The 72,089-nt window shown below is 45.3% G+C and overlaps 2 protein-coding genes across 2 annotated transcripts; one reads left to right on the forward strand and one right to left on the reverse strand.

The window, feature by feature from the left end:
• Positions 1 to 2,220: 2,220 nt before the first annotated feature.
• On the forward strand, positions 2,221 to 48,432 carry dzip1l (DAZ interacting zinc finger protein 1-like). Its single transcript, XM_065009333.1, has 17 exons — positions 2,221 to 3,118; positions 6,620 to 6,903; positions 7,130 to 7,422; positions 16,016 to 16,100; positions 16,751 to 16,875; positions 29,101 to 29,262; positions 29,909 to 30,043; positions 30,215 to 30,277; positions 30,357 to 30,497; positions 30,618 to 30,648; positions 30,874 to 30,948; positions 31,026 to 31,159; positions 34,914 to 35,136; positions 35,336 to 35,465; positions 45,665 to 45,963; positions 46,188 to 46,330; positions 46,646 to 48,432. Exons 2-17 carry the CDS (start codon positions 6,678 to 6,680, stop codon positions 46,817 to 46,819), a joined length of 2,439 nt encoding a protein of 812 aa, XP_064865405.1. The 5' UTR covers positions 2,221 to 3,118; positions 6,620 to 6,677; the 3' UTR covers positions 46,820 to 48,432.
• Positions 48,433 to 48,860: 428 nt separating this feature from the next.
• On the reverse strand, positions 48,861 to 55,904 carry LOC115108700 (claudin-18). The gene is made up of 5 exons (XM_029633315.2): positions 55,349 to 55,904; positions 50,770 to 50,934; positions 50,463 to 50,607; positions 49,598 to 49,717; positions 48,861 to 49,350 (listed from the first exon to the last, which is right to left on the reverse strand). Exons 1-5 carry the CDS (start codon positions 55,566 to 55,568, stop codon positions 49,215 to 49,217), a joined length of 786 nt encoding a protein of 261 aa, XP_029489175.1. The 5' UTR covers positions 55,569 to 55,904; the 3' UTR covers positions 48,861 to 49,214.
• Positions 55,905 to 72,089: the final 16,185 nt, after the last annotated feature.

A 72,089-nucleotide genomic window follows, 5' to 3' on the forward strand; every position in this document is an offset into this window, starting at 1 on the left:
AAGCATACAGCGGGCTATAGACCTATTTCAATAATATTGAAATACATTTCATGGTCAATCAATTCAGTTCTATTTTGCTACTTGTATGCTACTGTCTGTAATTTGTCTCAATATATTTCATGTAGTAGCCTAATGTGATCTGTGAGGTGCTAAATATGTGAGTTAGTGCATTGCTTTACAGTAGGCATTATAATAAACTGACTCAATATTTTCAGCCATATGTGATAATATCTTTCTGGGAGGTGATCCGTTGCCTGTATTGTGGAATAATTAACATTTTAAGTTAAGATTTGAATGGAGCTGCGATGCCTTTCTTTTGACCCTACTCTATGAAGTGGACTCCCAAGTGGCACAGCATCTCAGTGCTAGACGCGTCACTACAGTACCTGGTTTGAATCCAGGCTGTATCACATCCGGCCGTGATTGGGAGTCCCATATGGCGACGCACAATTGGCCCAGCGTTGGCCGCGGTAGGCCGTCATTGTAAATAAGAATTTGTTCTTAACTGACTTGCCTAATTAAATAAAGGTCAATAAAATAAGGTTCAGGGCAGGGTACTGGGCAGAGGCCTGGCTAGTGGTGACAGTCTGATGGCCTGGAGATAGATGTCTCTTGATCCTGGATTTGATGCACCTGTACTGTCTCTGCCTTCTAGATGGTAGCGGGGTGAACAGGACTGTGGCTCGGGTGGCTGAGGTCCTTGAAGATCTTCTAGATGGTAGCGGGGTGAACAGGCCGTGGCTCGGGTGGCTGAGGTCCTTGAAGATCTTCTAGATGGTAGCGGGGTGAACAGGACTGTGGCTCGGGTGGCTGAGATCCTTGAAGATCTTCTTGGCCTTCCTACGACACGGGCTGCTTTAGATGTCCTAGAGAGGGCATTGTGCCCCCGATGATGAGTCTGGATGAACCACACCACCCGGTTTCAGGCGGTGCAATTGCCTTACCATGCGGTAATACAGGATTCTCATAATAGTGCATCTGTGTAAGTTTGTGAGTGAGGGTATTGTGGGGCCAAGACTAATTTCTTCAACAAGGCTCTGTTGAGCATTCCTCACCATGCTGTCGGTGTGAAGGGGACCGTTACCTCTGTGATGTCCAACCTTTTGACCCTCTCCACAGCGGCCCTGTCCATGTGGATAGGGGCGTGTTCTCTCTGCTGTCTGGCTGCAGCAGTATCATACCCAGGTGAAACGATAACGTGATATTCTATTTGTTGGAGAGGGAAACCTTTTAGATCAAATTAAATAAAAATCAGTATTATCAGTATAATCAGTATAATCAGTATAATCAGTATTATCAGTATAATCAGTATAATCAGTATAATCAGTATTATCAGTATAATCAGTATTATCAGTATAATCAGTATAATCAGTATAATCAGTATTATCAGTATAATCAGTATATCAGTATAATCAGTATAATCAGTATAATCAGTATTATCAGTATAATCAGTATTATCAGTATTATCAGTATAATCAGTATAATCAGTATTATCAGTATAATCAGTATAATCAGTATTATCAGTATTGACACGTGTTCTCTCTGCATGTTGTTTTTGGAAACGTATACTATATATTACAAAAGTATGTGGACACCCCTTCAAATTAGTGGATTCGGGCTACTTCAGCCCACACCCGTTGCTGACAGATGTATAAAATCGAGCACATGCAATCTCCAATCTCTGCTGTTATTGTAAAGAGGAAACATCTCGGAGCCGAGTGCTGAAGCGCACAGCGCGTAAAAAATGGGCTGGGGCTGTTTTCATGGTTTGGGCTAGGCCCCAAGAGTTCCAGTGAAGGGAAATCTTAATGTGACAGCATATAATGACATCCTAGACGATTCTGTGCTTCCAACATTGTGGCAACTGTTCAGTGAAGGCCCTTTCCTGTTTCAGCATGACCATGCTCCCGTGCACAAAGCGAGGTCCATACAGAAATGGTTTGTCGGGATCGGTGTGGAAGAACTTGACTGGCCTGCACAGAGCCCTGACCTCAACCCCATCGCACACCTTTGGGATGAATTGGAACGCCGACTGCGAGCCAAACCTAATCGCCCAACATCAGTGCCCTATCTCACTAATGCTCTTGTGGCTGAATGGAAGCAAGTCCCCGCAGCAATGATCCAACATCTATTTATTTTTTATTTATTTTTACCTCTATTTAACTAGGCAAGTCAGTTAAAGAACAAATTCTTATTTACAATGACGGCCTACCAAAAGGCAAAAGGCCTCCTGCGAGGTTGGGGGCTGGGATTAAAAATAAAATAATATAAATATAAATATAGGAAAAAACACACATCATGACAAGTGGTGGGAAGCCTTCCCAGTAGAGTGGAGGCTGTTATAGCAGCAAAGGGACCAACTCCATATTAATGCCCATGATTTTGGAGTGAGATGTTTTGACGTTCAGGTATCCACATACTTTTGGTCATGTAGTGTGTATATTACATCTTCGGCCGTTGTCAGGAAGAAGCCTAATGCCACATTTATATGCTATTCGGGAACTAGCAAACTCGGAAATGTCAGATTTGCTAACAGGTTGTAGTTATACACGTGCAGCGTTCAATCAGTTAGCAAGTCAAACATTTCTGAGTTTCCTAGTTCCGACTAGTACTTGAACGCGGCATAATGGTACTTGAAATTCGAAAAGTTCAAAAATGCCGAGCTCTAGAAAGACGCGTGAGTTCCCGAGTTGGAATTTCGAGCTGGATGACTGTTCTAAATATTTTTTCTCCCAGTTGTAGCTCGTTAAATCCCTAGTTCCTAGTTGTCTTGAACGCGCTGAAATCAGGCCCATAATCCCAAATCGTTCGAGGGACGAGAGTCACGTAGGAGTGACGCCATGTGACGCAAGACAATGACCCAAAGGGCGTTTCGTTTCCTAGGTAACAGCCGGAGCGTGCCTTGTTGCTGCACCTTCCCCTGTAGAAGGCAGCAGGGGGGCAGCCCTCCACCCATCACACCGTTTTTTGGTGCAAACTAGCGAACACCACATGCATTATTCGTGCAAATGACATTTTTGCAAAGTTATACCACTAGAAACCCTTTGCTGAAATATTGCATGTAAGTTTACTTCGCAGGAGCAAGCAAGATACCAAAACAGTGCTACGCCAAGGACAGGTAAGCAAGCTAGCTAACTTTGAAACTTTCAATATGCTATGATGCATTTTCTGGTAACTCTTTGCTGTCAGATCTAGATAGCTAGTTACGTCTCGTGCCATTTAGTCCGGTGAGTTTAGCTAACCACAATCCTAGTTGTGTGTATGTGATCCATGCGGGTAATTGAACTCACGCCCCTAATCTAATCTTGATTATTGTCCAGTCGTGTGGTCCAGTGCTGCAAGGACAGACCTATTGAAGCTGCAGCTGGCCCAGAACAGAGCGGGACGTTTTGCTCTTAATTGTAATCAGAGGGCTAATATAAATAATATGCATGCCAGTCTCTCTTGGCTAAGAGTCGATGAGAGACTGACTGCATCAATTCTTTATGTTTTCATAAGAAACATTAATGTGTTGAAAATCCCGAATTGTTTGCATGGTGAATTTAGACATAGCTCTGACACACATACTTATCCCACCAGACATGCCACCAGGGCACTTTTCACAGTCCCCAAATCCAGAACAAATTCAAGAAAACATACAGTATTATATAGAGCCCTTATTGCTTGGAACTTCCATCTCATCTTGCTAAAATAAACAGTAAACCTGTTTTCAAAAAATAGATAAAGCAACACCTCATGCCTCTCCCCTATTTGACCCAGATAGTTTGTGTGTATGCATGCATTGATATGTAGGCTGTGTGCCTTTAAAAAAAATGTATGTAATTCCTTCCTTGAGCTGTTCTTGTCTATTGATGTTCTGTATTATGTTTCATGTTTTGGAAGAGTAGCTGCTGCTTTTGCAACAGCTAATGGAGATCCTAATAAAATACACCCCCCCCCCAAAAAAATACCCTTGGCGTTGCTAGCTAGCGCCTCCCTCATATCAACTGCCACACACGACCAGTGAAATCCCTCTTGAAAGGAAGGCGTGTTGTTCTCTCACCTGTTGAAAGGATAGCAACAAGGATGCAGCAACGATCCTGTGTTTGTTTTTGTTTTGTAAGGCCAGGCTACATTGGAACAATTGGATTCTTATGAGCTGATCTGTTTACATCATTAACTCCAAGGAGACAAGTCTATGAAGCTGCACTTAACACCAGTGCTGTGCAGTGTGCAGTCATTCTGCAGTCAGATTACTGCACCTGTATACATACCCCATCTATAATTTAGCCCAAACAACTACCCCTTCCCCTACTGTATTTATTTATTTATTTTGCTCCTTTGCATCCCATTATTCCTATCTCTACTTTGCACATTCTTCCACAGCAAATATACCATTCCAGTGTTCTACTTGCTATATTGTATTTACTTTGCCACCATGGCCTTTTTTTTGCCTTTACCTCCCTTATCTCACCTCATTTGCTCACATTGTATATAGACTTATTTTTCAACTGTATTATTGACTGTATGTTTGTTTTACTACATGTGTAACTCTGTGTTGTTGTATGTGTCGAACTGCTTTGCTTTATCTTGGCCAGGTCAAAAAATCTGGTTAAATAAAGGTGAAATAAATTAATACAAAATTCTTCTCCAGGTGTTTACTGCTTTGCTTTATCTTGGCCAGGTCAAAAATCTGGTTAAATAAAGGTGAAATAAATTAATACAAAATTCTTCTCCAGGTGTTTATTGATACAAGATGAGTTATTACCCCAGGTTAATGTTGAGTCCAAGGTGAAGAAACCTCTATCCAGAGCATCCCAAACATGCTCAATGGGTGACATGTCTGGTGAATATGCAGGCCATGGAAGAACTGGGACATTTTCAGCTTCCAGGAATTGTGTACAGATCCTTGCGACTTGCATTATCATTCTGAAACATGAGGTGATGGCGGAGGATGATTGGCATGACAATGGGCCTCAGGATCTCATCACGGTATCTGTGCATTCAAATTGACATTGATAAAATGTACATTCAGGCCTCCCGGGTGGTGCAGTGGTTAAGGGCGCTGTACTGCAGCGCCAGCTGTGCCATCAGAGTCCCTGGGTTCGCGCCCAGGCTCTGTCGTAACCGGCCGCGACCGTGAGGTCCGTGGGGCGACGCACAATTGGCCTAGCGTCGCCCGGATTAGGGAGGGCTTGGTCGGTAGGGGTGTCCTTGTCTCATCGCGCACCAGCGACTCCTGTGGCGGGCTGGGCGCAGTGTGCACTAGCCAAGGTGGCCAGGTGCACAGTGTTTCCTCCGGCGCATTGGTGCGGCTGGCTTCCGGGTTGGATGCGCACTGTGTTAAGAAGCAGTGCGGCTTGGTTGGGTTGTGTATCGGAGGACGCATGACTTTCAACCTTCGTCTCTCCCGAGCCCGTACGGGAGTTGTAGTGATGAGACAAGATAGTAGCTACTACAACAATTGGATACCACGAAAAAGGGGTAAAAATTCAAATAATAATAATGTACATTTTAGTTGTCCTTAGCTTGTTCCTGCCCATACCATAACCCCACCGGCCACCATGTTGCACTCTGTTCACAACGTTGACATCAGCGAAACGTTCGCCCACACTACGCCAACAAACTATAGTTTTGGCAAGTCGGTTAGGACATCTACTTTGTCCATGACATAAGTCATTTTTTCCAACAATTGTTTACAGACAGATTATTTCACTTATAATTCACTGTGTCACAATTCCAGTGGGTCAGAAGGTTACATACACTAAGTTGACTGTGCCTTTAAACAGCTTGGAAAATTCCAGAAAATTATGTCATGGCTTTAGAAGCTTCTGATAGGCTGATTGCCATCTGCCCAGGACAGTTGAAATCGGGATTCATCCATGGAGAGCACACTTCTCCAACGTGCCAGTGGCCATCGAAGGTGAGCATTTGCCCACTGAAGTCACCGAACTGCAGTCCGGTCAAGACCTTGGTGAGGACAACGGGTATATGAGCTTCCCAGAGATTGTTTCTGACAGTTAGTGCAGATATTCTTCGGTTGTGAAAACCCACTGTTTCATCAGCTGTCCAGGTGGCTGTTCTTAGACGATCCCGCAGATGAATAAGCCGGATGTGGAGGTCCTGGACTGGTGTGGTTACAAGGGGTCTGCGGTTGTGAGGCCGGGCTGGACGTACTGCCAAATTTTTGAAAATGACCTTTGAGGTCGGCTTATGGTAGACAAATGAACATTAAATTATCTGGCAACAGCTCCGGTGGACATTCCTGCAGTCAGCATTCCAATTGCACGCTCCCTCAACTTGAGACATCTGTGGTATTGTGTTGTGTGACAAAACGGCGCATTTTAGAGAGACTATTATTGTCCCCAGCACAAGGTGCACCTGTGTAATGATCATGCTGTTTAATCAACTTGATATGTAACACATGTCAGATGGATGGAGTATCTTGGCAAAGGAGAAATTCTCACTAACAGGGGATGTAAACAAATTTGTGCACAAAATTGGAGAAATCCACTTTTTATGCTTATGGAAAATTTCTGGGATATTTTTATTTCAACTCGTGAAACATTGGACCAACACTTTACATGTTGCATTTTATTTTTGTTCAGTGTTAATAGGGTTCTCTTTCTTTCTTTCACAGCAGCATCTCCTCCAAGTGCCACTAACCCACCTCATTCCCTGCCAGAGCCTACACCACCATGCCTGGCCAGTTCAGAACCCCCAGTGACCCTCCTGTGTCCGGCCTCCTCTCTTTCCCCTCCTCCTGGAGCTCTGGCCCCCTGCAGCCCCTACGTTTCCGAGCCCGAACTCAATCCATGGACTGGCGGCGCCTCTCTGCCCTGGATGTGGATCACGTGGCCAGGGAGATGGACGTGGTCGTACTGCAGGAGTACATATCTGCTGTCACCTTCTGTGATGTCACAGGTAACAGAGCAGGGTTGGTCCTGGGGTCAAATTCCATTTCACTTCAGTCAATTGAAAAGCAATGACTTCAATTGGAACTGTCCTGACTTTTGTCCATTTTTGTGTGTGAACCTCCAATTTAATTAATTATTATTATTATATTTTTTTTACTTCATTGCTTATTGGTTTAATGCACCAAACAAGGACTGTTTACATTTAAAATTGACCCCCAACTCCATCCCTGAAGGTGAGAGGTGTCCCTACTGCCGTAGCCCTGCTGACCCGGCCCTTGTCAACCTACTACGTATGTCCCAGCTCAGCACAGAGTACCTGCTGCACTGTCAGGACTACCTGAGCTCCCAGGTGTCTGGGCTAGAGGAACGTCTACAAGGGGTCCTCTCTAAGGCAGACCGAGAGGGAGAGGAGAGGGCCAGGCTGGACTCTGAGCTACAGGCCACTAAACAGGAGAGCAAACTCAGGAAGAAGATGCTAGCCACACAGCAGCTTCTACTACAGGCTAGCTTCAACAACTACCACAAGGTAAACGTTATCTTTGGACCACACCCTTTTTACATCCGGATGAACCATCAAATGATATTATTTTATTTCTACCCATCAACTCACTTCTGCGCTTTAATGCTGTCTTGAATGTATTCTTTCCAATTGGCTTGTGATACTTGGGTTTAGTATCAAGTGAGCATATTTGTAAATGTCAGTTTGATGAGCTCACAATGTCGTTAAACCCGTTTCTCCTCATGACCAATAATTTAATTGCTATTAACAGTTGAAGTCGGAAGTTTACATACACTTAGGTTGGAGTCAAATATAACTCATTTTTCAAACACTCCCCAAATTTCCTGTGAACAAACTATAGTTTTGGCAAGTCGGTTAGGACATCTACTTTGTCCATGACATAAGTCATTTTTTCCAACAATTGTTTACAGACAGATTATTTCACTTATAATTCACTGTGTCACAATTCCAGTGGGTCAGATGTTTACATTCACTAAGTTGACTGTGCCTTTAAACAGCTTGGAAAATTCCAGAAAATTATGTCATGGCTTTAGAAGCTTCAGATAGGCTAATTGACATAATTTGAGTCAATTGGAGGTCTACCTGTGGATGTATTTCAAGGCCTACCTTCAAACTCATTGCCTCTTTACTTGACATCATGGGAAAATCAAAAGAAATCAGCCAAGACCTCAGAAAAAAATTTGTAGACCTCCATAAGTCTGGTTCATCCTTGGGAGCAATTTCCCAGGTACCACGTTCATCTGTACAAACAATAGTACGCAAGTATAAACACCATGCGACCACGCAGCCGTCATACTGCTCAGGAAGGAGACGCGTTCTGTCTCCTAGAGATGAACGTACTTTGGTGCGAAAAGTGCAAATCAATCCCAGAACAACAGCAAAGGACCTGGTGAAGATGTTGGAGGAAACAGGTACAAAAGTACCTATATCCACAGTAAAACGAGTCCTATATCGACATAACCTGAAAGGCCGCTCAGCAAGGAATAAGCCACTGCTCCAAAACAGCCATAAAAAAGCCAGACTACGGTTTGCAACTGCACATGGGGACAAAGATTGTGCTTTTTGGAGAAATGTCCTCTTGTCTGATGAAACAAAAATAGTACTGTTTGGCCATAATGGCCATCATTATGTTGGAGGAAAAAGGGGGAGGCTTGCAAGCCGAAGTACACCATCCTAACCGTGAAGCACGGGGGTGGCAGCATCATGTTGTGGGGGTGCTTTGCTCCAGGAGGGACTGGTGTACTTTACAAAATAGATGGCATCACGAGGAAAGTAAAATGATGTGGATATATTGAAGCAACATCTCAAGACATCAGTCGGGAAGTTAAAGCTTGGTCGCAAATGGGTCTTCCAAATGGACAATGACCCAGTGCATACATCCAAAGTTGTGGCAAAATGGCTTAAAGACAAAAAAGTCAAGGTATTGGAGTGGCCATCACAAAGCCCTGACCTCAATTCTATAGAAAATGTGTGGGCAGAACTGAAAAAGCGTGTGAGAGCAAGGAGGCCTACAAACCTGACTCAGTTACACTCAGTTTCACCCAACATATTGTGGGAAGCTTGTGGAAGGCTACCCGAAACATTTGACCCAAGTTAAACAATTTAAAGGCAATGCTACCAAATACGAATTGAGTGTATGTAAACTTCTGACCCACTGGAAATGTGATGAAAGACATGAAAGCTGAAATAAATGATTCTCTCTACTATTATTCTGACATTTCACATTCTTAAAATAAAGTGCTGATCCTAACTGACCGAAGACAGGCAATTTCTACTAGGATTAAATGTCAGGAATGTATTTGGCTAAGGTGTATGTAAACTTCTGACTTCAACTGTCATTGTCATAGTTTCGTTTAAGTAAATGCCCGATGAAATGTTTAAACTCTGCAGTCTGTAAGAATGACAGAAAACACTAAGCCAATATGAAGGCCTGTTCTTCTGACAGCTGACCATCTCTGTACCCTCCACCCTGACCATCTCTATACCCTCCACCCTGACCATCTCTGTACCCTCCACCCTGACCATCTCTGTACCCTCCACCCTGACCATCTCTATACCCTCCACCCTGACCATCCTGACCATCTCCCTGACCACTCTACCCTCCACCCTGACCATCTCTGTACCCTCCACCCTGACCATCTCTATACTGTACCCTCCACCCTGACCATCTCTGTTCCCTCCACCCTGACCATCTCTGTACCCTCCACCCTGACCATCTCTGTACCCTCCACCCTGACCATCTCTATACTGTACCCTCCACCCTGACCATCTCTGTACTCTACCCTCCACCCTGACCATCTCTATACTGTACCCTCCACCCTGACCATCTCTGTACCCTCCACCCTGACCATCTCTGTACCCTCCACCCTGACCATCTCTATACTGTACCCTCCACCCTGACCATCTCTGTACCCTCCACCCTGACCATCTCTGTACCCTCCACCCTGACCATCTCTATACCCTCCACCCTGACCATCTCTATACCCTCCACCCTGACCATCTCTATACCCTCCACCCTGACCATCTCTGTACCCTCCACCCTGACCATCTCTGTACCCTCCACCCTGACCATCTCTGTACCCTCCACCCTGACCATCTCTATACTGTACCCTCCACCCTGACCATCTCTATACTGTACCCTCCACCCTGACCATCTCTATACTGTACCCTCCACCCTGACCATCTCTATACTGTACCCTCCACCCTGACCATCTCTATACTGTACCCTCCACCCTGACCATCTCTATACTGTCCACCCTGACCATCTCTGACCATCTCTGACCATCTCTGTACCCTCCACCCTGACCATCTCTATACTGTACCCTCCACCCTGACCATCTCTGTACCCTCCACCCTGACCATCTCTGTACTGTACCCTCCACCCTGACCATCTCTGTACCCTCCACCCTGACCATCTCTATACTGTACCCTCCACCCTGACCATCTCTATACTGTACCCTCCACCCTGACCATCTCTGTACTGTACCCTCCACCCTGACCATCTCTGTACCCTCCACCCTGACCATCTCTGTACTGTACCCTCCACCCTGACCATCTCTATACTGTACCCTCCACCCTGACCATCTCTGACTGTACCCTCCACCCTGACCATCTCTGTACCCTCCACCCTGACCATCTCTGTACCCTCCACCCTGACCATCTCTATACTGTACCCTCCACCCTGACCATCTCTATACTGTACCCTCCACCCTGACCATCTCTATACTGTACCCTCCACCCTGACCATCTCTGTACCCTCCACCCTGACCATCTCTATACTGTACCCTCCACCCTGACCATCTCTGTACCCTCCACCTGACCATCTCTATACTGTACCCTCCACCCTGACCATCTCTATCCACTGACCATCTCTACCCTCCACCCTGACCATCTCTATACTGTACCCTCCACCCTGACCATCTCTATACTGTACCCTCCACCCTGACCATCTCTATACTACCCTCCACCCTGACCATCTCTATACCCTCCACCCTGACCATCTCTGTACCCTCCCTCCACCTGACCATCTCTGTACCCTCCACCCTGACCATCTCTGTACCCTCCACCCTGACCATCTCTATACTGTACCCTCCACCCTGACCATCTCTATACCCTCCACCCTGACCATCTCTGTACCCTCCACCCTGACCATCTCTATACTGTACCCTCCACCCTGACCATCTCTATACTGTACCCTCCACCCTGACCATCTCTGTACCCTCCACCCTGACCATCTCTATACTGTACCCTCCACCCTGACCATCTCTGTACCCTCCACCCTGACCATCTCTGTACCCTCCACCCTGACCATCTCTGTACCCTCCACCCTGACCATCTCTATACTGTACCCTCCACCCTGACCATCTCTGTACCCTCCACCCTGACCATCTCTGTACCCTCCACCCTGACCATCTCTGTACCCTCCACCCTGACCATCTCTGTACCCTCCACCCTGACCATCTCTGTACCCTCCACCCTGACCATCTCTGTACCCTCCACCCTGACCATCTCTATACTGTACCCTCCACCCTGACCATCTCTGTACCCTCCACCCTGACCATCTCTATACTGTACCCTCCACCCTGACCATCTCTGTACCCTCCACCCTGACCATCTCTATACCCTCCACCCTGACCATCTCTGTACCCTCCACCCTGACCATCTCTGTACCCTCCACCCTGACCATCTCTGTACCCTCCACCCTGACCATCTCTGTACCCTCCACCCTGACCATCTCTATACCCCCTCCACCCTGACCATCTCTATACTGTACCCTCCACCCTGACCATCTCTGTTCCCTCCACCCTGACCATCTCTATACCCTCCACCCTGACCATCTCTGTACTGTACCCTCCACCCTGACCATCTCTGTACCCTCCACCCTGACCATCTCTATACTGTACCCTCCACCCTGACCATCTCTATACCCTCCACCCTGACCATCTCTATACTGTACCCTCCACCCTGACCATCTCTATACCCTCCACCCTGACCATCTCCCTCCACCCTACCATCTCTGTACCCTCCACCCTGACCATCTCTGTACTCTCCACCCTGACCATCTCTGTACCCTCCACCCTGACCATCTCTGTACCCTCCACCCTGACCATCTCTATACCCTCCACCCTGACCATCTCTATACTGTACCCTCCACCCTGACCATCTCTATACTGTACCCTCCACCCTGACCATCTCTATACTGTACCCTCCACCCTGACCATCTCTATACTGTACCCTCCACCCTGACCATCTCTGTACCCTCCACCCTGACCATCTCTATACTGTACCCTCCACCCTGACCATCTCTATACTGTACCCTCCACCCTGACCATCTCTGTACCCTCCACCCTGACCATCTCTATACTGTACCCTCCACCCTGACCATCTCTATACTGTACCCTCCACCCTGACCATCTCTATACTACCCTCCACCCTGACCATCTCTGTACCCTCCACCCTGACCATCTCTATACTGTACCCTCCACCCTGACCATCTCTGTACCCTCCACCCTGACCATCTCTATACTGTACCCTCCACCCTGACCATCTCTATACTGTACCCTCCACCCTGACCATCTCTATACTGTACCCTCCACCCTGACCATCTCTATACCCTCCACCCTGACCATCTCTGTACCCTCCACCCTGACCATCTCTATACTGTACCCTCCACCCTGACCATCTCTATACTGTCTCCACCCTGACCATCTCTATACTGTACCCTCCACCCTGACCATCTGTTACCCTGAATCCTTTCCCCGACCATCTCTATGGTAATGTACCCTCCACCCTGACCACTCATGCAAATTATTATTGTGACAATCTAAAAGTGTGACCCTAACCACCCTGAAATCTCTAAACTCCAGGTTTATTTATAAACACACGGTACTGGGTGGAGCCATCTGAGCTGGACCCAAGGAAAGAAACAATAAGTATTCAAAAACACCCTAAGCTACTAGCCTACTTTAACAACAGCTAACTAACTAACCAAAAATACAGTGGGTGGTCCCTGACCATCTAACTGTGTATTTAACAAAGTTCACCTACGGGTCTGTATGCCCATCGACTTGTCTTGGTTTCCCCTTTTCCCCCCCAAACAAACAAACACCATAACCAAAAACAATACTCACAGGTGATGACAAAGTGCTATGGAGGTGCTTAAACAAAAGAGAGGTTAAGACACAAAGCGAGAGTGAAACACAGAGACCTACAGACATGGCATTTACAGAGAGATTGAGCTCTCTGTTGCTCCAGAGCAAACAAATGATGGGGTTTTTTAAACCATGGGGAAGGAACTGTGATAGGGTAGGAAATAGGAGGAGGTGTGTCTTCTGATTGATGATTGATTGTTGACTGATTGGGGAGTGATGGTTTCACCTGTGAGGAGAACCCTGACCATCTCTGTACTGTACACACCAGGATACACACACACACACACACAGGATAACTGTATCCGTAACACCATCTCTATACTGTACCCTCCACCCTGACCATCTCTGTACCCTCCACCCTGACCATCTCTATACTCCCCTCCACCCTGACCATCTCTGTACTGTACCCTCCACCCTGACCATCTCTATACTGTACCCTCCACCCTGACCATCCCTGTACCCTCCACCCTGACCATCTCTGTACTGTACCCTCCACCCTGACCATCTCTATACTGTACCCTCCACCCTGACCATCCCTGTACCCTCCACCCTGACCATCTCTATACTGTACCCTCCACCCTGACCATCCCTGTACCCTCCACCCTGACCATCTCTGTACTGACCATCTCTACCCTCCACCCTGACCATCCCTGTACCCTCCACCCTGACCATCTCTATACTGTACCCTCCACCCTGACCATCTCTGTACCCTCTGTACCCTCCACCCTGACCATCTCTATACTGTACCCTCCACCCTGACCATCTCTATACTGTACCCTCCACCCTGACCATCTCTATACCCTCCACCCTGACCATCTCTATACTGTACCCTCCACCCTGACCATCTCTGTACCCTCCACCCTGACCATCTCTATACTGTACCCTCCACCCTGACCATCTCTATACTGTACCCTCCACCCTGACCATCTCTCTACCCTCCACCCTGACCATCTCTGTACCCTCCACCCTGACCATCTCTATACTGTACCTTCCACCCTGACCATCTCTGTACCCTCCACCCTGACCATCTCTGTACCCTCCACCCTGACCATCTCTATACTGTACCCTCCACCCTGACCATCTCTATACTCTACCCTCCACCCTGACCATCTCTATACTGTACCCTCCACCCTGACCATCTGTTACGAATCCCTTTTGGCCCGACAGTCTAGGGGGGGATGGTAATGAGACCCGTAACATAACTCATGCAAATTATTATTGTGACAAAGTAAAAGTGTGAACGAAATAACCACGACAACAGAAATCTACCGTCAAACTCCAGGTTTATTTATAAACACACGGTACTGGGTGGACCAGGAAAAGTCTGAGCTGGACCCAAGGAAAGAAACAATAAGATTCAAAAACACCCCTAAGCTACCCTAGCCTACTTTAACAACAGCTAACTAACTAACCAAAATACAGTGGGTGGTCCTGACCATTCTAACTAGTGTATTTAACAAAGTTCACCTGACCATCTCCATGGGCGACTGTCTTGGTTTCCCTTTTCCCACCAGCAAACAAACAAACACCATAACCAAAAACAATACTCACAGGTGATGACAAAGTGCTATGGAGGTGCTTAAACAAAAGAGAGGTTAAGACACAAAGCGAGAGTGAAACACAGAGACCTACCATGGCATTTACAGAGAGATTGAGCTAGAGATTGCTCCAGAGCAAACAAATGATGGGGTTTTTAAACCATGGGGAAGGAACTCTGATAGGGTAGGAAATAGGAGGAGGTGTGTCTTCTGATTGATGATTGATTGTTGACTGATTGGGGAGTGATGGTTTTCACCTCCACACACAGGATACACACACACACACACACAGGATAACTGTATCCGTAACACCATCTCTATACTGTACCCTCCACCCTGACCATCTCTGTACCCTCCACCCTGACCATCTCTATACTGTACCCTCCACCCTGACCATCTCTGTACTGTACCCTCCACCCTGACCATCTCTATACTGTACCCTCCACCCTGACCATCCCTGTACCCTCCACCCTGACCATCTCTGTACTGTACCCTCCACCCTGACCATCTCTATACTGTACCCTCCACCCTGACCATCCCTGTACCCTCCACCCTGACCATCTCTATACTGTACCCTCCACCCTGACCATCCCTGTACCCTCCACCCTGACCATCTCTGTACTGTACCCTCCACCCTGACCATCCCTGTACCCTCCACCCTGACCATCTCTGTACTGTACCCTCCACCCTGACCATCTCTATACTGTACCCTCCACCCTGACCATCTCTGTACTGTACCCTCCACCCTGACCATCTCTATACTGTACCCTCCACCCTGACCATCTCTGTACTGTACCCTCCACCCTGACCATCTCTATACTGTACCCTCCACCCTGACCATCTCTGTACTGTACCCTCCACCCTGACCATCTCTATACTGTACCCTCCACCCTGACCATCCCTGTACCCTCCACCCTGACCATCTCTGTACTGTACCCTCCACCCTGACCATCTCTATACTGTACCCTCCACCCTGACCATCCCTGTACCCTCCACCCTGACCATCTCTATACTGTACCCTCCACCCTGACCATCCCTGTACCCTCCACCCTGACCATCTCTGTACTGTACCCTCCACCCTGACCATCCCTGTACCCTCCACCCTGACCATCTCTGTACTGTACCCTCCACCCTGACCATCTCTCCACCCTGATACTGTACCCTCCACCCTGACCATCTCTGTACTGTACCCTCCACCCTGACCATCTCTATACCCTCCACCCTGACCATCTCTGTACTGTACCCTCCACCCTGACCATCTCTATACTGTACCCTCCACCCTGACCATCCCTGTACCCTCCACCCTGACCATCTCTGTACTGTACCTCCACCCTGACCATCTCTATACTGTACCCTCCACCCTGACCATCCCTGTACCCTCCACCCTGACCAAACTATGATATTTTTCAGTGCCAATGCTGTGAGAAGTCCTTCACCAACTATTCCTACTTACAAGCCCACCTACAGCGCAGGCATCCGGAGCTGACAGACGCAGGTCGGTGTCATATCTACACTCCTCAGACTTTTTTTTTCCTTCTACCCGATTTAACTCTTTATTAGTAAGTAGTCATTCAACACACAACACATTATAAGACACGTTTATGTGGTTAGGAGGTTTGAACAGTACTGTGTTATGTGATGTAGAGTACATTTTTCAATCATGATATGTCCATTTAGTAGCCACTTAATCTCTTTTATATCCAGAGTGACTTACAGAACTGTGACCATTGAAAGTGGCGCATATTTCCCATGCAGGAATTTAACCTTCGACCTCATGTTGCCTACCTACATCGTGCTCTAATAGTCACTGAGTGGTTGCGTTCCCTACTGTCTGTTGTCCTCTCCTCAGAGAGGCAGATAACTACTGTCTGTTGTCCTCTCCTCAGAGAGGCAGATAACTACTGTCTGTTGTCCTCTCCTCAGAGAGGCAGATCCCTACTGTCTGTTGTCCTCTCCTCAGAGAGGCAGATAACTACTGTCTGTTGTCCTCTCCTCAGAGAGGCAGATCCCTACTGTCTGTTGTCCTCTCCTCAGAGAGGCAGATAACTACTGTCTGTTGTCCTCTCCTCAGAGAGGCAGATAACTACTGTCTGTTGTCCTCTCCTCAGAGAGGCAGATAACTACTGTCTGTTGTCCTCTCCTCAGAGCGGCAGAAGAAGAGGCAGGTGGAACAGATGGAGGATGGGATAGAGGAGCTGAGAGAGAGGCTGAAACTGTCCCAGACTAGACTGGACGTAGAGAGGGAAGCAGAGGCCCTCAGGAAACAGCAGGTAACACCATACACAAGCGTATTGCCTGCCTTGTGAGTGGGAGGCGAAAGAAAATGAATGGAAGGGAGACTTCAGGAGGTTGAAGCCACTCAGTACGGTGAGCCATTGTCAGAAAATGGGTGAGGAGATGGACAGGTGGGTGAGGAGATGGACAGGTGGGTGAGGAGATGGACAGGTGAGAGAGGAGATGGACAGGTGAGAGAGGAGATGGACAGGTGGGAGAGGAGATGGACAGGTGAGAGAGGAGATGGACAGGTTGAGAGAGGAGATGGACAGGTTGAGAGAGGAGATGGACAGGTGAGTGAGGAGATGGACAGGTGAGTGAGGAGTTGAACAGGTGAGTGAGGAGATGGACAGGTGAGAGAGGGAGAAAAGAGAATCTCCACATAGGATACATTAGTAGTCCTGTGTCATCACCTTGACGACCAGATGCTCTCAGACTATGAGAGAAAATGTAGTCAGATGAAAAGAGAGCAGCTGGAGTAGCAATGTTCTCTGAGGTGATCCATGAGCCTGAGAAGCTGGTTATATTCTCAGAAAATAAGTGAAACCATTCCCCCTCCAAAACAGGCAGATTCAGGACAGTACTCCCCCTCCAAAACAGGCAGATTCAGGACAGTACTCCCCCTCCAAAACAGGCAGATTCAGGACAGTACTCCCCCTCCAAAACAGGCAGATTCAGGACAGTACTCCCCCTCCAATACAAGCAGATTCAGGACAGTTCTCCCCCTCCAATACAGGCAGATTCAGGACAGTACTCCCCCTCCAATACAAGCAGATTCAGGACAGTTCTCCCCCTCCAATACAGGCAGATTCAGGACAGTACTCCCCCTCCAATACAGGCAGATTCAGGACAGTATTCTCGCTCCAATACAGGCAGATTCAGGACAGTACTCCCCCTCCAATACAGGCAGATTCAGGACAGTATTCTCACTCCAATACAGTCAGATTCAGGACAGTACTCCCCCTCCAATACAGGCAGATTCAGGACAGTATTCTCACTCCAATACAGGCAGATTCAGGACAGTACTCCCCCTCCTATACAGCCAGATTCAGGACAGTATTCTCGCTCCAATACAGGCAGATTCAGGACAGTACTCCCCCTCCAATACAGGCAGATTCAGGACAGTATTCTCACTCCAATACAGGCAGATTCAGGACAGTACTCCCCCTCCCCCCCAATACAGCCAGATTCAGGACAGTACTCTCTCCAATACAAGATTCAGGACAGTACTCTCTCCAATGCAGACAGATTCAGGACAGTACTCCCGCTCCAATACAGGCAGATTCAGGACAGTTCTCCCCCTCCAATACAGGCAGATTCAGGACAGTACTCTTGCTCCAATACAGGCAGATTCAGGACAGTACTCTCTCCAATACAGCTAGATTCACGACAGTACTCTCTCCAATACAGACAGATTCAGGACAGTACTCCCCTCCAATACAGGCAGATTCAGGACAGTTCTCCCCCTCAAATACAGGCAGATTCAGGACTGTACTCCCCCTCCAATACAGGCAATTTCAGGACTGTACTCCCCCTCCAATACAGGCAGATTCAGGTCAGTTCTCCCCCTCCAATACAGCCAGATTCAGGACTGTACTCCCCCTCCAATACAGGCAGATTCAGGACAGCTGTCTCTCCAATACAGGCAGATTCAGGATAGAACTCTCGCTTCAATACAGGCAGATTCAGGACTGTACTCCCCCTCCAATACAGGCAGATTCAGGTCAGTACTCCCCCTCCAATACAGGCAGATTCAGGACAGTACTATCTCTCCTATACAGGCAGATTCAGGACAGTACTCTCGCTTCAATACAGGCAGATTCAGGACAGTACTCTCGCTTCAATACAGACAGATTCAGGACAGTTCTCCCCCTCCAATACAGGCAGATTCAGGACAGTTGTCCTCCAATACAGGCAGATTCAGGACAGAACTCTCGCTCCAATACAGGCAGATTCAGGACTGTACTCCCCTCCAATACAGGCAGATTCAGGACAGTATTCTCACTCCAATACAGGCAGATTCAGGACAGTACTCCCCTCTCCTATACAGGCAGATTCAGGACAGTATTCTCACTCAATACAGGCAGATTCAGGACAGTACTCCCCCTCCTATACAGCCAGATTCAGGACAGTATTCCCCTCCAATACAGGCAGATTCAGGACAGTACTCCCCTCCAATCAGGCAATACAGGCAGATTCAGGACAGTTCTCCCCTCCAATACAGCCAGATTCAGGACAGTACTCTCTCCAATACAGCTAGATTCACGACAGTACTCTCTCCAATACAGACAGATTCAGGACAGTACTCTCCCTCCAATACAGGCAGATTCAGGACAGTACTCCCCCCCCCCCCCCCCCCCAATACAGGCAGATTCAGGACAGTACTCTCTCCAATACAAGATTCAGGAGCGTACTCCCCCTCCAATGCAGGCAGATTCAGGACAGTACTCCCCCTCCAAAACAGGCAGATTCAGGACAGTTCTCCCCCTCCAATACAGCCAGATTCAGGACTGTACTCCCCCTCCAATACAGTCAGATTCAGGACAGTTGTCTCTCCAATACAGGCAGATTCAGGATAGAACTCTCGCTTCAATGGAGGCAGATTCAGGACTGTACTCCCCCTCCAATACAGGCAGATTCAGGTCAGTACTCCCCCTCCAATACAGGCAGATTCAGGTCAGTACTCCCCCTCCAATACAGGCAGATTCAGGACAGTACTATCTCTCCTATACAGGCAGATTCAGGACAGTACTCTCGCTTCAATACAGGCAGATTCAGGACAGTACTCCCCCTCCAATACAGGCAGATTCAGGACAGTACTCCCCCTCCAATACAGGCAGATTCAGGACAGTACTCTCGCTTCAATACAGGCAGATTCAGGACAGTTCTCCCCCTCCTATACAGGCAGATTCAGGACAGTACTCCCCCTCCTATACAGGCAGATTCAGGACAGTTCTCCCCCTCCTATACAGGCAGATTCAGGACAGTACTAGATGTCCATAGACAGGGTATAGATGTGGGTATAGATGTGGGTCCCCCTAGATGTGGGTATAGATGGCATAGATGTGGATGTGGACGTAGATGTGGGTATGGATGTGGGTGTAGATGTGGGTATGGATGTGGGCATAGGTGTGGGTATAGTTGTGGGTATAGATGTGGGCATAGATGTGGGTATAGATGTGGCTATAGGTGTCGGCATAGATGTGGGCATAGATGTGGGTATAGTTGTGGGTATGGATGTGGGTATGGATGTGGGCATAGATGTGGGTATAGATGTGGGCATAGATGTGGGTATAGATGTGGGTATAGACGTGGGCATAGACGTGGGCATAGATGTGGGTATAGATGTGGGTATAGATGTGGGCATAGATGTGGGCATAGATGTGGGTATAGATGTGGGCATAGATGTGGGTATAGATGTGGGCATAGATGTGGGCATAGATGTGGGCATAGATGTGGGCATGGATGTGGGCGTAGATGTGGGCGTAAATGTGGGTATAGATGAGGGCATGGATGTGGGTATAGATGTGGGCATAGACGTGGGCATAGATGTGGGCATAGGTGTGGGCATAGTTGTGGGTATAGATGTGGGCATAGATGTGGGTATAGATGTGGCTATAGGTGTGGGTATAGATGTGGGTATGGATGTGGGCATAGATGTGGGCATAGGTGTGGGTATAGTTGTGGGTATAGATGTGGGTATAGATGTAGGTATAGATGTGGGCATGGATGTGGGTACAGTTGTGGGTACAGATGTGGGTACAGATGTGGGCATAGATGTGGGCATAGATGTGGGCATGGATGTGGGTATAGTTGTGGGTACAGATGTGGGCATAGATGTGGGTATAGATGTGGGTATAGTTGTGGGTATAGATGTGGGTATAGATGTGGGTATAGATGTGGGTATAGATGTGGGTATAGGATGTGGGTATGGATGTGGGTATAGATGTGGGTATAGATGTGGGTATGGATGTGGGCATAGATGTGGGTATGGATGTGGGCATAGATGTGGGTATAGATGTGGGCATAGATGTGGGTATAGATGTGGTCATGGATGTGGGTATAGGTGTGGGTATAGATGTAGATGTGGGCATAGATGTGGGTGTAGATGTGGGTATAGATGTGGGCATAGATGTAGATGTGGGCATAGATGTGGGTGTAGATGTGGGTATAGATGTGGGTATAGACGTGGGTATAGACGTGGGCATAGATGTGGGTATAGGTGTGGGCATAGATGTGGGTGTAGGTGTGGGCATAGATGTGGGTATAGGTGTGGGCATAGACGTGGGTATGGATGTGGGTATAGACGTGGGTATATGGGCAGATTCAGGATAGTACTCTCGCTTCAATGGAGGCAGATTCAGGACAGTACTCCCCCTCCAATACAGGCAGATTCAGGACAGTACTCTCTCCAATACAGGCAGATTCAGGGCAGTTGTCTCTCCAATACAGTCAGATTCAGGACAGTTGTCTCTCCAATACAGGCAGATTCAGGATAGAACACTCGCTTCAATGGAGGCAGATTCAGGATAGTACTCCCCCTCCAATACAGGCAGATTCAGGACAGTACTATCTCTCCAATACAGCCAGATTCAGGACAGTACTCTCTCCAATACAGGCAGATTCAGGACAGTACTCTCCCTCCAATACAGGCAGATTCAGGTCAGTTCTCCCCCTCAAATACAGACAGATTCAGGACTGTACTCCCCTTCCAATACAGGCAGATTCAGGACAGTACTCTTGCTCCAATACAGACAGATTCAGGACTGTACTCCCCCTCCAATACAGGCAGATTCAGGTCAGTTCTCCCCCTCCAATACAGCCAGATTCAGGACAGTTCTCCCCCTCCAATACAGGCAGATTCAGGACAGTACTCTTGTCTCCAATACAGGCAGATTCAGGACTGTACTCCCCCTCCAATACAGGCAGGTTCAGGTCAGTTCTCCCCCTCAAATACAGGCAGATTCAGGACAGTTCTCCCCCTCCAATACAGCCAGATTCAGGACTGTACTCCCCCTCCAATACAGTCAGATTCAGGACAGTTGTCTCTCCAATACAGGCAGATTCAGGATAGAACTCTCGCTTCAATGGAGGCAGATTCAGGATAGTACTCCCCCTCCAATACAGGCAGATTCAGGACAGTACTATCTCTCCTATACAGGCAGATTCAGGACAGTACTCCCTCCAATACAGGCAGATTCAGGACAGTACTCCCCCTCCAATACAGGCAGATTCAGGACAGTACTCCCCCTCCAATACAGGCAGATTCAGGACAGTTCTCCCCCTCCAATACAGGCAGATTCAGGACAGTACTCCTCAGATTCAGGACAGTCAATACAGGCAGATTCAGGACAGTTCTCCCCCTCCTATACAGGCAGATTCAGGACAGTACTCCCCCTCCTATACAGGCAGATTCAGGACAGTACTATCTCTCCTATACAGGCAGATTCAGGACAGTACTCCCCCTCCAATACAGGCAGATTCAGGACAGTTCTCCCCCTCCAATACAGGCAGATTCAGGACAGTTCTCCCCCTCCAATACAGACAGATTCAGGACTGTACTCCCCCTCCAATACAGGCAGATTCAGGACAGTACTCTCGCTTCAATACAGGCAGATTCAGGACAGTACTCTCGCTTCAATACAGGCAGATTCAGGACAGTTCTCCCCCTCCAATACAGGCAGATTCAGGACAGTACTCCCCCTCCAATACAGGCAGATTCAGGACAGTACTCTCGCTTCAATACAGGCAGATTCAGGACAGTTCTCCCCCTCCTATACAGGCAGATTCAGGACAGTACTCCCCCTCCTATACAGGCTGATTCAGGACAGTACTCCCCCTCCAATACAGGCAGATTCAGGACAGTTCTCCCCCTCCTATACAGGCAGATTCAGGACAGTACTATCTCTCCTATACAGGCGGATTCAGGACAGTACTCCCCCTCCAATACAGGCAGATTGGACGTGGATGTGGACGTAGATGTGGGCATAGACGTGGGTATAGATGTGGGTGTAGATGTGGGTGTAGATGTGGGTGTAGATGTGGGTGTAGATGTGGGTGTAGATGTGGGTATAGATGTGGGTATAGATGTGGGCATAGACGTGGGTATGGACGTGGGTATGGACGTGGGCATAGATGTGGGTATAGTTGTGGGTATAGATGTGGGTATAGTTGTGGGTATAGATGTGGGTGTAGATGTGGGTGTAGATGTGGGTATAGATGTGGGTATAGATGAGGGTATGGATGTGGGCATAGATGTGGGTATGGATGTGGGCATAGATGTGGGCATAGATGTGGGCATAGATGTGGGTATGGATGTGGGCATAGATGTGGGCATAGATGTGGGCATGGATGTGGGTATAGATGTGGGTATAGATGTGGGTATAGTTGTGGGTATAGATGTGGGCATAGATGTGGGCATAGATGTGGGCATAGATGTGGGCATAAATGTGGGTATAGATGTGGGCATAAATGTGGGTATAGATGTGGGAATAGATGTGGGCATAGATGTGGATATAGATGTGGGCATGGATGTGGGCATAGATGTGGGTATAGATGAGGGTATAGATGAGGGTATGGATGTGGGTATAGATGTGGGTATAGATGTGTGTATAGATGTGGGCATAGACGTGGGCATAGATGTGGGCATAGGTGTGGGCATAGATGTGGCTATAGGTGTGGGCATAGATGTAGGTATAGATGTGGGCATGGATGTGGGCATAGTAGTGGGTATAGATGTGGGCATAGTAGTGGGTATAGATGTTGGGCATAGATGTTGGGTATAGTTGTGGGTATAGATGTTGGCATAGATGTGGCTATAGGTGTGGGCATAGATGTAGGTATAGATGTGGGCATGGATGTGGGTATAGTTGTGGGTACAGATGTGGGCATAGTAGTGGGTATAGATGTTGGCATAGGTGTGGGTATAGTTGTGGGTATAGATGTGGGCATAGATGTGGCTATAGGTGTGGGCATAGATGTAGGTATAGATGTGGGCATGGATGTGGGTACAGATGTGGGCATAGATGTGGGTATAGATGTGGGTATAGTTGTGGGTATAGATGTGGGCATAGATGTGGCTGTACCCACAACTATACCCATATCCATGCCCACATCTATACCTACATCTATGCCCACACCTATAGCCACATCTATACCCACATCTATGCCCACATCTATACCCACAACTATACCCACACCTATGCCCACATCTATACCCACAACTATACCCACATTTCCGGGTTGGAGCGAGTGGTCGCATCCGCACTTCGGTCCGCAGGCTAGTATAACTTTTCATTACATTTCATTATAGTACAACGGTTTTATTTGTCTAATCTTAGCAATTTCTTCTTAGCTAGCTACATAGCCGTCATTGTATCAAAGATAATTGCGTAATTATCGTATTTCGTCGTCCTAACCTAGTCTACACTGCTATCTGCCCAGCAGCTAGCCAGCTAGCAAACGTCCACCGTTTACCGAATAGCAGCACTGTAGAAACTTTTACACTCAACTGAACGACTTGATTAGTGTAGTGTTAGCTAGCTACATAGTTGTCTTTGCTGTCTTCGTATCCAAGATAATTGTGTAGTTTAGAGTGTGTAGTCTTAGAGTGATTATCTTAATTTACCGAGGTTAGCTAGCCAGCTATTTGTCGTCCTTAACGTAGGAGACACTGCTAGCTAGCCAACAGCTAGCCAACGTCTACCGAATAGAACTTCCGCACTCAACAACCCGGTCCGCTTCGCTCCACAGGTAGTATCACATTTCATTTCATTACAGTACAACGGTTTGATTTGGTTGATCGTAGCTAGCTACATAGCTAGCTACATAGCCGTCTTTGTATCAAAGATAATTGTGTAGTCTAGAGCGATTTTCTAGGTTAGCTAGCCAGCTATTGTCGTTCTTTTAACGCAACGTAACGTAATCAACACTGCTAGCTATCCAGCTAGCCCCCGAATAGCAGCACTGTAAAAACTATTACACTCAACGGAACGACTTGATTAGTGTAGTGTCAACAACGCAGCCACTGCCAGCTAGCCTACAAAGTCAACAACGCAGCCACTGCCAGCTAGCCTACTTCAGCAGTACTGTATCATTTTAATCATTTTAGTCAATAAGATTCTTGCTACGTAAGCTTAACTTTCTGAACATTCGAGACGTGTAGTCCACTTGTCATTCCAATCTCCTTTGCATTAGCGTAGCCTCTTCTGTAGCCTGTCAACTATGTTTCTGTCTATCCCTGTTCTCTCCTCTCTGCACAGACCATACAAACGCTCCACACGCGTGGCCGCGGCCACCTAATCTGGTGGTCCCAGCGCGCACGACCCACGTGGAGTTCCAGGTCTCCGGTAGCCTCTGGAACTGCCGATCTGCGGCCAACAAGGCAGAGTTCATCTCAGCCTATGCCTCCCTCCAGTCCCTCGACTTCTTGGCACTGACGGAAACATGGATCACCACAGATAACACTGCTACTCCTACTGCTCTCTCTTCGTCCGCCCACGTGTTCTCGCACACCCGAGAGCTTCTGGTCAGCGGGGTGGTGGCACCGGGATCCTCATCTCTCCCAAGTGGTCATTCTCTCTTTCTCCCCTTACCCATCTGTCTATCGCCTCCTTTGAATTCCATGCTGTCACAGTTACCAGCCCTTTCAAGCTTAACATCCTTATCATTTATCGCCCTCCAGGTTCCTCGGAGAGTTCATCAATGAGCTTGATGCCTTGATAAGCTCCTTTCCTGAGGACGGCTCACCTCTCACAGTTCTGGGCGACTTTAACCTCCCCGTCTACCTTTGACTCATTCCTCTCTGCTTCCTTCTTTCCACTCCTCTCCTCTTTTGACCTCACCCTCTCACCTTCCCCCCTACTCACAAGGCAGGCAATACGCTCGACCTCATCTTTACTAGATGCTGTTCTTCCACTAACCTCATTGCAACTCCCCTCCAAGTCTCCGACCACTACCTTGTATCCTTTTCCCCTCTCGCTCTCATCCAACACTTCCCACACTGCCCCTACTCGGATGGTATCGCGCTCCCAACCTTCTCTCTCTCCACCGCTACTCTCTCCTCTTCCATCCTATCATCTCTTCCCTCTGCTCAAACCTTCTCCAACCTATCTCCTGATTCTGCCTCCTCAACCCTCCTCTCCTCCCTTTCTGCATCCTTTGACTCTCTATGTCCCCTATCCTCCAGGCCGGCTCGGTCCTCCCCTCCCGCTCCGTGGCTCGACGACTCATTGCGAGCTCACAGAACAGGGCTCCGGGCAGCCGAGCGGAAATGGAGGAAAACTCGCCTCCCTGCGGACCTGGCATCCTTTCACTCCCTCCTCTCTACATTTTCCTCCTCTGTCTCTGCTGCTAAAGCCACTTTCTACCACTCTAAATTCCAAGCATCTGCCTCTAACCCTAGGAAGCTCTTTGCCACCTTCTCCTCCCTCCTGAATCCTCCTCCCCCTCCCCCTCCTCCCTCTCTGCAGATGACTTCGTCAACCATTTTGAAAAGAAGGTCGACGACATCCGATCCTCGTTTGCTAAGTCAAACGACACCGCTGGTTCTGCTCACACTGCACTACCCTGTGCTCTGACCTCTTTCTCCCCTCTCTCTCCAGATGAAATCTTGCGTCTTGTGACGGCCGACCGCCCAACAACCTGCCCGCTTGACCCTATCCCCTCCTCTCTTCTCCAGACCATTTCCGGAGACCTTCTCCCTTACCTCACCTCGCTCATCAACTCATCCCTGACCGCTGGCTACGTCCCTTCCGTCTTCAAGAGAGCGAGAGTTGCACCCCTTCTGAAAAAACCTACACTCGATCCCTCCGATGTCAACAACTACAGACCAGTATCCCTTCTTTCTTTTCTCTCCAAAACTCTTGAACGTGCCGTCCTTGGCCAGCTCTCCCGCTATCTCTCTCAGAATGACCTTCTTGATCCAAATCAGTCAGGTTTCAAGACTAGTCATTCAACTGAGACTGCTCTTCTCTGAATCACGGAGGCGCTCCGCACTGCTAAAGCTAACTCTCTCTCCTCTGCTCTCATCCTTCTAGACCTATCGGCTGCCTTCGATACTGTGAACCATCAGATCCTCCTCTCCACCCTCTCCGAGTTGGGCATCTCCGGCGCGGCCCACGCTTGGATTGCGTCCTACCTGACAGGTCGCTCCTACCAGGTGGCGTGGCGAGAATCTGTCTCCTCACCACGTGCTCTCACCACTGGTGTCCCCCAGGGCTCTGTTCTAGGCCCTCTCCTATTCTCGCTATACACCAAGTCACTTGGCTCTGTCATAACCTCACATGGTCTCTCCTATCATTGCTATGCAGACGACACACAATTAATCTTCTCCTTTCCCCCTTCTGATGACCAGGTGGCGAATCGCATCTCTGCATGTCTGGCAGACATATCAGTGTGGATGACGGATCACCACCTCAAGCTGAACCTCGGCAAGACGGAGCTGCTCTTCCTCCCGGGGAAGGACTGCCCGTTCCATGATCTCGCCATCACGGTTGACAACTCCATTGTGTCCTCCTCCCAGAGCGCTAAGAACCTTGGCGTGATACTGGACAACACCCTGTCGTTCTCAAATAACATCAAGGCGATGGCCCGTTCCTGTAGGTTCATGCTCTACAACATCCGCAGAGTACGACCCTGCCTCACACAGGAAGCGGCGCAGGTCCTAATCCAGGCACTTGTCATCTCCCGTCTGGATTACTGCAACTCGCTGTTGGCTGGGCTCCCTGCCTGTGCCATTAAACCCCTACAACTCATCCAGAACGCCGCAGCCCGTCTGGTGTTCAACCTTCCCAAGTTCTCTCACGTCACCCCGCTCCTCCGCTCTCTCCACTGGCTTCCAGTTGAAGCTTGCATCCGCTACAAGACCATGGTGCTTGCCTACGGAGCTGTGAGGGGAACGGCACCTCAGTACCTCCAGGCTCTGATCAGGCCCTACACCCAAACAAGGGCACTGCGTTCATCCACCTCTGGCCTGCTCGCCTCCCTACCACTGAGGAAGTACAGTTCCCGCTCAGCCCAGTCAAAACTGTTCGCTGCTCTGGCCCCCCAATGGTGGAACAAACTCCCTCACGACGCCAGGACAGCGGAGTCAATCACCACCTTCCGGAGACACCTGAAACCCCATCTCTTTAAGGAATACCTAGGATAGGATAAAGTAATCCTTCTCAACCCCCCTTAAAAGATTTAGATGCACTATTGTAAAGTGGCTGTTCCACTGGATGTCATAAGGTGAATCCACCAATTTGTAAGTCGCTCTGGATAAGAGCGTCTGCTAAATGACTTAAATGTAATGTAATGTAAATGTATAGTTGTGGGTATAGATGTGGGTATAGATGTGGGTGTAGATGTGGGTGTAGACGTGGGTATAGATGTGGGTATAGACGTGGGTATGGATGTGGGCATAGATGTGGGTATAGATGTGGCTATAGGTGTGGGCATAGATGTAGGTATAGATGTTGGCATGGATGTGAGTATAGTTGTGGGTCCAGATGTGGGCATAGATGTGGGTATAGATGTGGGTATAGTTGTGGGCATAGATGTGGGTATAGATGTGGGTGTAGATGTGGGTGTAGACGTGGCTGTAGACGTGGGTATAGATGTGGGTATAGATGTGGGTATAGACGTGGGTATGGATGTGGGCATAGATGTGGGTATAGATGTGGGCATAGATGTGGGTATAGATGTGGGTGTAGATGTGGGCATAGACGTGGGTATGGATGTGGGCATAGGTGTGTGTATAGATGTTGGTATAGATGTGGGTATGGATGTGGGCATAGATGTAGATGTGGGCATAGATGTGGGTGTAGATGTGGGTATAGATGTGGGCATAGATGTAGATGTGGGCATAGATGTGGGTGTAGATGTGGGTATAGATGTGGGCATAGATGTGGGTATAGATGTGGGTATAGACGTGGGCATAGGTGTGGGCATAGATGTGGGCATAGATGTGGGTATAGATGAGGGTATAGATGTGGGTATAGGTGTGGGTATAGGTGTGGGTATAGATGTGGGCATAGATGTGGGTATAGGTGTGGGCATAGACGTGGGTATAGACGTGGGTATAGTTGTGGGTATAGTTGTGGGTACGTGCAGACCAACGAGCCGGTGTGGCCACTCATGATGAGTTCAGATTTTTGTTGCTGTTGTGTTCCTCCCCCATCCCAGATGTATATCTATACTGCGGTGTCTCTCATGAGTGCTTCAATGGGTTTAACCAACAGGAGCTGGAAGATCAGCGAAGGAAAGAGACCTCGGAGAGAGAGAAGATGGAGAGCTGGAAAGAGGAGGAGAGGAAGAAGTTTCATGAGGAAATGAGGGACCTGAAGCAGCTGTTCCTGCAGGAGTTCAGAGATATGGCCAGCAGGAGCTCCTCCATCGAGGCTGTGAGTCCTATTCCCATTTTAAATGCATGAAAACAGGGGCTTAGTGGCGTGGTGGTAAAAGTGATGTTAAGTCAATCAAAGGTGTAGTGCTTTCCAGCCACTAGATGGCGCCACAGTGTAAAGAAAGAGCCGGTTTTCAAAAGCTCAAGCACACACCCCTGCTGCTTGCCTAACACACAAAACCAGTATCAAGTCATTTTCCGATGGCCTTTGAAGCTATAATCCTTAATGGTGAAACAGTCACATCCGTTTGGGATATTACAACCAACAAGTGAATTACTGCATACAACAACCAACATGGTTTCTTTCCGCTCTGACATCATCGCACGCACAGTAGAACATCACAATATGTACCGCTATTTAATACGTTTTTGTCACGCCACTGCTGTACCCTCCTCTCATCCGTTTCATCATCAAAACAAAAACAATAACAGAGCTGCTGAAGCAAACGGTGCCTCTGTTCCCCCCCAAAAAGCGGATGCCATTTTTTAAAAATATATATATATATATATTTTTTTATTTTTATTCCTCAATGTATTCTTCTGAAACAAATACTTAATTCCAAACATAAAAATAAGTTCAGTTTTTTTATTTTACTTACTGTGTTGTCTCATGACTTAACAAGATGGGAAAACTCACTTGACAGAAACTGCAGGAGCTCCAGACCAGAGAAGAAGTGACTGTTTCTAACCTGGGCTCCTATCAAGAGGAGGAGGAGCTGCAGCAGAGAGAAGAGGCAGAGAAGAGGATGATGATGATGAAGAAGAAGATGTCTGAGCAGGTATGTATGTATCTATGTATGTATGTATGCATGTATGTAATCACCAGCTGAGATGTCAGTATGTGGTCCATTAAGACATGTTGCCATGAAATCGGAACAATTGACACAAAGCTTAAACTAAAAATCCATGTTGGTACTGGCTTTTTTTCTATCTCTGTCCGTCTCCTTCAGAAGCGTGAGTGGAACAAACGGTTTAAAGAGATCCAGAACAGGCACGTGTTGGAGAGAGACGAGGTAAGACGCACGTCTGTGCGTGTGTCGGGGGTTGGGTTGAGGAGCGGACACTAAAGTATTCTCCTCCTGACCTCCTCAGCTTCAGAGTGAGAATGATAGGTTGCAGCTGGCCCTGTCTGTAGAACACAGGTCTGACCGACACAGGCTAGAACAACAGGTCACTACCCTGTCTGCCAGGGTCCAACAGAAAGACCGGCTCATCAGGTCTCAGGAGGATAAGGTATGATCATCAGCTACCAAACGCTATGCTGTTGTTGTTGATGCTGTCCATCTATAATTACGGCAGTATGTTAAGTTGTCGTCTTGGTCGAGAGCGTTTTTAATCAGGGTTGTATTACAGATCAACAAGATGTCTAGAAGAACAGTGGCAGGTAATACAAAACACAGGCCTATTTATTCTAGACTTTGTTATTGTATTCAAGAAACTATGTTCTAGAGAGGCAGCTCTTGGGGAACTGTGGGGGGGGGGGATGTTGACCCTGGATGCTTCTGTGTGTCGCTCTAAATGGGAGTCTGTTGGATGACTGGTGTGGTGTAGTTGTTGCGATATATACTATATATATATGTTCTATTTTAATGTGATGGTTTTCTGTCAGATACTCCCATCAAACAAACGTTCCAACACTCCACGGAGGAGGAGGAAGAGGAGGAGGAGGAAGAAGAGGAAGAAAGTATGGATGAATCATGTATCTTTTGTTAGTTTTCTTTTTATAGAACAATACAGTCAACATCCTTCGATATCTCATAGATCTGGAGGACTCTGGTGAGACCAGGAGTAGACTGTTGGAGTCCCTCCGGAGGAACCCCGCCTTGGTGAAGGAGTTCAGACCCATACTAGAGGAAACCCTGGAGGAGAGGCTGGAGCAGATGGGGCTCAGAAAGGTACATGTATTGAATCAATCACTCAGTCAATTAAGTCAGCCACAAAGTGAAATACACTGCTTTCGGAAATGATTCAGACCCTTTTCACTTTTTTTCCACATTTTGTTACATTACAACCTTATTCTAAAATGGATTAAATAGTCCCCCCTCTCTCTCTCATCAATCGTGGCCAAAAGTTTTGAGAATGACACAAATATTCATTTTCACAAAGTCTGCTGCCTCAATTTGTATGATGGCAATTTGCATATACTCCAGAATGTTATGTAGAGTGATCAGATGAATTGCAATTAATTGCAAAGTCCCTCTTTACCATGCAAATGAACTGAATCCCCCCAAAAAACATTTCTATTGCATTTCAGCCCTGCCACAAAAGGACCAGCTGACATCATGTCAGCGATTCTCTCGTTAACACAGGTGTGAGTGTTGACGAGGATAAGGATGGAAATCACTCTGTCATGCTGATTGAGTTCAAATAAGAGACTAGAAGCTTCAAACGGAGGGTGGTGCTTGGAATCATTGTTCTTCCTCTGTCAACCATGGTTACCTGCAAGGAAACGCATGCCATCATCATTGCTTTGCACAAGAAGGGCTTCACAGGCAAGGATATTGCTGCCAGTAAGATTGCACCTAAATCAACCATATATCGGATCATCAAGAACTTCAAGGAGAGCGGTTCAATTGTTGTGAAAAGGCTTCAGGGCGCCCAACAAAGTCCAGGAAGCGCCAGGACCGTCTCCTAAAGTTGATTCAGCTGTGGGATCGGGGCACCACCAGTACAGAGCTTGCTCAGGAATGGGAGCAAGCAGGTGTGAGTGCATCTGCACGCACAGTGAGGTGAAGACTTTTGGATGACAGACTGATATTCAGCAAAAGGTACAGTGATTGGACTGCTGAGGACCTGGGTAAAGTCATTTTCTCTGATGAATCCCCTTTCCGATTTTTTGGGGCATCTGGAAAAAAGCTAGTCCGGACAAGGTGAGCGCTACCATCATGTCATGCCAACAGTAAAGCATCCTGAGACCATTCATGTGTGGGGTTGCTTCTCAGTCAAGGGAGTGGACTCATTCACAATTGTGCCTAAGAACACAGCCATGAATAAAGAATGGTACCAACACATCCTCCGAGAGCAACTTCTCCCAACCATCCAGGAACAGTTTGGTGACGAACAATGCCTTTTCCAGCATGATGGAGGTCCTTTCCATGAGGAAAAAGTGATAACTAAGTGGCTCGGGATTAAAAAATTGATATTTTGGGTCCATGGAAACTCCCCAGACCTTAATCCCATTGAGAACATGTGGTCAATCCAGAGATGTTCGATCGGGTTCAAGTCCAGGTTTTGTCTGGGCTACTCAAGGACATTCAGAGACTTGTCCCGAAGCCACTCCTAAGTTTATCTTGGCTGTGTGCTTAGGGTGTTTGTCCTGTTGGAAGGTGAACCTTCTCCCCAGTTTGACGTCTTGAGCTTTCTGGAGCAGGTTTTCATCAAGGATCTCTCTGTACTTTGCTCTGTTCATCTTTCCCTCGATCCTGACTAGTCTCTTGGAAACCCTGCCTATTGAAAAACATTCCCACAGCATGATGCCGCCACCACCATGCTTCACCATAGATGGTGCCAGGTTTCCTCCAGACGTGCCGCTTGGCATTCAGGCGAAAGAGTTAAATATTGGTTTCATCAGACCAGAGGATCTTGTTTCTCGTGGTCTGAGAGTCCTTTAGGTGCCTTTTTGGCAAACTCCAAGCGGGCTGTCATGTGGCTTTTTTAGAGGAGTGGCTTCCATCTGGCCACTCTACCATAAAGGCCTGATTGGAGTGCTGCAGAGATGGTTGTCCTTCTGGAAGGTTCTCCTATCTCCACAGAGGAACTTTGGAGCTCTGTCAGGGTGACCATCAGGTTTTTGGTCACCTCCCTGACCAAGGCCCTTCTCCCCCGATTGCTCAGTTTGGCCGGGCGGCCAGCTCTAGGAAGTCTTAGTGGTTCCAAACTTCTTCCATTTAAGAATGACGGAGGTCACTGTGTTCTTGGGGACCTTCAATGCTGCAGAAATGTTTTAGTACCCTTCCCCAGATCTGTGCCTCGACATAATCCTATCTCGGAGCTCTACGGACAATTCCTTTGACCTCATGGTTTGGTTTTTGCTCTGACATGCACTGTCAACTGTGGGACCTTTATATAGACAGGTGTGTGCCTTTCCAAATGTCCAATCAATTAAATTTACCACAGGTGGACTCCAATCAAGTTGTAGAAACATCTCAAGGATGATCAATGGAAACAGGATGCACCTGAGATCAATTTCGAGTTTCATCACAAAGGGTCTGAATACTTATGTAAATAGTATTTCTGTTTTTTATTTAGACAAAAAAACTGTTTTCACTTTGTCATTATGGGGTGTTGTGTGTAGATTGAGGATTTTAAAAAATTGATTCCATTTTAGAATAAGGCTGTATTGTAAAGAAAACGTTGGGAAAAGTCAAGGGTTCGGAATGCGCTGTATATAGGGTGTTCTCTCAGTGCTCTAGAATGTAGTGAAATATAAATGTCTAAATGTCATCACGAATTACATACAATCAATCATTAGATTGTTCTCTACAATATTATAACCTAAGTATGCTTTTGCTGAACTGGGTTGATTAATACGTTTGTTAGTTTAGACCGCCGAGCTCTTGGTTGTATTTCTGTAACCGATGTGAAATGGCTAGCTGGTTAGCGGGGGTACGCGCTAATAGCGTTTCAATCGGTAACGTCCCTCGCTCCGAGACCTTGAAGTAGTTGTTCCCCTTGCTCTGCAAAGGGCCGTGGCTTTTGTGGAGCGATGGGTAAAGATGCTTCGTGGGTGTCAGTTTTTGATGTGTGCAGGTTCGAGCCCAGGTAGGGGCGAGGAGAGGGACGGAAGCTATACTGTTTACATCTCTTTCATATTTCGTCACTGGGAGGTGGTAACAGGTGTTTCTGCACTTTGGACCAATCAAAATCAACTTGATACCGCCGCCATTTATCTTCTGTAGATCTCCGTTTTTTTTCTCTCTCTAACCCTGGTCAGTCAACGTTGAGGGGCCGTTTCTATGGTGATTTAAAGGGAAAGACTCAGAAGTACATCATTATATATTTTTTTTAAATGTCAGAGGGAGGATATTGAAATTAATTTTATATATATATATATATAGGCTCAATTTTGTTTTGTGTTTCGCCGATTTCGTTTAGAAAAAAAAGCCCTTGTTATCGCACACCAACCTGCAGCTACTAGCTAGCTTGTGAGTTTTGACTTTCAAAGTTAACGCCATTCTGCCCACAGAGTAGTGACAGCGTTCTGTTGAGCAGCGACCACTGTTGACGTTCTAGTCACTCTAATCATGCTAAATTCTCAAGAGGTAGATTGTCTGTAACTTTTGAACCGTATATGGTAGAGACATATGGGTTGAACTAATGTTTTTCTGATTGAATTCATTAACATTTAATTAAATAATAATTTTATGTGTGAACATCCTACATGCAAGGAAATACACATATTCAAGACAGTCCTCTTTTTTAAAATGTTTAAATTATTTATTTTTTTACCTTTATTTAACTAGGCAAGTCAGTTTAAGAACAAATTCTTATTTTCAATGATGGCCTAGGAACAGTGGGTTAACTGCCTGTTCAGGGGCAGAACGACAGATTTGTACGTTGTCAGCTCGGGGATTTGAACTTGCAACCTTTCGGTTACTAGTCCAATGGGAGAAGTGATTTATATCTAAAATCCCTTATGTAACATTCCAGGGAACCAAGGGTATATCCAAGAAGACCTTTAAGAGCCTGAGCACGTTGGTATCTGGTCAGCGACATCAGATGTCCAGACAGAAAGCAGACCTCCTGGAGATCAGGGAGAGCCTAGCCAGAGAGCTGACGCGCAGAGTGCACGCCCTGCAGAGGAGCCAGGGGATCACCGTACCTACTTTACCCAGACAGGTTACCATACCCAGTACCACCCCTCAGTCCCACAGTAAGAACCAACACCCAGCTCCGTATTGTACCTAACCCTCAGGTCCACAGGGGATGTGCTTCGCAGTCTCTACATTCTCACATATACACTCCTGCTCTTAGTACAAAGGTTGGGCTCAATTATATTTCAATTTACTCAATTCAGGAAGTAAACTGAAATCCCCCAGATCTGCTTAGCACACTATCACGTTTGTCTTTAGAGAAGAGGAGTCCTAGCCGGGAGAAGAGTCCAAAAAGCAGACAGACACCAGTGAAGGTGAAGGTCTCCTTGAGGAAAAAGAAGGCTCCACGACCTCAACAGACACCAAGCACTCATAGAAAAAAGAACAGGTATGCCCACAGTATCTACTGAAATACCCCACTGTCATGCCCACAGTATCTACTGAAATACCCCACTGTCATGCCCACAGTATCTACTGAAATACCCCACTGTCATGCCCACAGTATCTACTGAAATACCCCACTGCCATGCCCACAGTATCTACTGAAATACCCCACTGCCATGCCCACAGTATCTACTGAAATACCCCACTGCCATGCCCACAGTATCTACTGAAATACCCCACTGCCATGCCCACAGTATCTACTGAAATACCCCACTGCCATGCCCACAGTATCTACTGAAATACCCCACTGCCATGCCCACAGTATCTACTGAAATACCCCACTGCCATGCCCACAGTATCTACTGAAATACCCCAATGTCATGCCCACAGTATCTACTGAAATACCCCACTGCCATGCCCACAGTATCTACTGAAATACCCCACTGCCATGCCCACAGTATCTACTGAAATACCCCACTGCCATGCCCACAGTATCTACTGAAATACCCCACTGCCATGCCCACAGTATCTACTGAAATACCCCACTGCCATGCCCACAGTATCTACTGAAATACCCCACTGCCATGCCCACAGTATCTACTGAAATACCCCACTGCCATGTTTACAGTATCTACTGAAATACCCCACTGCCATGTTTACAGTATCTACTGAAGTACCCCACTGCCATGCCCACAGTATCTACTGAAATACCCCACTGCCATGCCCACAGTATCTACTGAAATACCCCACTGTCATGTTTACAGTATCTACTGAAATACCCCACTGCCATGTTTACAGTATCTACTGAAGTACCCCACTGCCATGCCCACAGTATCTACTGAAATACCCCACTGCCATGCCCACAGTATCTACTGAAATACCCCACTGTCATGTTTACAGTATCTACTGAAATACCCCACTGCCATGTTTACAGTATCTACTGAAATACCCCACTGCCATGCCCACAGTATCTACTGAAATAACCCACTGCCATGCCCACAGTATCTACTGAAATACCCACTGCCATGCCCACAGTATCTACTGAAATACCCCACTGCCATGTTTACAGTATCTACTGAAATACCTCACTGCCATGCCCACAGTATCTATTGAAATACCCCACTGCTATGCCCATAGTATCTACTGAAATACCCCACTGCCATTCCCACAGTATCTACTGAAATACCCCACTGCCATGCCCACGGTATCTACTGAAATACCCCACTGCCATGCCCACAGTATCTACTGAAATACCCCACTGCCATGCCCACAGTATCTACTGAAATACCCCACTGCCATGTTTACAGTATCTACTGAAATACCCCACTGCCATGCCCACAGTATCTACTGAAATACCCCACTGCCATGCCCACAGTATCTACTGAAATACCCCACTGCCATGCCCACAGTATCTACTGAAATACCCCACTGCCATGTTTACAGTATCTACTGAAATACCCCACTGCCATTCCCACAGTATCTACTGAAATACCCCACTGCCATGCCCACGGTATCTACTGAAATACCCCACTGCCATGCCCACGGTATCTACTGAAATACCCCACTGCCATGCCCACGTATCTATTGAAATACCCCACTGCCATGTTTACAGTATCTACTGAAATACCCCACTGCCATGCCCACAGTATCTACTGAAATACCCCACTGCCATGCCCACAGTATCTACCCCACTGTCATGCCCACAGTATCTACTGAAATACCCCACTGTCATGCCCACAGTATCTACTGAAATACCCCACTGCCATGCCCACAGTATCTACTGAAATACCCCACTGCCATGCCCACAGTATCTACTGAAATACCCCACTGCCATGCCCACAGTATCTACTGAAATACCCCACTGCCATGCCCACAGTATCTACTGAAATACCCCACTGCCATGCCCACAGTATCTACTGAAATACCCCACTGCCATGCCCACAGTATCTACTGAAATACCCCACTGCCATGCCCACAGTATCTACTGAAATACCCCAATGTCATGCCCACAGTATCTACTGAAATACCCCACTGCCATGCCCACAGTATCTACTGAAATACCCCACTGCCATGCCCACAGTATCTACTGAAATACCCCACTGCTATGCCCACAGTATCTACTGAAATACCCCACTGCCATGCCCACAGTATCTACTGAAATACCCCACTGCCATGCCCACAGTATCTACTGAAATACCCCACTGCCATGCCCACAGTATCTACTGAAATACCCCACTGCCATGTTTACAGTATCTACTGAAATACCCCACTGCCATGCCCACAGTATCTACTGAAATACCCCACTGTCATGTTTACAGTATCTACTGAAATACCCCACTGACATGTTTACAGTATCTACTGAAGTACCCCACTGCCATGCCCACAGTATCTACTGAAATACCCCACTGCCATGCCCACAGTATCTACTGAAATACCCCACTGTCATGTTTACAGTATCTACTGAAATACCCCACTGCCATGTTTACAGTATCTACTGAAGTACCCCACTGCCATGCCCACAGTATCTACTGAAATACCCCACTGCCATGCCCACAGTATCTACTGAAATACCCCACTGTCATGTTTACAGTATCTACTGAAATACCCCACTGCCATGTTTACAGTATCTACTGAAATACCCCACTGCCATGCCCACAGTATCTACTGAAATAACCCACTGCCATGCCCACAGTATCTACTGAAATACCCACTGCCATGCCCACAGTATCTACTGAAATACCCCACTGCCATGTTTACAGTATCTACTGAAATACCTTACTGCCATGCCCACAGTATCTATTGAAATACCCCACTGCTATGCCCATAGTATCTACTGAAATACCCCACTGCCATTCCCACAGTATCTACTGAAATACCCCACTGCCATGCCCACTGTATCTACTGAAATACCCCACTCCCATGCCCACTGTATCTACTGAAATACCCCACTGCCATGCCCACAGTATCTACTGAAATACCCCACTGCCATGTTTACAGTATCTACTGAAATATCCCACTGCCATGCCCACAGTATCTACTGAAATACCCCACTGCCATGCCCACAGTATCTACTGAAATACCCCACTGCCATGCCCACAGTATCTACTGAAATACCCCACTGCCATGTTTACAGTATCTACTGAAATACCCCACTGCCATGCCCACAGTATCTACTGAAATACCCCACTGCCATGCCCACAGTATCTACTGAAATACCCCACTGCCATGCCCACAGTATCTACTGAAATACCCCACTGCCATGCCCACAGTATCTACTGAAATACCCCACTGCCATGCCCACAGTATCTACTGAAATACCCCACTGCCATGCCCACAGTATCTACTGAACGTACCCCACTGCCATGTTTACAGTATCTACTGAAATACCCCACTGCCATGCCCACAGTATCTACTGAAATACCCCACTGCCATGCCCACAGTATCTACTGAAATACCCCACTGCCATGCCCACAGTATCTACTGAAATACCCCACTGCCATGCCCACAGTATCTACTGAAATACCCCACTGCCATGCCCACAGTATCTACTGAAATACCCCACTGCCATGCCCACAGTATCTACTGAAATACCCCACTGCCATGCCCACAGTATCTACTGAAATACCCCACTGCCATGCCCACAGTATCTACTGAAATACCCCACTGCCATGCCCACAGTATCTAATGAAATACCCCACTGCCATGCCCACAGTATCTACTGAAATACCCCACTGCCATGCCCACAGTATCTACTGAAATACCCCACTGCCATGCCCACAGTATCTACTGAAATACCCCACTGCCATGCCCACAGTATCTACTGAAATACCCCACTGCCATGCCCACAGTATCTACTGAAATACCCCACTGCCATGCCCACAGTATCTACTGAAATACCCCACTGCCATGCCCACAGTATCTACTGAAATACCCCACTGCCATGCCCACAGTATCTACTGAAATACCCCACTGCCATGCCCACAGTATCTACTGAACGTACCCCACTGCCATGTTTACAGTATCTACTGAAATACCCCACTGCCATGCCCACAGTATCTACTGAAATACCCCACTGCCATGCCCACAGTATCTACTGAAATACCCCACTGCCATGCCCACAGTATCTACTGAAATACCCCACTGCCATGCCCACAGTATCTACTGAAATACCCCACTGCCATGCCCACAGTATCTACTGAAATACCCCACTGCCATGCCCAAATACACTGCCATGCCCATCAGTATCTGAAATACCCCACTGCCATGCCCACAGTATCTACTGAAATACCCCACTGCCATGCCCACAGTATCTACTGAAATACCCCACTGCCATGCCCACAGTATCTACTGAAATACCCCACTGCCATGCCCACAGTATCTACTGAAATACCCCACTGCCATGCCCACAGTATCTACTGAAATACCCCACTGCCATGCCCACAGTATCTACTGAACATACCCCACTGCCATGTTCTACAAATAACCCCTGCCATGCCCACAGTATCTACTGAAATACCCCACTGCCATGTTTACAGTATCTACTGAAATACCCCACTGCCATGCCCACAGTATCTACTGAAATACCCCACTGCCCCCACAGTATCTACTGAAATACCACTGCCATGCCCACAGTATCTACTGAAATACCCCACTGCCATGCCCACAGTATCTACTGAAATACCCCACTGCCATGCCCACAGTATCTACTGAAATACCCCACTGCCATGCCCACAGTATCTACTGAAATACCCCACTGCCATGCCCACAGTATCTACTGAAATACCCCACTGCCATGCCCACAGTATCTACTGAAATACCCCACTGCCATGCCCACGGTATCTACTGAAATACCCACTGCCATGCCCACGGGTATCTGAAATACCCCACTGCCATGCCCACAGTATCTACTGAAATACCCCACTGCCATGCCCACAGTATCTACTGAAATACCCCACTGCCATGCCCACAGTATCTACTGAAATACCCCACTGCCATGCCCACAGTATCTACTGAAATACCCCACTGCCATGCCCACAGTATCTACTGAAATACCCCACTGCCATGCCCACAGTATCTACTGAAATACCCCACTGCCATGCCCACAGTATCTACTGAAATACCCCACTGCCATGCCCACAGTATCTACTGAAATACCCCACTGCCATGCCCACAGTATCTACTGAAATACCCACTGCCATGCCCACAGTATCTACTGAAATACCCCACTGCCATGCCCACAGTATCTACTGAAATACCCCACTGCCATGCCCACAGTATCTACTGAAATACCCCACTGCCATGTTTACAGTATCTACTGAAATACCCCACTGCCATGCCCACAGTATCTACTGAAATACCCCACTGCCATGCCCACAGTATCTACTGAAATACCCCACTGCCATGCCCACAGTATCTACTGAAATACCCCACTGCCATGCCCACAGTATCTACTGAAATACCCCACTGCCATGTTTACAGTATCTACTGAAATACCCCACTGCCATATCTACTGTTGCCATACAGTATCTACTGAAATACCCCACTGCCATGCCCACAGTATCTACTGAAATACCCCACTGCCATGCCCACAGTATCTACTGAAATACCCCACTGCCATGCCCACAGTATCTACTGAAATACCCCACTGCCATGCCCACAGTATCTACTGAAATACCCCACTGTCATGCCCACCTACAAATAACCCACTGTATCTACTGAAATACCCCACTGCCATGCCCACAGTATCTACTGAAATACCCCACTGCCATGCCCACAGTATCTACTGAAATACCCCACTGCCAGTATCTACTGAAATACCCCACTGCCATGTTTACAGTATCTGAAATACCCCACTGCCATGCCCACAGTATCTACTGAAATACCCCACTGCCATGCCCACAGTATCTACTGAAATACCCACTGCCATGCCCACAGTATCTACTGAAATACCCCACTGCCATGTTATCTATTGAAATACCCCACTGCCATGCCCATGTATCTACTGAAATACCCCACTGCCATGCCCACAGTATCTACTGAAATACCCCACTGCCATGCCCACATCTACTGAAATACCCCACTCTGTTTACTGAAATACCCCACTGCCATGCCCACAGTATCTACTGAAATACCCCACTGCCATGCCCTGACCCAGTATCTACTGAAATACCCCACTGCCATGCCCACAGTATCTACTGAAATACCCCACTGCCATGCCCACAGTATCTACTGAAATACCCCACTGCCATGTTTACAGTATCTACTGAAATACCCCACTGCCATGCCCACAGTATCTACTGAAATACCCCACTGCCATGCCCACAGTATCTACTGAAATCTGCCACTGAAATACCCCACTGCCATGCCCACAGTATCTACTGAAATACCCCACTGCCATGCCCACAGTATCTACTGAAATACCCCACTGCCATGCCCACAGTATCTACTGAAATACCCATGTTTACAGTATCTACTGAAATACCCCACTGCCATGCCCACAGTATCTACTGAAATACCCCACTGCCATGCCCACAGTATCTACTGAAATACCCCACTGCCATGCCCACAGTATCTAATGAAATACCCCACTGCCATGCCCACAGTATCTACTGAAATACCCCACTGAAATACCCCACTGCCATGCCCACAGTATCTACTGAAATACCCCACTGCCATGCCCACAGTATCTACTGAAATACCCCACTGCCATGCCCACAGTATCTATGCCCACAGTATCTAATGAAATACCCCACTGCCATGCCCACAGTATCTACTGAAATACCCCACTGCCATGCCCACAGTATCTACTGAAATACCCCACTGCCATGCCCACAGTATCTACTGAAATACCCCACTGCCATGCCCACAGTATCTACTGAAATACCCCACTGCCATGCCCACAGTATCTACTGAAATACCCCACTGCCATGCCCACAGTATCTACTGAAATACCCCACTGCCATGCCCACAGTATCTACTGAAATACCCCACTGCCATGCCCACAGTATCTACTGAAATACCCCACTGCCATGCCCATGTTTACAGTATCTACTGAAATACCCCACTGCCATGCCCACAGTATCTACTGAAATACCCCACTGCCATGCCCACAGTATCTACTGAAATACCCCACTGCCATGCCCACAGTATCTACTGAAATACCCCACTGCCATGCCCACAGTATCTACTGAAATACCCCACTGCCATGCCCACAGTATCTACTGAAATACCCCACTGCCATGCCCACAGTATCTACTGAAATACCCCCACTGCCATGCCCACAGTATCTACTGAAATACCCCACTGCCATGCCCACAGTATCTACTGAAATACCCCACTGCCATGCCCACAGTATCTACTGAAATACCCCACTGCCATGCCCACAGTATCTACTGAAATACCCCACTGCCATGCCCACAGTATCTACTGAAATACCCCACTGCCATGCCCACAGTATCTACTGAAATACCCCACTGCCATGCCCACAGTATCTACTGAACATACCCCACTGCCATGTTTACAGTATCTACTGAAATACCCCACTGCCATGCCCACAGTATCTACTGAACATACCCCACTGCCATGTTTACAGTATCTACTGAAATACCCCACTGCCATGTTTACAGTATCTACTGAAATACCCCACTGCCATGCCCACAGTATCTACTGAACATACCCCACTGCCATGTTTACAGTATCTACTGAAATACCCCACTGTCATGTTTACAGTATCTACTGAAATACCCCACTGCCATGTTTACAGTATCTACTGAACGTACCCCACTGCCATGTTTACAGTATCTACTGAAATACCCCACTGCCATGTTTACAGTATCTAGTGAAATACCCCACTGCCATGCCCACAGTATCTACTGAAATACCCCACTGTCATGTTTACAGTATCTACTGAAATACCCCACTGTCATGTTTACAGTATCTACTGAAATACCCCACTGCCATGTTTACAGTATCTACTGAAATACCCCACTGCCATGCCCACAGTATCTACTGAAATACCCCACTGCCATGCCCACAGTATCTACTGAAATACCCCACTGCCATGCCCACAGTATCTACTGAACATACCCCACTGCCATGTTTACAGTATCTACTGAAATACCCCACTGCCATGCCCACAGTATCTACTGAACATACCCCACTGCCATGTTTACAGTATCTACTGAAATACCCCACTGCCATGTTTACAGTATCTACTGAAATACCCCACTGCCATGCCCACAGTATCTACTGAACATACCCCACTGCCATGTTTACAGTATCTACTGAAATACCCCACTGTCATGTTTACAGTATCTACTGAAATACCCCACTGCCATGTTTACAGTATCTACTGAACGTACCCCACTGCCATGTTTACAGTATCTACTGAAATACCCCACTGCCATGTTTACAGTATCTAGTGAAATACCCCACTGCCATGCCCACAGTATCTACTGAAATACCCCACTGTCATGTTTACAGTATCTAGTGAAATACCCCACTCTTCTCCTGTACTGTTTTGTACTGTCCTCTCCTTTCCTGTCCTCTCCTTTCCTGTCCTCTCCTTTCCTGTCCTCTACTTTCCTGTCCTCTCCTTTCCTGTCCTCTCATTTCCTGTCATTTCCTGTCCTCTCCTGTCCTCTACTTTCCTGTCTTCTCCTTTCCTGTCCTTTCCTGTCCTCTCCTGTCCTCTACTTTCCTGTCTTCTCCTTTCCTGTCCTCTCCTTTCCTGTCCACTCCTATCCTCTCCTGTCCTCTCCTTTCCTGTCCTCTCCTTCCCTGTCCTCTCCTGTCCTCTCCTTTCCTGTCCTCTACTTTCCTGTCCTCTCCTTTCCTGCCCTCTCCTTTCCTGTCCTCTCCTATCCTCTCGTCTCCCGTCCTCTCCTGTCCTCTACTTCCCTGTCCTCTCTAGTCCTCTACTTTCCTGTCCTCTCCTTTCCTGTCCTTTCCTGTCCTCTCCTGTCCTCTACTTTACTGTCCTCTCCTTTCCTATCCTCTCCTGTCCTCTCCTTTCCTATCCTCTCCTGTCCTCTACTTTCCTGTCCTCTCTTTTCCTGTCCTCTCCTTTCCTATCCTCTCCTGCCCTCTCCTGTCCTCTCATTTCCTGTCCTCTCCTTTACTGCACTTTCCTGTCCTCTCTTTTCCTGTCCTCTCCTTTCCTATCCTCTCCTGCCCTCTCCTGTCCTCTCCTTTCCTGTCCTCTCCTTTACTGTACTTTCCTGTCCTCTCCTTTACTGTACTCTCCTGTCCTTTCCTGTCCTCTCCTTTCCTGTCCTCTCCTTTCCTGTCCTCTCCTTTCCTGTCCTCTCCTGTCCACTACTTTCCTGTCCTCTACTTTCCTGTCTTCTCCTTTCCTGTCTTCTCCTTTCCTCTCCTTTCCTGTCCTCTCCTTTCCTGTCTTCTCCTTTCCTCCCCTCTCCTTTCCTCTCCTCTCCTTTCCTGTCCTCTCCTTTCCTGTCTTCTCCTTTCCTCTCCTTTCCTGTCCTCTCCTTTCCTGTCGTTTCCTGTCCTTTCCTGTCCTCTCCTTTACTGTCCTCTCCTTTCCTGTCCTCTCCTTTACTGTCCTCTCCTTTACTGTCCTCTCCTTTCCTGTCTTCTCCTTTCCTCTCCTCTCCTTTACTGTCCTCTCCTGTCCTCTCCTTTCCTGTCCTCTCCTTTCCTGTCGTTTCCTTTCCTGTCCTCTCCTTTACTGTCGTTTCCTGTCTTTTCCTGTCCTCTCCTTTCCTGTCCTCTCCTTTACTGTCGTTTCCTGTCTTCTCCTGTCCTCTCCTTTACTGTCCTCTCCTGTCCTCTCCTTTCCTGTCGTTTCCTGTCCTCTCCTTTCCTGTCCTCTCCTTTACTGTCGTTTCCTGTCCTCTCCTTTCCTGTCCTCTCCTTTACTGTCGTTTCCTGTCCTCTCCTTTCCTGTCCTCTCCTTTCCTCTCCTCTCCTGCCCTCTCCTGTCATGTACTGTATTGTACTTACTTTAACCCCCCGAGGAGCCTAACCTAATATGCATTTCTCTTTCAGTACCTCTCCCTAGCTTGGGATTTGTTTTGTAAGAATGTGTTTTGAATAGGTTTCATTTTTATAATTGTGTCTGTTTAATGTTTTATGTAAAAAAAAAAGTTTTAAAAATGTAAATAAATAAAAAATAAAATATATATATTTCCCACCCCTCTTTAAATGTTTCCCACCCCTCAGAAACATGTCTTTCTCTTTCAGCACCCCTCCCTTCAGTTCTGAGGATGAGGCGTCAGGAGAAGACATTCCTTCTGTCACCAGCCCTGGCAGTAGGTCTGGTGTTTCTGTCACCAGCCCTGGCAGTAGATCTGGTGTTTCTGTCACCAGCCCTGGCAGTAGGTATGGCCCCTCTGTGAGGGTGGTGCGGTCTGGATCCAGCTCAAGGCAGAAGTACCCCATGTCTGGTTCTACCCAGGGAGAGGACTGGTCTGGGACAGACACAGAGCTCTCAGAAGGGCCTACAAGTCTAACAACCCACCGTGGAGCACAACATCAGACTGGTTTGTTTATTTGGATCTATTTTAGCCCACGATAAGGGCCAATCTTCCATGAATCCAAAAACGTATCATCTCACTATGTAAACCTTAGAGTTCTACAAATTGTATTGTCATTGCATTGCTATACAGTAAGTTTTCATCTTGCCCAGGGCTCTAATAATGAGTATTGAAGAAGTATCAGGATTATTTCAGCTGGGTCCCTTGTTTTGTGTTGTCTGGGTCTGTAGTTAAAACCCTGACCAGAAGCTTGGAGAGACAGTTGAGTTCTCCAGTGAACAAGCCAGTAGGAGGAACCAGAGTGGTGATGCCACCAGTAGCAGCCAAGGTCTTACCCAAACCCAAACCCAGGACAGCGTTAAAACCCCTACCGGTAAGAAATACAGCTCCTTCAGAAAGGATGCGCACTCTCTTGACTTTTTCCACATTTTGTTGTGTTAACAGTACATTTAAAATGCACACTTTTTGTTGTGTTAACACTCTAAATTTCAAAATGGACACATTTTGTTGTGTTAACAGTCTAAATTTCAAAATGGACACATTTTGTTGTGTTAACAGTCTGAATTTAAAATGCACACATTTTGTTGTGTTTACAGTCTGAATTTCAAAAGTATAGGGCTGTTTCTGTTTCTTTGTGTGATGCCTACACGAGTGATTAAATATTCATACATGTTCCATTTTGTCCCAGTTATCGGACGAAGAAAGCGACCTAGAACTGTCTTCCATCGAGGAGCTCCTGTCCCTGCCGGTAGGGGGCCAGTCTCAGTCCCTAGGAGGGCGAGGGAGCACCGAGGTGGGCCTGGGAGGAACCTCAGGAACCAGCGTGTGGAGCTCCTCAACCAGCAGAGCAGGAGGGCTTTAATGCACTTTTCCTGTTTTTTAAATTTTTATATTTAGTGCTATGTATCCTTTATTTATCCAGATGAAAAGCCTTTTTTGAGATGGAAATCTATTTTTCAATGGGCGTATGTGATATATGAGTTACTCTCTTCCAAGTTTTAAAACAATTATCAGAAGATGCATTCCAACGTGATGAGGAGCTGGCGTGTTATACCAGTTATAAAACAATAACAGAATAAAATAACATTTCGGTTTCATTCCATTTTCCAGAATCAAGCTATACTCAACAAAAATAAAACGCAACATGTAAAGTGTTGGTCCAATGTGTCATGAGCTGAAATAAAAGATTACAGAAATGTTCCATATGCGCAATAAAAAGCATATTTCTCAAACAAGTGTATTCCTAATCTATAGATTAGGGCCTAATGATTTGTTTTCTCAATTTACTGATTTCCTTATATGAACTGTAACTCAGTAACAGTTGGAAGAAGGTGCATGTTGCGTTAATATTTTTGTTCTGTGTATATATATAGGGACTTTCTTGGTAGGACTCAAACTATGTTGGGACTTTGAATGTGGTAATGACTTGCTTTTTTTATATAATCAGGAGATATAGTGCCTTCAGAAAGTTATGAAAAGCCTAAATAAGTTCAGGAGGAAAGATGTGCTTAACAAGTCACATAATACGTTGCATGGACAATGTGTGCAATAATAATGTTTAACACGATGCAGGTTTTGGAATATTTGTATTCTGTACAGGCTTCCTTCTTTTCTCTGTAATTGTTTTAAAGTCACCATTGGCCTCGTGGTGAAATCCTTGAGCAGTTTCCTTCCTCTCCGGCAACTGAGTTAGGAAGGACGCCTGTATCTTTATAGTGACTGGGTGTATTGATACACCATCCAAAGTGTAATTAATAACTTCACCATGCTCAAAGGGTTATTCAATGTCTGCTTTTTTATTTGATTTTTTACCCATCTACCAATAGGTGCTCTTCTTTGCGAGACATTGGAAAACCTCCCTGGTCTTTGTGGTTGAATCTGTGTTTGAAATTCCCTGCTCGACTGAGGAACCTTACAGATAATTGTATGTGTGGGGTACAGAGATGAGGTAGTCGTTAAAAAAATCATGTTCAACACTATTATTGCAGACAGTGAATCCATGCAACTTATTATGTGACCTGTTAAGCACATTTTTACTCCTGAACCTATTTAGGCTCCTTACCATAACAAAGGGGTTGAAAACTTATTGACAGTTTGAGCTCTTCATTTTTTTAATGAATCTGTAAAAACGTCTAAAAACATAATTCCACTTTGACAATATGGGGCGGTGTGTGTGTGTGTGTGTGTGTGTGTGTGTGTGTGTGTGTGTGTATGGGCCAGTAACACAAAATATCAATTTAATCCATTTTCATTGCAAGTGGTGAATACTTCCTGCCACTGTAGGGATTTAGTACTGTATGTTGTTTTGTTTGTAATGATTTAGTACTGTATGTTTTGTTTTTAATTATTTAGTACTGTATGTTTTGTTTTTAATGATTTTGTACTGTATGTTTTGTTTTTAATGATTTAGTACTGTATGTTTTGTTTTTAATTATTTTGTACTGTATGTTTTGTTTGTAATGATTTAGTACTGTATGTTTTGTTTTTAATGATTTAGTACTGTATGTTTTGTTTGTAATGATTTAGTACTGTATGTTTTGTTTTTAATTATTTAGTACTGTATGTTTTGTTTTTAATGATTTTGTACTGTATGTTTTGTTTTTAATGATTTAGTACTGTATGTTTTGTTTTTAATGATTTAGTACTGTATGTTTTGTTTTTAATGATTTTGTACTGTATGTTGTTTTGTTTTTAATGATTTTGATATAGCTACTGTTAATATATATTTTTATTTTCTAATTTGAAAGGAAATTACCAATATTCATATTTATAACATATTTCCACTATGAATAAATAATTAAATATTTCTACAATTCGATGTGTGAAGAAATTGATTGTTCATTAACCTTTTTTAAAATATATTTTATGCTGCGTTTGAAAACAAAAACAAAACAAACATGAAGTTCTGGAAATGTGATTCTTTTAATATAGATGCATTAGAAAATTACAATATTGTCCCCTTAAATGCAGAATAACAAAAACACAGAAATAGAAGAGAGCTCCAAGTACAAAAATAATGAATCAAACCTGAATAAGTACTTCCTTCAAAGTTACCCTCTATAGCAACCCTCGATGAAACCTCTATTGCAACCCTCTATGAAACCTCTATAGCAACCCTCTATGAAACCTCTATAGCAACCCTCTATGAAATCTTCTAAGCCCTTCAGAGCTACATGAAATTGGCATCGATACATTGAAACAGTTTTGCTTTGTTTCAGAGAACCTCTAAAACCTAACGGTACATAATATTATATTCTTCACACATATTGCTGGTTGGATTGTCTTCCATCCATACTCTGGGCTCTGAAAGAATCGTCATAGGCCGTTCTGGGTCTGGTGTTAGCTTTGTAAACTGTTGTGTGTTGGGAAGCAGGCTTGTAGGCCATCCCATAACTGAGGTAGAAAGAAAAGAAAATGATTATGGATTCTATTTGTGATTAAGAATAACACGGGAATATTCAGAAATGACTTGAAAGTTTGGTCACACTATGACTTTAATGTATAAGCCGTGTATGAGGCATGTGTTTCATGATTTGAAAGTTCTTATATGTTTTTTTTTTTCTTGAGAATGATGTCATTTTATTGAGGGAATGAGCAAGTTTCTCTGACTCGTGATCTGGTGGAGAAAAATGTAACTTACTTTGGTCTCTTCTCCTCTGGTGGAACCATCCCCCGACAGGCCATACACATCATAACCCCTCCCACGACCAGCACGGCTCCGCCTATCCACCCCACAAAGAGGGCGGAGCCAAAGGTGTACCTGAGAAACCAAGGAGATACATTGACACATTAAAAAAATTACAAATTGCCATCATCACCTTATAATTGATACCAATTTATGTACCAAGTCTTGCCACCCAAATGCCACACTCTTCCCTACATAGTGTACTACTTTTGACCAGGGCCCACATATTCATTTTATACCACTTGTTCATGTCCACTAATAGAAACAAATGCCGTATCTTATCCCATAAGACACTGGTCAATAGTTGTGCACTATATATGGAATAAGGTGCCATTTGGGACACAACAAAAGTGAATTCTTCTCATGTTGCAGTTGATTTTGCCATTTGTTTTGATGATATTTCCGCACTATGAGGTTGAAAATAACCCCCCAAAAATTCTGTAAGAGCTGTTTGAAAAATAATGCCTGGAATTTTTGGCCCAGATCATGACATCACAATCTGATCGGATTTTTTTTTGACCAATGACCAGTCATCTTTTATTTGCATATGTATCCTCCTACTTTAAAGGGGTAAGCTGGGTAGGCTCTAGAGTCCAGACGATCCTATCCACCAATCAGGGCTGTGTACGTAAAATTATTTACATTTGTATTGACACGCCCACAAGATTAGACCGAGCGTTTTCAATTACACAAATGATACAAAAATATATTTGGAGTTACTCTATTTAAAAAAATATATAATAAACACACACACTGATTTATTAGACTACAGTGACAATTAAAACAATGAATAAAAGACTGTTTGAGGGCTTTAATGTACCTGGGAGTGAGAGATCCTCCCATTCCTCCTAATCCTCCCCCCAGTACTCCTTCTCCTCCATATCCACCACCTGCATAGGTGGTGAACCGGAAGCTGCTAACGATTAGGTTGGCAAAGACCGACACTCCAGCAATGCCACAAACACCTAGGAGGATGGAAATTACATTGTCATTTTCAGATCACAGAAATGTGTCTTTTTGGCTTTAAACCCTAATTAGAATCAGAAAGATTTTGCTTGCCAGTTATGAACATCAATACCAAAACATCACCAAAACATTACCACAACATTACCACAACATCACCTCACCTCCGAGCAGAAACATGACCCCGGAGGTCAACGTCATGGTAGCCTTGACGCTGTCCTCCATTTTCCCCATCTTCAGACACTTGAGGGCAAAGATGGCGACCAGACAACCGATGGCTCCCAGGACCATCCCCACTATCATCAGGGCCCGCACAGCTTGGAGCATAGCTGCAGGTCAAACCAAAACACACAGTCAGATAAACTAGTCTACAGGTCAAACCAAAACACACAGTCAGATAGACTAGTCTACAGGTCAAACCAAAACACACAGTCAGATAGACTAGTCTACAGGTCAAACCAAAACACACAGTCAGATAAACTAGTCTACAGGTCAAACCAAAACACACAGTCAGATAGACTAGTCTACAGGTCAAACCAAAACACACAGTCAGATAGACTAGTCTACAGGTCAAACCAAAACACACAGTCAGATAGACTAGTCTACAGGTCAAACCAAAACACACAGTCAGATAGACTAGTCTACAGGTCAAACCAAAACACACAGTCAGATAGACTAGTCTACAGGTCAAACCAAAACACACAGTCAGATAGACTAGTCTACAGGTCAAACCAAAACACACAGTCAGATAGACTAGTCTACAGGTCAAACCAAAACACACAGTCAGATAGACTAGTCTACAGGTCAAACCAAAACACACAGTCAGATAGACTAGTCTACAGGTCAAACCAAAACACACAGTCAGATAGACTAGTCTACAGGTCAATCCAAAACATACAGTCAGATAGACTAGTCTATAGGTCAAACCAAAGTCTATAGGTCAAACCAAAACACACAGTCAGATAGACTAGTCTATAGGTCAAACCAAAGTCTATAGGTCAAACCAAAACACACAGTCAGATAGACTAGTCTACAGGTCAAACCAAAACACACAGTCAGATAGACTAGTCTACAGGTCAATCCAAAACATACAGTCAGATAGACTAGTCTATAGGTCAAACCAAAGTCTATAGGTCAAACCAAAACACACAGTCAGATAGACTAGTCTACAGGTCAAACCAAAACACACAGTCAGATAGACTAGTCTACAGGTCAAACCAAAACACACAGTCAGATAGACTAGTCTACAGGTCAAACCAAAACATACAGTCAGATAGACTAGTCTACAGGTCAAACCAAAACATACAGTCAGATCTACTTGTCTTTATTTGGTACTTAGGTGACCTGTTATTGTGTGTATCCTATAAGTACTGCTTTCCTTTGTTGTGTGTGTGTGGGGGGCAGGGTCTACTAAGCTAACATTTGGAATTGTTTTAAGAAGGTCATACCATGGCTCATTTAGCTCTTTTAGGACCCCTGTACGTCCCCTGTACGTCCCCCCTGTAGGTCTCTGTAGGTCCCCAGTAGGTCTCAATTTATACAAATATATAATTTTCTGATAAAATATAGAATATGGCCTTTACTGCTATAGCCCATAGAAATGTATGTAATAACACATTCATGAATTGCAAAACAGACATTCAAACAATAAATCACAAAATAAATCACAAGGAATAAAGTTTGGAAGTGTCTGTCCTATATCTAGGAGATATAAAAAAAGATCAGGATTTTTTTTTTTTTGTTTGTTTGGAAACATATTTAACCCACATTATTTTTGTGGAAAACTACTTCCATAAAAATGTTTTAACCGGTAACGGATTACCTTCAGACAAGTCCCATGACACTTGACCTCCGGGGTCATGTTTCTGCTCGGAGGTGAGGTGATGTTGTGGTAATGTTTTGGTGTCATGGGACACTTGCGGGGACTGTAGAACACCATCGTGTTCGTGAGAGTCTCCTCTTTCCATAGTGGGGGGTCATATTCGTTGTTAGGCCAAATCGTTCGGACGCCATTGAAGTTTTCGTGAGAAGACCGGGTTTCAAGACGTCTCGTGACAAACAGAGCTGTAGCTCTGCCACAGTCCACTGCAGATGTGAGAAGACCCGAGTTTCAGGATGTCTCGTGACAAACAGAGCTGTAGCTCTGCCACAGTCCACTGCAGTTGTGAGAAGACCCGAGTTTCAGGATGTCTCGTGACAAACAGAGCTGTAGCTCTGCCACAGTCCACTGCAGTTGTGAGAAGACCCGAGTTTCAGGATGTCTCGTGACAAACAGAGCTGTAGCTCTGCCACAGTCCACTGCAGATGTGAGAAGACCCGAGTTTCAGGATGTCTCGTGACAAACAGAGCTGTAGCTCTGCCACAGTCCACTGCAGATGTGAGAAGACCCGAGTTTCAGGATGTCTCGTGACAAACAGAGCTGTAGCTCTGCCACAGTCCACTGCAGATGTGAGAAGACCCGAGTTTCAGGATGTCTCGTGACAAACAGAGCTGTAGCTCTGCCACAGTCCACTGCAGATGTGAGAAGACCCGAGTTTCAGGATGTCTCGTGACAAACAGAGCTGTAGCTCTGCCACAGTCCACTGCAGATGTGAGAAGACCCGAGTTTCAGGATGTCTCGTGACAAACAGAGCTGTAGCTCTGCCACAGTCCACTGCAGATGTGAGAAGACCCGAGTTTCAGGATGTCTCGTGACAAACAGAGCTGTAGCTCTGCCACAGTCCACTGCAGATGTGAGAAGACCCGAGTTTCAGGATGTCTCGTGACAAACAGAGCTGTAGCTCTGCCACAGTCCACTGCAGATGTGAGAAGACCCGAGTTTCAGGATGTCTCGTGACAAACAGAGCTGTAGCTCTGCCACAGTCCACTGCAGATGTGAGAAGACCCGAGTTTCAGGACGTCTCGTGACAAATGAGATGAGGAAGAATTACATCGACGAATGTGGTGGATTAAAACGCAGCCCGTGCTTAAGCAAATATCTCTGGTGCGTCTATCAACTTTATTTTTTATTTTATTTTTTTAAGATTGAACTGATCTAGCTAGTAAAGTTGTTTAAATCAACACAACTAGATTTTGTGAAACAAAAAACAAATATCTCTAGTGCGTCTATCAAAACTACATTTTGTGAGAAAAACAAACAAATTTGACCTTTTATTGATCATGGCCTTTTCATCATGGCCTCTATTCTTTAAAATGAACCACCTTACTAAACTATATTTTGTTTCGCAGGAAGATAATCTCCCTTCCTGTTTTTAACAAACACTGCTGAAGAAACTAGATTAGAAATGCTCAAAATGGTTTGTTTCAAAGTCAAGTGAAAGAAACAAATGTTTGTTTTATTCCATTAATGAATGTGTACTTATATAAACAAATGTAATATATTCTTTCGACAGAGACACACCTTTGAGATGTACTCGACATATAAAACTTAATCGAGATGTTACAACTGAGAAATAATGGTTCTGTAAACCCCAGATGGCTGTGGCAGCAGATATCAAAAACTGGCCCGATGAAACCAGCATAAAGCCGATAAATTATCTTTGTGGCGGCCATTTTAGGTTCCCTTTTTGTTCGATGTCAAACCCTTCCTTGTCTTCATGATGTAAATGAAGTCATGAAATGGCTGTGGCAGCAGATATCAAAAACTGGCCCAATGCAACCAGCATAAAGCCAATAAAATAATCTTTGTGGCGGCCATTTTAGGTTCCTTTTTTGTTCGATGTCAAACCCCTCCTTGTCTTCGTGATGTAAATGAAGTCATGAAATGGCTGTCTATCCTCTGGTTCTTATCACTATGTACTCTTGAACAGGGAACGAACCTTATCAGGTGTTTGCAAATCATTTTCATGAGTTGCTGTCACAGTTTCGGGCAACGGTTGTACTTTCAGTAAGAGTTTCCACGCTTACGTAACTAACGAAGGGTGTGCCTCGCTTTACCTTCTTTTCATATGTGGTTCTCGGGAACAAAATTCAAACAATTTAGCCATTTCCCCAATCACTACAAACACTACAATATTAACCTACTTCTTATTTATGATCCTGAGTCTATCCCCACAGTGGTGTGACTCTTACTGATCCATCAATATTACCATCTATTCATACGTCGTGTAAATTAACCTAGCATAAACTAATATCCTACTTTCCTGGCTTTTTTGTTGTTGTGTGTAATAAAATTGACATTTGTCCAACTTACTTTAGTCAGTTGCATTCAATGAACTATTGAACTGGATCCACAGTAACTGAGTAAACTAAACTATCACAGTAAATCATGTATTACATGTATTACATGTTGAGTCAAAGAGCTTGTGTCATGTCAACTTGTTGCTCTGGTCACTACTGTGTAGAGCAGAGGCTGCCGCAACTGTATGAGGACAATGGCGTTCGTCCGTACCTGGTTAACCCAGGAAGTAAGGTTGGTAATGGTGAACGTTTTTTTTTTTTTTTTAAATAAGGAAAACTCCAGCACATCAGTGATCTTGATGCCAACCATTTAATGGATCTAATTCTCCAATGTTTTGGTCTCAGTCAACCTTTAATCAGAATATTTGGTATAGTGTTTATTTATTTTACTAGGCAAGTCAGTTAAGAACAAATTCTTATTTTCAATGACGGCCTAGAAACAGTGGGTTAACTGCCTGTTCAGGGGCAGAATGACAGATTTGTACCTTGTCAGCTCGGGGGTTTGAACTTGCAACCTTCTGGTTACTAGTCCAACACTCTAACCACTAGGCTACCCTGCCGTACCTGGTAGCCCCAGGATGGTGAAGTAGGGTCGGCACTCTGTGAATCCGGAGCTCTGCCGGACACAGGATCTCCAGAGTCCTGAGTAGGAGAAGATGGCGGTCACAGGGTTGTCGTACAGGTCCTCCGTTGCCCACTGGTCCATCCCAGTGGCGGCTATAATCCCACCCACCCCCAGCAGGCTCAGCACAAAGCCCATCACCTGGCACAGGGTCGCCGCCATGATGCAGATGCCTCTCTCTCTCTCTCTCTTCTGTCTCGGTGGGAAACCAACTCCTACCTCTCTGTCTCTCTGGTGAAGCTAACGTTCAACGCTATATCACAACCTTCTTCTTTCTTCTCTCGGTAGGCAAAAAATAACAGAAAGCAAACAAACAAAAAAGGGAACCTTAGCTACTACAGAGTCTCTCAGCTTCTGATTGTTTCTAATGCCACAGTGCCAACACTGAGACTGGGCTTTTTGACTCGCTGTGTTTCAAGTGAATCTGATACTGGCAGGCTTGACCTCATGAAAGACTGTTACATCTGTCCTTCTGTGTTTGCCTACTGCTGCCAAGTCATCGCCTAGGTCCCGAATGCCACCCTATTCCCTTATATGGTGCATTTCATTGGACCATGATCTCTGGGCAAAAGTAGTTCACTATATAGCAAATAGGGTGGCATTTGGGACGTACCCCTTACAGTTGGGAGGGGCGTAGGAGGTTACGGAAGGTGTAACGGTCACACAGGAAGCGGAGAGGTTGACCAATACTTTGATAACAAGACTACGTATTCAATTTCTGAATTGATACTCCACATTTAGCCCAGGGGGGGTCCTCTCATTACATCAGTGTGTGTGTGGGGGGGGGGGGTCCTCTCATTACATCAGTGTGTCAGTGTGGGGGGTTCCAGTCATTACATCAGTGTGTGTGGGGGGGGTCCTCTCATTACATCAGTGTGGGGGTTCCTCTCATTACATCAGTATGGGGGGAGGGGGGTCCTCTCATTACATCTGTGTGGGGGGTTCCTCTCATTACATCAGTATGGGGGGGGGGGTCCTCTCATTACATCAGTGTGGGGGGTTCCTCTCATTACATCAGTGTGTCAGTGTGGGGGTTCCAGTCATTACATCAGTGTGTGGGGGGGGGTTCCTCTCATTACATCAGTATGGGGGTCCTCTCATTACATCAGTGTGGGGGGGTTCCTCTCATTACATCAGGGGAGGGGGAGGGGGAGTTTCTCACAAGAGTTTCTCAAACTGATCTGAGAACCTAGAAGTCAAATGAACACTCAACCTACAGTATTTAACATGTTGTATATTTGATGTCTATACTTTGTAGCTAAGCAGCATGAAGTCAGATATTTCTCTATACAAGCAGTTTTTATTTATTTTTTAGATTCATGCCTTAAACTTAAGGATACACAGTAAGTATCTAACGCATCCTTGATGTGGATAGAAAAGCATTTGCTACTTTGGTTCTGTGTTTTGTGTCTGTTTCTGTCCCTTTTTAATAATGATACCCGGTGACTCTATTGACACACTGTAGTTCTGTATCACCACCAGCCAGCCAGCCAGTCAGCCAGTCAGCCAGTCAAGCTAAGGTAAATAGAAAATACTGATATGATTGTATCGTTGTGGAGAACTGAAACCAATTTGACAAAGGCTGATATCTTGAAAAGAAATGTCAGGCACCTGCGTTCGAGAGAGACACAAAATATCGGTAATTTCAGGTCATTGAATATAACATCCAAAAGATGAAATGGATTTATTCAACAGAATATGCCGGTTCCTGACAGAAAAATATCTGTTATAGTAGCACAAATTTAATTTGGAAAAGTATTTTTTTTACTTTGCTAGAAGTACGTTATATATTTAATATGATAGAAAGTGACAGAAAGAATGATGGCTGTACCTGAAAGCTATACCGGCTCATTCTAACAAACAGAAAGGCCAATGTCTCTTTGTAGTTTATGAAAATGTGAGAGTCAACAGAGATATGCTGTGAGACTGTATTGTAGTGCAATGGCCTTCTCAGGTCGTTAGAACTCTAATCAGTTAGATAAAGAGATTAGATGGGGGTTCGCCCAGAGAAATGGAGCAGATACGGTGCCTGTAGTGGACCACCTCAACGGTCTGATAAGACATGAACAGAAGACAAGTATTTTTCTCATTCCTGGGAACAGGGTTCAATAAATACGAAGCTATAATATTTAATAAAAGTTGTTTTATAGTTTTAGAATAATGAAATTTAGGTGTCATGGATCCCTCTGGGAACTTTCATTACGTACACCTGGCTCCTATTGTCACGACTTCCACCGAAGGTGGTTCCTCTCCTTGTTCGGGCGGTGCTCGGCGGTCGTGGTCGCCGGCCTACTAGCCATCACCGATCCATTTTTCTTTTTCCATTTGTTTTCTCTTTGTTTCTGTCACACCTGGTTTTCATTTGCTTTAATTCCTCTAGGTGTATATTTACCCCTGTTTCCCCGCTTAGGCTTGTGTGGGATTATTTTCATGTTGCTTGTGGAGGCTTTCCTCAGTTTATTCACGTGTGTTTATTATAGTAAGGAGCGTTGTTTTTTTCTCCTTCCGTGAGTAACTTGTCTTGGGCGGTATTTTTTTGTGTTTGTACCTGTACCTATTAAAAAACGCTAGATTGACATCTCTGCTGTCCTGCGCTTGACTCCTTACCTACCTTCAGAAAGAAAGCACAACACCTATTCCCACTGATTGTATTTGTATACAGTGAGGGAAAAAAGTATTTGATCCCCTGCTGATTTTGTACGTTTGCCCACTGACAAAGAAATGATCAGTCTATAATTTTAATGGTATGTTTATTTGAACAGTGAGAGACAGAATAACAACAACAAAAATCCAGAAAAACGCATGTCAAAAATGTTATAAATTGATTTGCATTTTAATGAGGGAAATAAGTATTTGACCCCTCTGCAAAACATGACTTAGTACTTGGTGGCAAAACCCTTGTTGGCAATCACAGAGGTCAGACGTTTCTTGTAGTTGGCCACCAGGTTTGCACACATCTCAGGAGGGATTTTGTCCCACTCCTCTTTGCAGATCTTCTCCAAGTCATTAAAGTTTCGAGGCTGACGTTTGTCAACTTGAACCTTCAGCTCCCTCAACAGATTTTCTTTGGGATTAAGGTCTGGAGACTGGCTAGGCCACTCCAGGACCTTTAACGTGCTTCTTCTTGAGCCACTCCTTTGTTGCCTTGACCGTGTGTTTTGGGTCATTGTCATGCTGGAATACCCATCCACAACCCATTTTCAATGCACTGGCTGAGGGAAGGAGATTCTCACCCAAGATTTGATGGTACATGCCCCCGTCCATCGTCCCTTTGATGCGGTGAAGATGTCCTGTCCCCTTAGCAGAAAAACACCCCCAAAGCATATTGTTTCCACCTCCATGTTTGACGGTGGGGATGGTGTTCTTGGGGTCATAGGCAGCATTCCTCCTCCTCCAAACACGGCGAGTTGAGTTGAGTTGATGCCAAAGAGCTCCATTTTGGTCTCATCTGACCACAACACTTTCATCCAGTTGTCCTCTGAATCATTCAGCTGTTCATTGGCAAACTTCAGACGGCCATGTATATGTGCTTTCTTGAGCAGGGGGACCTTGAGGGCGCTGCAGGATTTCAGTCCTTCACGGCGTAGTGTGTTACCAATTGTTTTCTTGGTGACTATGGTCCCAGCTGCCTTGAGATCCATTGACAAGATCCTCCCGTGTAGTTCTGGGCTGATTCCTCACCATTCTCATGATCATTGCAACTCCACGAGATCTTGCATGGAGCCACAGGCCGAGGGAGATTGACAGTTCTTTTGTTTCTCTTCCATTTGCGAATAATCGCATCAACTGTTGTCACCTTCTCACCAAGCTGCTTGGCGATGGTCTTGTAGCCCATTCCAGCCTTGTGTAGGTCTACAATCCAGTCCCTGACATCCTTGGAGAGCTCTTTGGTCTTGGCCATGGTGGAGAGCTCTTTGGTCTTGGCCATGGTGGAGAGCTCTTTGGTCTTGGCCATGGTGGAGAGCTCTTTGGTCTTGGCCATGATGGAGAGTTTGGAATCTGATTGATTAATTGCTTCTGTGGACACGTGTCTTTTATACAGGTAACAAACTGAGATTAGGAGCACTCCCTTTAAGAGTGTATACTCCCTTTAAGAGTGTGCTCCTAATCTCAGCTTGTTACCTGTATAAAAGACACCTGAGAGCCAAAAATCTTTCTGATTGAGAGGGGGTCAAATACTTATTTCCCTCATTAAAATGCAAATCAATTTATAACATTTTTGACATGTGTTTTTCTGGATTTTTTTGTTGCTATTCTGTCTCTCACTGTTCAAATAAACCTGCCATTAAAATGATAGACGGATCATTTCTTTGTCAGTGGGAAAATGTACAAAATCAGCAGACGTCCAATTTCTTGTGAGACTTCAATTTCAAGTGCTGAAACATGTTGTAGAAAAGTTTTCAGGGCTGTAACTTTTAGGGGGCATTTTTCTTTACACCGAGTTCCATTTCATTAGTGAATTTTGACTTCCATTAGTGAGGCCACAGAGAAAAGGAAGGAACACAAAAACACACCCATCTCTGTTGAAAATGATGAAAGGCTGCCCTGGGAAATGGTGGTAAAATAGGTGCATTTATTTACTTCCAAACTACCTTCCTTTCACTGTCAGATGCCTGTCTTGACCTCCTCGACTGAGTTCTAAATGGCCCCCTGGTATAACATGGACCCTGGTCAAAAGTAGTGCACTTTATATGGAATAGGGTCTCATTGGGGAAAGCAGAACTCCTTCTCAAATGGCTTCTTGTTCTGACAGCAATCACTTTACTACCAGCCTTTCACCACTAGAGGGCAGAGCTGGAGCAGGCTGTCTCCAACCAGGCTGTCTCCACCATCACAGCAGGGGAGACGTTTGCAGAGAGCGTGATAAGAACGCCTTCATTCACGCAAAGAGGCCTTGAGCGGAAATGTGCCATTTGTATTTCTCAACGGGCCTCAGGAACTTTTAGAGAATGTGAGCAGGTCAGAAGGAGGACAATTAGGATTTCAGCACACATTTGACAATTCTGTCAAATAGAGGCCATAAAGAGAGAGAGAGAGAGAGAAAGAGAGATAGAAGGAGAGAAAGAGAGAGAGAGAAGGAGAGGAACGGAGTCTCACACCTCACCGTTCTGTTCCATTTTGAAGAATGACTGAAAACTTCTAAAATCCCTGAGCAATTAACCAATCGGAGTCTAGCAGGACGGTGTGACAGAGTGCACACATCATTGGCCGACAGGCGTGCATCCGTTATGCATTCAGTGGGGCGAGATCTAAATTAGAGAGTCAATTAACCAGGCTAATAGCCCTCTCCAATTTAATCCGAGAGACAATGAGGATTGAAGAAGATGCTTTATTAAAGACAATGCAATATCATCTATTCTGCCACGATTCCGAGGGCCGACCACTCGCCTCCTTGTTGCCACTTCAATTAGCCCACTGCTCTCTATGATGAAGTGCCTATAATTATTTTTCAATTACGGCTTTGATCTGGTATGTACTGTATACAGCTACTTGGCGCCGCTGAAAGAATGAGGATGAGGCAGTAAATTAGTTCCCGTCTGTTTGGCGTTGGGGGGGTGCATGAGAGATTAAGTTTGCTGGACCTCCGGGACAGAGAGACGGTAGCTACTCTACCTCGGCTGAAACTTGATAAAACAAAACTGTTCTGGAAAAAAAAAAAAAAACTGGGCCTTCTGTTAGTTCTTTCCCTGCTTGGTAGGAGGGTTAGAATCTGTCAGGTTTCTGTGCACCAGCACGCAATGTGTATCAGCACGATACACATTGCCTTGCTCCGAGTAGGCCTAGATCTTGGTTTAGCGTGCAGACATACCTAGCAACAGAGACTTACAATAGCCTACATGTCGGCCTTTTCGGGGACCTGGCTATTGTTGACAGATAATCCTCTACAAAGAGTGTAACTGACTATCGCGTTGTAAGATGTCTACTATCGTTTAAAAGTTTGGGGTCACTTAGAAATGTCAATTTAAAAAAAAAGAAAAACACTTTTTTTTTGTCCATTAAAATAACATAAAATTGATCAGAAATACAGCGTAGACATTGTTAATGTTGTAAATGATTACTGTAGCTGGAAACGGCTGATTTTTTAAATGGAATATCTACATAGGCGTACAGAGGACCATTATCAGAAACCATCACTCCTGTGTTCCAATGGCACATTGTGTTAACTAATCCAAGTTTTTTGCAATTATGTTAGCAGAGCTGAAAGCTGTTTAAAGAAGCATTAAAACTGGCCTTCTTTAGACTAGTTGAGTCTCTGGAGCATCAGCATTTGTGGGTTCGATTACAGGCTCAAAATGGCCAGAAGCAAAGACCTTTCTTCTGAAACTCGTCAGTCTATTCTTGGTCATGGAATAGCCTTAATTTCTCAGAACAAAAATAGACTGACGAGTTTCAGAAGAAAGTTCTTTGTTTCTGGCCATTTTAAGCCTGTAATCGAACCCACAAATGCTGATGCTCCAGATACTCAACTAGTCTAAAGAAAGCCAGTTTTAATGCTTCTTTAATCAGAACAGCAGTTTTCAGCTGTGCTAACATAATTGCAAAAGGGGTTTTCTAATGATCAATTAGCCTTTTAAAATGATCAACTTGGATTAGCTAACACAACGTGCCATTGGAACACAGGAGTGATGGTTGCTGATAATGGGCCTCTGTACGCCTATGTAGATATTCCCAAAAAATCAGCCATTTCCAGCTACAATAGTCATTTACAACATTAACAATGTCTACACTTTATTTCTGATCAATTTGATGTTATTTTCTTTGCTTTTCTTTTAAAAACGTGGACATTTCTAAGTGACCCCAAACTTTTAAACGGTAGTGTAAGTTCTGGTACCTAACAAAAAAAGAGGAGGAGCTTAACAACAACAACATGTCAGCAGCAACGGAACAGAGTTCCTGATCTGTTTGTGCACGACAAGATACTTAGCAGTACTTAATTCCACTATTTACCTGAGCCGAGGTTGATCAGAAGAGTAAGGGGGATGTAGAGGTGTCAGGCTAAACCACAGTCAACCAGCCTGGGTTAATTATGTCTATACAGCTGCAGGTTTAGAGACAGGTGGGGAGGAGGAGGAGGAGGAGGAGGAGGTGGAGAGAAGAGGATGTGGAAGTGGAGAGGTAGAGATGAGGAGAGGTCGAGAGGAGATGGGAGGAGGAGGGAAGAGAGGAGTGGAGAGGAGATGGATAGGAGGAGGAGGAGAGGAGGAGGAGAGGGGGAGGTGGAAAGGAGAAGTCGAGAGGAGAGGAGGTGGAGAGAAAATGAGGAGGTAGAGAGGAGAACATGAGGTGGAGAGGAGGAGAGGGAGGAGGTGGAGAGGAGGAGAGGAGGAGGTGGAGAGGAGGAGAGAGAGGAGAGGAGGAGGTGGAGAGGAGGGAGAGAGGAGGAGGTAGAGAGGAGGAGGTGGAGAGGAGGAGGTGGAGAGGAGGGAGAGAGGAGGAGAGGAGGAGGTGGAGAGGAGAGGAGACAGAGAGAGAGGAGGAGGTGGAGAGGAGGGAGAGAGGAGGAGAGGAGGTGAGGGTGGAGGTTGAGAGGAGGAGAGGAGTTAGAGAGGGGAGAGGAGGTGAAGAGAGGAGGTGGAGAGGGGGTGGGGGTGGAGAGGAGGTGGAGAGGAGAGGAGAGATGGAGAGGAGGGGAGAGGAAGAGAGGAGGTGGGGGTGGAGGTTGAGAGGAGGAGGAGAGGAGGAGGAGAGGAGTTAGAGAGGGGAGAGGAGGTGGGGGGTGGAGAGGAGGTGGAGAGGAGGGAGAGAGAGGAGGGAGAGGAGGTAGAGAGGAGGAGAAGGGAGGTGGAGAGGAGGAGAGGAGGCAGAGAGGAGGAGAGGAGGTAGAGAGGAGGAGAGGGGGAGGTGGAGAGGAGGTAGAGAGGGGGAGGTGGAGAGGAGGGAGAGGAAGCGAAGAGGGGTGGTGGAGAAGTGGTGGGGGTGGAGAGGAGAGGTGGAGAGGAGGAGAGGAGACGTGACAGCCCTGCTTTGTGTTGGAAGCTTTAAGTACTAGGCTGCACCATGCCCTTTGGGCCCTATCTGACACACACAGAGACTCACGGACTACCTGTCCTGCACTGCTGTCCTCACAACCAGGACACACAGTCTACCTGTCCTGCACCGCTGTCCTCACAACCAGGATGCAGTATGCCACTTCAGGGCTTATCTGACAGACTTCATCTACCTGCAGTCTTGTGCTCACAAACCATGGAGGGAGGAAGTGTAGAGTACTTTCCTGTTTTACCTTTCTGTGCAAGGGACTGTGAGTGAGTGACAGCCCAGGGCAGATTATTGCCCTGAGTGGAGTCCTGCTGTGCTAGATAGCAGAGAACAAATGTAACCTCCGTGGTTGACAGGAGAATATGGTAGGTCAGCATTCTACATCCAAGCAGTGCTTTACAAAACCCTACTTTGGGAGAACCTTGTTGTAAAGCTTTTCGTATTCTTGCCAAGGATATGAGCGTTTTACATAAGCTTTCACAAATGTCAAAATATCAACAAAATATGTATTTTAAAAACTTGCTAGCTCACTTTATATATATATATATATATATATTTATTTATTTATTTAATTTGATTGTTTATTAATCCCTTCTGTCACGCCCTGACCGTAGATTGCTTTGTATGTTTCTATATTTTTGTTTGGTCAGGGTGTGATGTGGGTGGGCATTCTATGTTTGTATGACTACGTTTTGTATTTCTATGTTTTGGCCTGGTATCAAATCAAATGGTATGGTTCCCAAATCAGAGGCAGCTGTCGATCGTTGTCTCTGATTGAGAACCGTACTTAGGCAGCCTGTTTTCCCACTGTTAGTTGTGGGTAGTTATTTTCTGTTTAGTGTTTGTTGCACCTGTCAGAACTGTTATTCCTTTTGTTAGTTTGTATTCAGTGTTCAGTCAGAATAAATAATCATATGAACACGTACCATGCTGCACCTTGGTCTTCACCTTCTTCTAATGAATGTCGTTACACCTTCACCACCCACCGCTCTTTGGAGGACAATTATCTTTTCGTTTTTTTTTACAGCTTTTCTGCTACATAGACATACATTTTACATATACATTTGACACATTTTACACACCGCCCAGGCAACGAAGGAGTGGCTTCGTAAGAAGCATTTCAAGGTCCTGGAGTGGCCTAGCCAGTCTCCAGATCTCAGCCCCATAGAAAATCTTTGGAGGGAGTTGAAAGTCCGTGTTGCCCAGCAACATCCCCAAAACATCACTGCTCTAGAGGAGATCTGCATAGAGGAATGGTCCAAAATACCAGCAACAGTGTGTGAAAACCTTGTGAAGACTTACAGAAAATGTTTGACCTCTGTCATTGCCAACAAAGGGTATATAACAAAGTATTGAGATAAACTTTTGTCATTGACCAAATACTTATTTTCCACCATAATATTCAAATAAATTCATTTAAAATCCTACAATGTGATTTTCTGTTTTTTTTTTCCTCATTCATTTTGTCTGTCATAGTTGAAGTGAACCTATGATGAAAATTACAGGCCTCTCTCATCTTTTTAAGTGGGAGAACTTGCACAATTGGTGGCTGACTAAATACTTTTTTGCCCCACTGTACATTTTACACATACATTTTACACATGCATTTTACACATACATTTTACACATACATTTTACACATACATTTTACACATGCATTTTACACATACATTTTACACATACATTTTACACATGCATTTTACACATACATTTTACACATACATTTTACACATACATTTTACACATACATTGAGGGAAAACAGTATTTGATCCCCTGCTGATTTTGTACATTTTCCCACTGACAAAGAAATGATCCGTCTATCATTTTAATGGTAGGTTTATTTGAACAGTGAGAGACAGAATTAACGACAACAAAATCCAGAAAAACGCATGTCAAAAATGTTATAAATAGATTTGCATTTTAATGAGGGAAATAAGTATTTTCTAGGGTTTGGCTCCAAAATGCACAAATGATGCTTAAACAAATATAAACAATATAATTATAGAAATAAACTCAAAATACAAACATGCAAGAATTACGACACTTTATTCATGTTTCAATGGAACCAACCAAAATAATTGATTGATTTAATTAAAAATCAATGTCCTCCATATCAAGGTTTCACAATTAATGACACCCTTAAATATTATTGTAAATAACATCTACCAAAATTAAACCACAAATTAAATTCCACTTAAGTTTATTTAAGTCTTAAGGAACTATATTGAGCCATTACATCACTTCCTGTTTCACTAGGGTATAAAAATAAGGTAACACACATGCAATATCCCTTTGTCATCCCAACACCATGAAGAAAAGAAAAGAAAAGAACTGGCTGTTCAAAAGAGACATATAGGTCATAGACCTTCATAAATCTGGTAATGGCTACAAGAAGATCCACAAACGATTGAATATACCACTGAGCACTGTCAGTGCAATTATAAAAACATTTAAAAGATATGGAACAGTTGAAAACCTCACGGGTAGAGGACGCAAATGCCTTTTACCCCCCAGGATAGGGAGAAGGATGATGAGAGGCACAACAAAATCCCCAAGAATCAGTGTGAAAGAATTGCAGGCCTTGGTGGCGTCTTGGGGTCACCAGGTTTCAAAAAGCTCCATCAGACACCACCTCCACATCCACAGGCTCTTTGGAAGGGTTGCCAGAAGAAAGCCCTTAATGACCCCAAGACACAGATGCAAACGCTTGGAGTTTTGCCAAAGGTCATTTAAATTATGACTGGAAGAAGGTGCTCTGGTCAGATGAGACCAAAATGGAACGTTTTGGTCAGATACAGCATCGCCATGTTTGGCATCGAAACAGAGATACAAGGAGAGGTACCTCATACCCACGGTGAAACAGAGATGCATACCAGGAGAGGCACCTCATACCCACGGTGAAATATGGTGGTGGGTCAGTGATGTTTTGGGGCTGTTTTAATTCCAGAGGTCCAGGGGCACTGGTTAAGATTGATGGCATAATGAATTCCACCAGGTATCAGGCAATTTTGGCTGACAATCTGGTTGCCTCTGCCAGAAGGCTGGGACTTGGCCGTATGTGGACTTTCCAACAAGACAATGACCCAAAACATACCTCAAAATCCACACAGAAATGGTTCTGTGACACAAAATCAATGTTCTGCCATGGCCATCTCAGTCGCCAGACCTCAATCCAATCCAAAACCTGTGGGCTGAGTGAAAGAGGGCAGTTGATAAGCGCAAACCCAAGAATGTGAAGGATTTTGAAAGGATCTGCATAGAGGAATGGTCCAAAATCCTTCCAAATGTGTTCCTTGTCAAACGTTACAACAAGGAACCAACCTTGTCAAACATCACAGAAAAAGACCATGCTGTTATCCTTGCCAGAGGTGGATTTCACTAAGTACTAAATGAGGAGTGACAATAATTATGAAACATTGATTCTGGTGAAATGTATTTTGTATTAAATAATTGTATGATTTTGGTTAATTCCACTGAAACATTAATAAAGTCCAGTATTTCTCACATGTTGGTATTTTGAGTTCATCTCTATAATTATATTGTTTATATTATTTTAAGTATTGTTTGTGCATTGCCAGTCAGGGTTGCCAGAGCCCACTATATATATATTTTCCATATTCATGATATATACATTTTAGATATACATTTTACATATACATTTTACGTATACATTTTACATATACATTTTACGTATACATTTTACAAATACATTTTACAAGCTCACTTTTGGCTTTAGGAGCAGGGGAACGAGATGTTTTTATATACTGGGTACAAGTCAAAGGGCCAATCTGCAGTTCCTACATTTTAGGATTTCTACATGAATTATGTGTACCCATTGATTCTTGAAGAACTTATTAATGCCCCGTGAGCATAGTTCAACTGTTGTACCCCATCAGAACCCAAAACATAAACTTGTTTTACTCCAATGTCTGTAAACAAAGTGAACAAACATGGTTAATTATAATGGATGGTCAGTCCCTGGTCTGTATAGTTTAGAGTTATAATGGATGGTCAGTCCCTGGTCTGTATAGGTTAGAGTTATAATGGATGGTCAGTCCCTGGTCTGTATAGGTTAGAGGTATAATGGATGGTCAGTCCCTGGTCTGTATAGGTTAGAGTTATAATGGATGGTCAGTCCCTGGTCTGTATAGGTTAGAGTTATAATGGATGGTCAGTCCCTGGTCTGTATAGGTTAGAGTTATAATGGATGGTCAGTCCCTGGTCTGTATAGGTTAGAGTTATAATGGATGGTCAGTCCCTGGTCTGTATAGTTTAGAGTTATAATGGATGGTCAGTCCCTGGTCTGTATAGGTTAGAGTTATAATGGATGGTCAGTCCCTGGTCTGTATAGGTTAGAGTTATAATGGATGGTCAGTCCCTGGTCTGTATAGTTTAGAGTTATAATGGATGGTCAGTCCCTGGTCTGTATAGGTTAGAGTTATAATGGATGGTCAGTCCCTGGTCTGTATAGTTTAGAGTTATAATGGATGGTCAGTCCCTGGTCTGTATAGGTTAGAGTTATAATTGATGGTCAGTCCCTGGTCTGTATAGGTTAGAATTATAATGGATGGTCAGTCCCTGGTCTGTATAGGTTAGAGTTATAATGGATGGTCAGTCCCTGGTCTGTATAGGTTAGAGTTATAATGGATGGTCAGTCCCTGGTCTGTATAGGTTAGAATTATAATGGATGGTCAGTCCTTGGCATGATTTTGTGTGTTGCACTTTAGTCTTTAGTCAATTGAAAATGTGTTTTGAGTTTTGTATTAAGAGTCATGACAATTTACCATTAAAAACAGTAATATAAACCTCATGCCAATCACTGGACCTTATAAAGCCACAAAATATATTTATCACTACTGATGACAGACTGAAATATCAATAACTATGCTATTTGTCAGAAATGTGATTCCGTTTCTTCAATTCAGTACTCTTTCCCTACGATAATTACGTAGCAAACTGTCCTGGTGTCACGACTTCCGCCGAAGTTGGCTCCCCTGCCTGTTCGGGCGGTGCTCGGCGGTCGTCGTCACCGTCCTACTAGCCGCTACCGATCCCTTTTTCGTTTGTCTGTTGGTTTTGTCTTATTAGTTTCACCTGTGTGTATTTTAGTTTAACTTCTTCGATATAGGGGGCGCTCTTTTAATTTTGGGATAAAAAAACGTTCCCGTTTTAAACAAGATATTTTGTCACGAAAAGATGCTCGACTATGCATATAATTGAAAAATCTGGACCCCTACAAATCAGCCGGGCTAGACAATCTGGACCCTTTCTTTCTAAAATTATCTGCCGAAATTGTTGCCACCCCTATTACTAGCCTGTTCAACCTCTCTTTCGTGTCGTCTGAGATTCCCAAAGATTGGAAAGCAGCTGCGGTCATCCCCCTCTTCAAAGGGGGGGACACTCTTGACCCAAACTGCTACAGACCTATATCTATCCTACCATGCCTTTCTAAGGTCTTCGAAAGCCAAGTCAACAAACAGATTACCGACCATTTCGAATCTCACCATACCTTCTCTGCTATGCAATCTGGTTTCAGAGCTGGTCATGGGTGCACCTCAGCCACGCTCAAGGTCCTAAACGATATCTTAACCGCCATCGATAAGAAACATTACTGTGCAACCGTATTCATTGATCTGGCCAAGGCTTTCGACTCTGTCAATCACCACATCCTCATCGGCAGACTCGACAGCCTTGGTTTCTCAAATGATTGCCTCGCCTGGTTCACCAACTACTTCTCTGATAGATTTCAGTGTGTTAAATCGGAGGGTCTGCTGTCCGGACCTCTGGCAGTCTCTGTGGGGGTGCCACAGGGTTCAATTCTTGGACCGACTCTCTTCTCTATATACATCAATGAGGACGCTCTTCCTGCTGGTGAGTCTCTGATCCACCTCTACGCAGACGACACCATTCTGTATACTTCCGGCCCTTCTTTGGACACTGTGTTAACAACCCTCCAGGCAAGCTTCAATGCCATACAACTCTCCTTCCGTGGCCTCCAATTGCTCTTAAATACAAGTAAAACTAAATGTATGCTCTTCAACCGATCGCTACCTGCACCTACCCGCCTGTCCAACATCACTACTCTGGACGGCTCTGACTTAGAATACGTGGACAACTACAAATACTTAGGTGTCTGGTTAGACTGTAAACTCTCCTTCCAGACCCATATCAAACATCTCCAATCCAAAGTTAAATCTAGAATTGGCTTCCTATTTTGCAACAAAGCATCCTTCACTCATGCTGCCAAACATACCCTTGTAAAACTGACCATCCTACCAATCCTCGACCTTGGCGATGTGTTTTACAAAATAGCATCCAATACCCTACTCAACAAATTGGATGCAGTCTATCACAGTGCAATCCGTTTTGGCACCAAAGCCCCATATACTACCCACCATTGCGACCTGTACGCTCTCGTTGGCTGGCCCTCGCTTCATACTCGTCGCCAAACCCACTGGCTCCATGTCATCTACAAGACCCTGCTAGGTAAAGTCCCCCCTTATCTCAGCTCGCTGGTCACCATAGCATCTCCCACCTGTAGCACACGCTCCAGCAGGTATATCTCTCTAGTCACCCCCAAAACCAATTCTTTCTTTGGCCGCCTCTCCTTCCAGTTCTCTGCTGCCAATGACTGGAACGAACTACAAAAATCTCTGAAACTGGAAACACTTATCTCCCTCACTAGCTTTAAGCACCAACTGTCAGAGCATCTTACAGATTACTGCACCTGTACATAGCCCACCTATAATTTAGCCAAACAACTACTTCTTTCCCAACTGTATTTAATTAATTAATTTATTTTGCTCCTTTGCACCCCATTATTTTTATTTCTACTTTGCACATTCTTCCATTGCAAAACTACCATTCCAGTGTTTTACTTGCTATATTGTATTTACTTTGCCACCATTTACTTTTTTGCCTTTACCTCCCTTCTCACCTCATTTTCTCACATTGTATATAGACTTGTTTATACTGTATTATTGACTGTATATTTGCTTTACTCCATGTGTAACTCTGTCTCATTGTATCTGTCGAACTGCTTTGCTTTATCTTGGCCAGGTCGCAATTGTAAATGAGAACTTGTTCTCAACTTGCCTACCTGGTTAAATAAAGGTGAAATAAAATAAAATAAATAAATAAATAATTGACAGCTTTGGAAAGAAAACACTCTGACGTTTCCAAATCTGCAAAGATATTATCTGTGAGTGCCACAGAACTGATGCTACAGGCGAAACCAAGATGACATTTCAAGCAGGAAATGCCCCAGATTTTGAATGCGCTTTGTTCCAATGTCTCCTTATATGGCTGTGAATGTGCAAGGAATGAGCCTACACTTTCTGTCATTTCCCCAAGGTGTCTGCAGCATTGTGACATATTTGTAGGCATATCATTGGAAGATTGACCATAAGAGACTACATTTACCAGGTGCCCCGCTTGGTGTCCTCCGTTGCAATTATTGCGCAATCTCCAGCTGCGTGTATTTTACCATTTGCTTCAGAGGAGAAACCAAACTGCCACGAATGACTTATCATCGAATAGATATGTGAAAAACACCTTGAGGATTGATTCTAAACAACGTTTGCCATGTTTCTGTCGATATTATGGAGTTAATTTGGAAAAAAGTTTGGCGTTGTAATGACTGAATTTTCGGGGGTTTTTATTAGCCAAACGTGATGAACAAAACGGAACGATTTCTCCTACACAAATAATCTTTTTGGAAAAACTGAACATTTGCTATCTAACTGAGAGTCTCCTCATTGAAAACATCCGAAGTTCTTCAAAGGTAAATTATTTTATTTGAATGCTTTTCTTGTTTTTGTGAAAATGTTGCCTGCTGAATGCTAGGCTTAATGCTATGCTAGCTATCAATACTCTTACACAAATGCTTGTGTAGCTATGGTTGAAAAGCATACTTTGAAAATCTGAGATGACAGTGTTGTTAACAAAAGGCTAAGCTTGTGAGCCAATATATTTATTTCATTTCATTTGCGATTTTCATGAATAGTTAACATTGCGTTATGGTAATGATCTTGAGGCTATAATTACGCTCCCGGATACGGGATTGCTCGACGCGACAGGTTAATTAGCTTCCCTATATGTAGTAGGTTGTCCCGCCCTTGTTTTGTGCGGGATTGTATTTTGTTACTCTGTTGGATTGTGGTTTTCATGTGTGTATTCTCCGGACTGTTTGGTTCTGTTTTTGGGCTGGTCTGTTCTATGCGCCCTGTATGTTGGCGTGACCGTTTTTTGGCCGGAGAATAAAGTCACCATATACTGAACCCTGCTCTCTGCGCCTGATTCCAACCCACCACTCCTAGTATCCCGTGACACCTGGGGATGTTACTGTAACTACATATGAATTGCTCTCAAAAACCATGAAATACTGTTTCCATGTTATTCTAATTTCCATTTTAACGCGTTCAATAAAGAATTGGAACACTTTTATTTCACTGAATTTCTTGGCCATATTTTCCTTCATTTCTGGTGGTCTAAATGTCTTGATAGAGGTATATTGTGGGAGAGAGAGAGAGAGAAGTGTGAGGGAGAGAGAGAGGACAGAGTGAGAGGACAGAGAGAGAGAGGACAGAGACCGAGAGAGAGAGGACAGAGAGAGAGAGAGAGGACAGAGAGAGAGAGTACGGAGACAGAGAGAGAGAGAGAGAGAGAGAGAGAGAGAGAGAGAGAGAGAGCGAGAGAGAGAGAGA

The sequence above is a fragment of the Oncorhynchus nerka genome, linkage group LG24, assembly GCF_034236695.1.
Source record: "Oncorhynchus nerka isolate Pitt River linkage group LG24, Oner_Uvic_2.0, whole genome shotgun sequence".
In the NCBI taxonomy this organism is placed as follows: Eukaryota; Metazoa; Chordata; class Actinopteri; order Salmoniformes; family Salmonidae; genus Oncorhynchus; species Oncorhynchus nerka.

What these genes read in the sequence shown, in the direction of transcription:
- dzip1l (XM_065009333.1), top strand. Translation starts at nt 6,678, where the DNA reads ATGCCTGGCCAGTTCAGAACCCCCAGTGACCCTCCTGTGTCCGGCCTC. An exon ending in GGAGGAAGAAGAGGAAGAAA is followed by an intron (nt 30,949 to 31,025) that starts GTATGGATGAAT and finishes GATATCTCATAG; the next exon opens with ATCTGGAGGACTCTGGTGAG. An exon ending in AGCAGATGGGGCTCAGAAAG is followed by an intron (nt 31,160 to 34,913) that starts GTACATGTATTG and finishes GTAACATTCCAG; the next exon opens with GGAACCAAGGGTATATCCAA.
- LOC115108700 (XM_029633315.2), bottom strand. Translation starts at nt 55,568, where the DNA reads ATGGCGGCGACCCTGTGCCAGGTGATGGGCTTTGTGCTGAGCCTGCTG. An exon ending in GGTCATGTTTCTGCTCGGAG is followed by an intron (nt 50,608 to 50,769) that starts GTGAGGTGATGT and finishes CCATCCTCCTAG; the next exon opens with GTGTTTGTGGCATTGCTGGA. An exon ending in CCAGAGGAGAAGAGACCAAA is followed by an intron (nt 49,351 to 49,597) that starts GTAAGTTACATT and finishes TTTCTACCTCAG; the next exon opens with TTATGGGATGGCCTACAAGC.